Below are 72,089 nucleotides of genomic sequence, written 5' to 3'. Positions count from 1 at the left end.
CATGCCACCCATTCCTCCGCCTTGCGAAAACTGCTTCATTAAGTTTTGTATTCCGGACATTCCACCTGCGAATAATCAGTTAAAATTAGCTTGATAGAACTAAATACTGCAAAAATTTTATACAAGTAGTTGAAAAAAACTTTTTTTGCTTCATGTAAACTAAAAATTACAAAATAAAATCATAGCAGGGTTGCCACTCTTACATGCAAAAAATCCAGCTTCTGACCAAAATTTAGTCAGAGCTACTTTATACTAGCTTGAGTAAGCCTGTGTTGATAAGAAAATTGAAGTATATCTATAGTAGTAACTTTTTTTTAATTTAAAATTTAATCAACACTTAAAAAATTATAATAATATCACAGACTTATAAACTAGAATAATAAAATTATTTTTAAGAAATAAAAACATTTGTTTAAGTTAAAAATCTAGCTTGAATTTTGCAAAAAAAAATAAAACATGCCTGAGATTTTTTTAAATCTAAAATAGCCTGGTTTAGTATGTGGCAACCCTGTTTTAATTCTGAACTTCATTTAGTAGCTCTTTTTGAATTACCTATACTTAAGTTTTATTATTCAAAAAAAATCTAGTTAATTAAATAAAGACAGGATTTTATTTAGTCAGCATAAACGTATTTATAAGAAAGGCAATCTAACTAACACAAGTAAATATAACAATTTAAAAATATATATACTTTTTATGCGTTATTCATAAGTCATTTTAAAAAACTTTGAGTGAAGCCTATGAAAAATTAGACTCTTAGAATACATTACAACTTTACTTTGAAGTTAAACTTTAAATAAATTTATCTAAATATTTAATTTAATTAATTACATTTTTTCACAGCAAGGACTTATTCCACATTTTAATTGTTTTATAAAAACCATCAAAAGTTCGTAGGTTATACAGTTAGCGAACATTAGTAATGATAAACAAACCCATTCTGTGTAAAACGCTGGGGTCCATCATTTTGGCGATGTCTCGGTTCATTTTCATCATTTGCGCGGGGTTGGTGTTCTTCTCCATACTTCCCGGCTTGAACATTCCTTTCATTCCGCCCATTTTCTTCACCATCTAAAATTTAAACGGAGTCTTTTTAAACTAAGGTTAAGCTTACCAAAAAAAACTTATTATTACATCATAAAACTGTTAATTATTTTTTGAATAACATTTTGTTTACAAACGATTTGTTGTAATTATAGTATTTTTATAACATTAATTTAATTTATAATAGTTTTTTAAATATCAATTTAAGGTGTATTTTAAATACTTCCACACCCCTTAACAAAAATATCAGTGTCGTCACTAGTACCTAGAATCGTGAAAAAAACTTATAAAGTGAAGATAACAAAACCAACCTGAGCAAACTTGCCATGTTGACTGAGAAGTTCCTGAACTCTGATTGGTGGAACACCGGAACCTCGGGCGATGCGAGATATGCGAGAAGGACATTTCGTCAAAAATTTTGCACCGTCTTTGTGGTCCAACTCTGAAATGGTTTGTCAATTGCGATAATTTGAATTCGTAAAAATTGAATAAGATTGTTGTTTTTAGTTGTAAATTAAAAATTTACGAACTGCTTAACTTTGACTTGCACAATTAAAACATAATTTGTAATATATATTGTAACAATACATAACAATTTTATATTTACAATTATAACTTGAAAATTAAGAATAGACATATTTGAAATGGAACATTCGAAATGTTAATTTCCTATTAACATTATTTTTTGTAAAATTTAATCAACTTTTGTTGCATACTTTTAATATTATTAAACAAAGTTTTGAAACAGCTTCTTAAAAAAAAATCAAATAAAGTGTCATTTACTTTAGCTGTTTGAAGTACGAAAGTTACGTGATAGCAAATAATTAATCAAAACAACCTTCATCAGTCATACTGTCCATGATAGTCATGAGTTGCTTGAGGCGATCCTGGGAGTCTTTTTCAGTTCCTTTTGTCATGAAGTCGTTGAAACCAGGTATCATTCCCTGATAGTATATTGTTAAGGAATGAAGTTGAATAAGCACAATAACACAAATTAATAAAACATACTTTGTTTACACGTTTTATAACTTTAGTTTTAATACTTTTTTGAGCTGAAAACGGTTTTTACCTTCCAATTTTTTTTTACCAATTCAATAAAAAGGAAATTAATCAATAAAATAAATTAACATTAAATAAATATTTAGTATAAAACAATTCAATTATAGCTTTTGTTAATAACTATAAGTATTTAACAGTTTTCTATAAAAACTTTTTATAAATTTTAAAGGTTTCATTTCGAAAAACTAAACCTGAGAACCAAGTAAAACTACACTATTCTAAATTAAGGCCATAGGGGGGTCCAACATTTTTTTTTACTAAAATTAACTTTGGCTTTTATATGAAAGCTTTAAGTACAAACTATAAGCCAGTTTTTATAGAATTCAAAAATATCATTTAACTTTTGAGATATTTAACTTTTTGTAAAATTTTTTCAATATAAACGTATGGACCGCAAATTTTTCGGGGTCAATTTTCTCGGAAATTTTAAAATTCACTAAAAACCTATCTCCTCCTTTATTTTTTGACCTAGAGACTTTAAATTTTCAGGAAATGTTCTTTTTAATATTTTGAAGAATCTGAATGTTGGAATTTTTGAAATTTTGAAAAATAAAAATTTTATCCACAAAAAAAAAAAAAAAAAGGTAGTTTTTTGACAATAATTTTTTTTTTACTCAAAATTAAAAAAAATTCTTCAATAGATCTCTTTAAAGTTTAATGATACACATTCTGTAAAAATTTGAGAAAGATTACTCAAAAAATGAAGGAGGAGATAGATTTTTAGTGAAATAGTCTTTTTTCGCATTTTTAGTTTTCGCCTTCCATAAGGAACCTATTGAAGCCCTTTCTTTGATCGCTTATATCTCAAAATTTACTTTGAGTTTTTTTAAGCGGTTAAAAGTGTCTGATAGCTCAGATTAAATTCTACAAAATAAGATCAAGTAGTAAAAAACAAAGTGGACCCCCCTATGGCCTTAATACTCTGAAATTTTAAAAAGGTTGCTGTAAAAGTAATAAAAAAAGAAATGTTGACTTAGAATTTATACATTTATCTGAATTCTAGTTTTTTTTATTACATTTTAGTAAAATTCGTTATCTTTTAAATTCGTTTATCTTACAGCACAACGAGAGCTTCGTTTATATTGCAATCATTTTCCTTATTTATCATTATGAAGTATTGTAAATTAGATGTTTTTAATTTATAAACTAGAGAAAAAGGTCTTTATGACATTTCGAATAAAAAACTATTAACCATAATTTGGCTGAAAGGGCCCATTTTCATGATGTTGGAAAACTGTTCATACATGTCGCGCAACGTGAACTGTCCCTGCTTCAATTTGTCCATCAGTTCCTGGTTCTCATCCAGCTTCAGCTCGTTCACTTTGTCAATCAATCCCTCGATGTCACCCATGTCTGTTTAAATAAGTAATATTAAGCTTGAGGTATAATGGAAAGTGAAATTACAACCGCTTAACAGAGATGTTAAGAAAATTAAATTTTCAGTAAACAGATACAGTGAGAACTATGCATAATCATTAGCATGTATAACATCATTATCGACAAAGTAGAGAAACATAAAAATATATGATGCTTTATGCACCAAGCCAAAAACACGCGTAAAATAGTGTCTGTTTTATGTAATCTATAATCAAGACTTTTCTAGAATACTTGTAAAAAAAAAACTTTAGTTATTTAGCAAAGTATTAAAACCAGTGGACTAACTGAGAAGCTTTTTTATAAAAGCTTTCGTTTTGAATTGCTCAAAGGCGTCCAAGTTTTCTCCGGTACCGATGAAAATAATGGGTGCCTGAGTTGCTGCAACCGCTGACAACGCTCCACCTCCCTTGGCGTGTCCGTCCAACTTCGTGATGATGACTGAACCGACCGGAATCGTCTCTGTTTGTAAAAACATAAATAAACTCATTGAAACTAGGCCTTTATCTTTTAAATCTATAGTTTTCACTTTATTTCAAAAACTCGTTTAAAAAGGTCGGTTTTAAATTATTACTGATAGCACTTAAGTTATTAGAAAGTAGTAAACAAACGTTTAAAAGCTTCTGCTTGTGCCTTACAAGACTGTCCAATAGTTGCGTCCATAACGAAGACTACATTGTCTGGTTTCTGTTAATGTTACATAAGGTAATATTATCTAAAAGAAATAACTCAGGGTTGCCACTCATTTAAAAAAAAAATTCCAGGTTTTTAAAAATACACATTATTGGGTGTATTTTTAGTTTTAAGTTAAGTTTAATGTAAGAAATTGTGTTAAAAAGTATAAAAACATTGAAAAGATACTGAAAGTTACTTTAAATGTGTTCAGGGTTGCCACTTGTTTTTTCAAAAATTTTTCCAGGTTTTCCAAATTTCTTCCAGGTTTTTAAAAGTAAACATTTTTGGGTCTATTTTTAGTCTTAAGTTAATTTCTATAAAAGAAACTGTGTTAAATAGTACAAAAACATTTAAAAGATGCTGTAATGTTTTAAATGTGTTTTTAAATGAAAAATTTTTGATCATGACAAAAAAATCTTATTTATATGGTAGACTTTTTGTGTCAAATTGAAATTTTAGTACTGAAATTGTTAAAATTATTAAAAATTCCAGGTTTTTACAGGTTTTTTGATCAAATTCCAGGTTTTTTCAGGTTTTTTTCAAAATTTCTCAAATTCCATATTTTTCCAGGCTATTTTTGCCTAAATTGTCAAATTCCAAGTTTTTCCAGGTTTCCAGGTAAAGTGGCAACCCTGAATAACTTCATAAGTAAGATTGAGAACAAAACTATATCAATTTTTAAATTACAGCTTTGCAGAATTGAGATAGAAAAACTAAACAAGTATAAATATATGAAGACTTGAATCTAATTTTATTTTTATAAGTACCCACAAAAAAAGTATAAAAAAAATGTTTAATATCTTTTATGTTACAAATATATTTTTTATGTTTACTATGACTTGAAATTATTTTAGAAATCCTTAGATTTTATTATATTTTTTTAATTTAAACATTTTTATTTTTTAATAATAAACTAAAAAAGTCAAAAAATTTCAGTTCAAACTGTATTGTATAAGTTTAAAATACTAGTACAGTTCGAATATTTTACAAAAATAAACTTTTTTATAGTAAGCTAACAAAAACTTACAACACTGTTGTAGACTTGAAGCATTTCTTCAAAGAGGTCATCTTGTTGCTTGTGCCTACCACTGGTGTCAACAATGATGATCTCGAACTTTTCTTCCTTAAACTTTTCAATACCTTCTCTTGCGATTTCAGCCGGATCAATAATAAATTGGTTACCTAACATTTCAGTAACGTATTTATTGCCAGCATCTCAACCTTTTTACATACTTCAAACTTATTTTTTGTAAAAAATATATTTTTAAATCTGGTAAAAATTACTAATGTAAATAGTTATAAGGGCATAGGGAAGTCCACCTTGATTTTTACAAGTTGATCTTATTTTATAGAGTTTTATCTAAGCTATCAGACATTTTTAACCGCTTAAAAAAAATAAAATAGTTTTTGAGATATAAGCCATCAAAGTCGGTGACCTCAATAGGTTCCTAATGGAAGGCGTAAACCAAAAACGCATAAAAAAGTCTTTTTCTTTAAAATCTATTTTCTCCTTAATTTTTTAACCAATTTTTTTTAAACTTTTAGGAAACGTTCCTTTTATAGTTAAAAAATTTAAAATGTTGCGATTTTTAAATATTGAAAAATAAAATTTTTATTAAAAAAAACACCTTTTTTTTGTTTTTTATATAAAATTTTTATTTCTTAATATTTTTAAAATTGCAAGATTTTAAGTCTTTAAAACTGTAAATAGAAGGTTTCCTATAAGTTTGAGGTCTCTAGCTCAAAAAATCAAGGAGAAAATAGATTTTTTGTGATTTCTTAAATTTTTGAGACAACTGATCCCAAAAAATTTACAATCCATACATTTGTATCAGAAACTGTTTACAAAAATTATGATATCTAAAAAGTTAGATAGTTTTTTTTTAATTTTAAAAAACTAGATTGTATTTTTTACTTGAAACTTTCATACAAGAGCCAATGTTACTTTTAGTAAAAAAATGTTGGATTCCCTAGCCCTTACTCAACAAGTTAACATTATAAACAAGGTATAAAAATTACCATAGAAAGGGATTTTAGCTTTGGTAGCATTTTGTTTAATTTGTTCAAAAGCGCCAGCACGAAATGTATCTGCACAAACAAGTGCTGTTTTCCAGCTCTTTTTCTGATAGTAGTACGCCATCTAATAAAAATAACAGCAATTTTAACAGTGCAATATGTTGTATCGGACCAAGTGTTTTCCACAGTATATAAAAATAGAATCTTCAAACGCATAAAAAATTTTTTTTTAATACTTTATGTTTTGAAAAAAATTGAGCATGCAATGTAATACATTAGTATAATTAAGATTGGTAATTTAGAGAAACAAGAGAAGAACATTGATTTAAAAAACTTATTTTACTTAAAAAAATCATTAAAAAGCCACTTATTAAAAGTAAAAAAAAAATTATGTGTAAAAATTGATTAAAAGAATATACAAATAAAATCATACCTTTGAACAAGTTGTGGTTTTACCGCTACCTTGAAGACCTACAAACATAATTACATTTGGTCTACCTTTTTTTGGTTGCCATGGCTTAATTCCAGGATCAACAAGCTAGAAAGTTTAATTTATCTTTAAGACTTATTTTTACTAAAACCAACATTTGCAGGATTTTTCAAAAAAGATTTAATCATAAGAAAGTATAAAAAGTTGTACTTGTAAATATCTAAAAACTTTTGTTAAACAATTTTTCAATTTAATTTGTTTTCGTTTTCACATGATATTTAAATTTTGTAATTTTTAATACAACCATTTTTTTGTGTTGGATACAAAAACAAATACAACTAATAATTAATAAAATTTTAGTACATACAAAAAAAAGCTGCTAACATTAACAAGTTCTTTAAAAACTGCAGACTGAATCATTCTTCTTTTGTTTAAACCTGAACCCATTTCATCAAAGTTTATGGACTTTCTGACATTTTCACGAAGCTTTTGGACAAGTTTTACTTCCACATCTGCAAAAAGAAGTGCCTTTGATATGTCAGTCAACATGTCCTTCAAAACCTATGATACAATTGTAATTTATTACTAAAGTAGTATAGTATAAAATAAAACATATATTAAAATGAACTGTAATTAAGAAACAATAAATAGACTCAATTAGTTTAAACTGTAACAAAATGAGTAAAACCAGTTTTATTTTGAGTTAAAACTAATTCTCAATTGACTGTTTTCAATCAAAGTTTGAAAGTACTTAATAACTCATACTAAATAATTTTTAACTTAGTTTTCCGAATATAAATAAATAAAGCAATAATTACCTCTTCATCTATTATGGTGGCATTACTCAATTTTTTAATAGCCTGGTTAATTCTTTTTCCAAGATCTGATAACACCATGTTGATGTCTATGTGGTTAACTTTTTGAAATTAAATTAAAAAACTAAAAAGATACATTACTGTGATAAATTTAACATACAATAAAAACTGCAGTTTACTTTTCTATGTACTCATAATATAGATGGTGTAGTTTATAAAAAGGTACTCAAAAAAGTGTTTAATTACATAGTTTAAAATTTATTTGTTTGTCAAAGATTAAGTTTATTAACAATGTATAATTTAGGGTGCACGACAATGCCCCTCAAAAGTTAAAATTTTGTAGTAGAGCTTGGTGGAATTTTTTGAGCATGGTAAATTATATAATAAAGCAACACAAAAAAAAGCTTCCTAGCTGTTAGCCAACTAAAGCTTATGGTATTTGAATATTTTTTGCAAGATCCAAAACGCAAAAAAAGACAATTTCACTAAAAATCTATCTCCTCCTTCATTTTTTAAGCAATCTTCTTCAAATTTTCACAGAAAGTGTATTATTAAATTTTAAAAGGATTAATGCAGGAATTTTTTCAAGTTTAAAAAATAAAATTTTTAATAAAAAAAAACAACTTTTTTATTGTTTTTTTTATCTAATTTTTTTTTTATTCCAACATTCAAAGTCTGTTAAACTATAAAAGGAATGTTTCCTAAAAGCTTGAGGTCTCTAGCTTAAAAATTGAAGGAGATGATAGATTTTTAGTGATTTTTTCAATTTCCGAGAAAATTGACTCCGGAAAATTTGCAATCCATATTTTTGGATCGGAAACTTTTTTATAAAAATTACAATATCTCAAAAGCTATATAAGATTTTTCAATTCTATAAAAACTTGTAGTTTGTACTTCAAGCTTTTATATAAAACCCAATGTTATTTTAAGTTAAAAAAATGTTGGACCCCCTATGCCCTTAACTATTCTTTCAACAATGCCCTATTTGAATTTTGGTACTCATGTGCGAATGTTTATTAGGAAATTTTTGTAAATTGATGCCACTTCCAAATCTGAACTGCAAGAATCAACAAGGGGGATGGCAGAAGTTTCTTTACTTTGCATCACTGATGAGTAAGATAGTTGTAAACATTCCTTGCTTGCCTTCCACCTGCGTTTCTCAATTTAATGATGTGTTCTTTGTCTAAAGAGCTATAACTAGCTTACACTGTCAGTTTTCATGCTTTTAAGAAACTGCAAGTTTGTATTGATGATGCTTATTTCTTCTCGAGATAGAAAAGGTTGTTCCAGCTTTTTTTCATTATTTATTCAGTATTTTTTGGGCATAAGGGCATGGTTTTGTTTAAATCGTTTCCTTTGCCTTTTTTACTACCTTTGACTAATGATTTGTGATTTTTTAGTACCTTTTCAAACTCATAACAAAACGCACCAAAACTTTTCACATCAATACTAGACTTTTTATAATGTTCTGTTACATTTTTGTCAACAATTTCAGAAGCTTGATTTTTCCAAGTATATCTAAGTTTTGTCCCCTTTTTTAAAGTTTTAGCCTATTTGACTCATAACTGAGCAGTACTTGCAAGTAAGTTGACAGTCTGGAACCATTTATACTTAAATAGGATTGACCTAGTGATGTGCCATACAAACGTTGGTATGTATTCTGTGTAGAACTCATCTTAACTAAAATAAATTACTAGTACCCTGTATGACTTATATAAGAAAATCTAAATGGACTTAATGGAGTCGGCAGGTTGAAAAAGGAACAATTTTTCTGGGCTTAAAATAACTTTTTATACTAATATTTTTAAACAAAAAAAATTATGCCACCACTTATCTTTAAAGATATCATTGATTTTTTTAAACACTTTTTTTGAAAACAAAATTATAACAAAATGTTACAGTAAAATTTTGAAAGCGGCCAAAAAGTTCAAATTTTGTTTAAAATAAGTGTGCATGTTAAACAAAAAATACATTATGCAAAGTATAAACACTATAACTTACAATAAAACTAAAATTGTTTCACTAAAAATAACTGTGATGCAGCTTATTTAAAGGTCACTACTCTTTGAGTAAAAAAAAATTCTTGAATGACCTTTTAAAATGTCATGGGTTATCCTGATTTTTTTATATTCTATAAAATACTTTTAATAAACCTTTTAAAATTAAAAAAATAAAGTTCTTTAACAAAACTTGACTCATCCTGAGTTTTTTTTAATTTAAACTAACCTGAGATTTTCAAAAATTTTATCTAAGTGTATGGCAACCCATTTATTTTACTTGTACTAACTAACTTATAATTAAATAAATATTTTTTGATTAAACTGTTTCTGTTAGTCTATTTTCATAGGTCCTTATTCAAGAAACTAAAATCATTTTCTACGCTCATTTTTTAAGCCTCAATTTTTAAATTCATTTTTTCAAGTGTCAACTTGGAGCAATTTTGTTCAACTTGACATTCTACCAAATAATTATTCAAATCTTTTTTATACCCATTTCTACCAATATTGACTATGGAAACCATAGTCTACCATGTGCACCACACTGTCTCCTCATCTTAGATTTCAATTTTTACAATCATGTTCACATTTTTCTTGTTGCTCTTTTTACAAGAACAACCACAAAAAATGCAATATAAAGTTTCATAATAAAGTAAAAAGGGAGAAGTGGTAAAAATGCTGTGAAAAAGAAATACATATATCCATCTTTATATTATATTTATAATAAAAAAAAACTAATTTTCAAATTGTTTACTTAGTTTCAATGATTTGTGCATATCCTCAAAACGAAATAAAGAACAAAGTAAAATTTTTAAAGAATCACACAAAAAAACACATTGTGACGTTTCCACTAAAATTGTTAAATTTTAGTTAGCCTATTATAAAAACAACTTATGTACAAGTCAACTTATTTTTGCTTTGTTTGTTCTTGTTTTTGGATTTATTTTGTTGTTATTTTTTTGTTATATTTAGTGGTTTTTGTTCTTTTAAAATACATGTTTTGATTATGGAGGCAGGGTTGCTGCCTTTCTTTTCTTTTATTTAATGATAAATATTTTTCAATTTTTTCAATTTTGTACTTTTCCAAGCAACATAAATGGCATGTTTTATTGTTTTTCGGTTTTGTTTTGGTTCTGCAGAGTATTTCCCATTTTAAATTATAGTCTTTTTTTGCGTCTTTTAACTTCCAAATTTAGTTTGATAATTCGGTATTGTGTCTTTTTAATTTGTTAGTAAAGCTTGCTTTATGGTTGCTATATCTGTTTTTAAATGTTGTACTAGTGGAACCTACGTAAAATTATGTTATATCTTCTGTTTTTATAGTTGCTTGGTAGATTATATTTTTTGATAGGAAATTATTGTTTAACGGGCATTTTTCTTTCCTGCAGTTGCAGATTTTTTCTTGTTGTTTGAAGTTTAGGTTGTTTAATATTTTGTTATTGTGTTTAAGAATTTTTGTTTTAAAATTTTCCATACAGCTATAAAAAATTTTGAGTGTGTTCCTGTTAAAGATTTTGTGATATGGGTGGTTTGTGTCAAAGTGTTTATTTACCAGGTTTAAGAATTCTTTGCCTATTTTAGTTGCTACAGCTAGGGAAAAAGGTGGGTTGAAATAAATAATTTTTCTTTTTCTTTGCTTTTTTGTTGTTTTTTCATTTGCTTTTTGGTATGTTAGGTTGAATTTGTAGTTGGCGGATTTTAGTGCTGATTGATAACTATGTTTTATACGGTTAAATTATTCTTTGTTACTTGATAAATTGTTTAGTCTTTTGTTAATAGTTATAGGTAATTGTTTTAATATTTGGTTAGGGTGGTTTGATTTGTTGTTTACGTAAAGGATATCCGAATTTGGTTTTCTGAATGGGATGTATGTTTTGTTTATATAATCCACCTTTATATATATCAACAAAAACAAACATGAGTATAAAACAAAAACTGTAAATCATACTATACTTTAATAATAGCTCTAAGTTTTCTTGGTATGTGCTTAATTAAATTTTTAGTACTTCCAGTTGTAGCTCAATTATGATTGCTAATTTTTATAACTATAATTGTTGTAAAAACTTAGGGCAATGTAAATATCTACTTAAGAAGAAACCATACCTTTTAATGTACAAATAGATTTTGAAGAAAATTTAACAAATGTCTAATAAACTTTACATAAAAATAATTTAACAAATATCTATTTTAACAAATATCTAGTATTCTTAAAATGTATTAAATTTAAGTATTCTTAAAATGATCATAAAATTAAAAACAACAACACTGAAATAAGAGACTTCTAATAGTAATATAAAACTAATAAACATCTACTTGTAACTTATTAGGCCAAAAACACTTATAAACAGGCAGCGATTTGTAATAAATTCTTAGTAGTATTTAATAAGTATGGTAATGGTTGATTCTATAAACACTAAGTTATAGGGTGGTTACTGTTTTCTTAGAAATTTATTTCTGGTATTCAGATTTACTTCTAGGTTTCAACAGTACTTTTTTGTCCCTTTTTAGTTGAAAGTTAAGTTTGAGTTTGAAAAAATGCTTTTATAAGTTCTAAGTTATTGAAAAGATACTGTAATACTACAAGGACATATGGGTTAAACATTTTCTTTAGAGTTTAGTCTTATTTGTTACTTTAAAAACTAAGTAACAAGTTTTTTATTACTTGTTTGAATTCAAATTAACTTTTGAGATATAAGTTATCGAAGTTCAAGAGTTCAAGAAGCTCTTTACAGAAGGACCAAGCATAAAAGGTAAAATTAGAGTGTTCCACTAAAAATCTATCTCCTCCTACAGTTTTTGAGCATTTATATTAAAACTTAAATTACTTAAAAAAATTTTTAGTCTAAACTTTAATATATTATGAATAAATTAAATTAAACTGATTTCTTGATTCTTACTAGTTACAGGGTTGCCACTTGTTTTTTCAAAAATGTTTCCAGGTTTTCCGAATTTCTTTTAGGTTTTTACAAGTACACATTTTTGGGTCTATTTTTAGTTTTAAGTTAAGTCAAAGGAAAGAAACTGTGTTAAATAGTATAAAAACATTATAAAGATAATGTAAAGCTACTTTAAATATGTTTTTTGATAAAAAAAATTTAATGATGACAAATTTTTTTTATTCATATGATAGATTTTTTGAGTCTAATCAAACTTTTACTACTGAACATGTGAAAATTGTTAAAATTCCAGGTTTTTCCAGTGATTTTTGTTCAAAATTCCAGGTTTTTTTTTTAATTTCTCAAATTCCAGTTTTTCTAGGTTATTTTTGCCTAAATTGTCAAATTCCAGGTTTTTCAAGGTTTTTCCAGGTAAAGTGGCAACCCTGTAGTTATTTTATTTATTTTGACATTTTTTTTTGAATCAGCTTTCTACAAGTTGTTTGTAATGTTAAAAAGAACGGTATACTATCAAAATCCACCTGTACAAAATCCACCTGATTTTTTTTCTTTATTTATTAATTTGATTTAAAAATTTTTTGCATTTTTTTTATTTATTTTATATTTATTTTTCACTATCACTGTTACCCCTAACCCTTACCCTGGATCAGTAAGCTGTTCTCAAATTTGACTGGGTGGATTTTTAACAAGAGTAGATTTTGATCGCAGGTGGATTTTGAGCATGTCCCAAAAGAATGTAAGCAAAAATAATTGAAGTAATCTGCCATGAAAATAAAGGAGGGAAAGTATTTTAGAAAAACTATAAAAAATTTCAAAAAAAAGTCATCAAAATTTTTAGATCTTTAGGTTTGTATTGATAACTTTAGGGTTGCCACTCATTGAGTAGGGGTAGGGAGTACTTGGGTGATGTTTGCTTGACTTATGAGTCCATATGATTTGGATGTGATTTTGCTTCATTGAGAAGAATCTAAAAAAAAAGAAATTTGCAAAAAAAAAAAGTAAGTAATTTCAATTCAAGAAATCACATGTTTTTCTTTTTTTTTGACTTAAACAGTAATAAAATCACTTATATATGTCCTAGACTTATAATTTATATCTTAAATTAAAAGCCTATACTTATTGACATAGATTTAAAAACATATTAACTGCTTTTGATGTATTATGACGTCATAATCACCTTAAATATGCAAATTCTGTCTGTAAAATGGTGCTTTTTGGAAATCTGAAAAGCATAACTTGTTAATGATTTTAATTAAAAAAAATTATTGTAAAACAAAACTTTTTAGGTATACAATAACCTCTCGGATCTTTACGCACTTGTGACGTTACGCACTCTCGTTTAGTTGCGCATTTTAGATTTCTAAAAAATTCAAAAAACATTTTTTAATATTGCACAAATTAGGTTTATTTTATATTTTTAGTGTAAAATATTTTTTAAATGCTAACTCACTTCACTATATCTTTAGACTTTGTAAACTTATGCTTCTTTACTAATTGATAAACATTTAGTAATACCTCAGTATATCAGAAGTTTTGTTTACAATAAAAGTTTAAATTGAAATTCTGAAAGAAATATGACTGTGTTAAATAATGAAAGTATGATATAAGTTTAAAACACAAACCAATAATACAGCAGTCTTGCCCTATATATGAACAAACATCTAAAAAATAAATATTATGAAACTTCTTAAAAAAAAGTAACAGTGATACTTGATAAATAACTTTTCAAAATATAGTTTTAATCGTTTGTTAACAAAAGATCCTAGTGAGGTAACTTCACTGGAATATAAATAAAAACAAATTATACAGTAATCTTCCTTTATTCTACCAACATATGTTTCTGTGTGTCAACGAATCAACACACTTCAACTGGGTTCTGTAAAAAAATAATTACTGTAATGAGAGAATAGAAGCATAGAATAGAATATGTGTATACATGTTTTCATTAAAATAAGATATTTTCTACAGATAATAGTTATTAATAGATAAAATACTTAATATTAAATCCGACTGTTATAAAACTATATAATATTTATGATTATTAATTTAGCTTACTTTACTTATTTTAGACTTAATAATCATAAATATTATATAGTTTTATAACAGTCGGATTTAATATTAAGTATTTTACCTATTAATAACTATTATCTGTAGAAAATATCTTATTTTAATGAAAACATGTATACACATATTCTATTCTATGCTTCTATTCTCTCATTACAGTAATTATTTTTTTACAGAAGCCAGTTGAAGTGTGTTGATTTGTTGACACACAGAAACATATGTTGGTAGAATAAAGGAAGATTACTGTGTAACTTGTTTTTATATACTTGATAAATATAGAGTTTACATTTAACATCAATGCTTAATTATAAATTTAATTTGCTAAGTAGAATAGAATATAAATGTTTAGTATCAAATAAATCACATATAAATAAAGATTAAATCTACTTATTATTAAAATTAGTAAAAATCTTCTAAAAGTATTATTATTTTAAATAAATTTAAATGTTTTTTTTTTAATATATGTATAGTTTTATTATTTGTTTTCATATTTATAAATAAATTAACCAAATTTTTAAAAAGTGAAAAAGTCCCCAGTCTGCTTTTAACTAGAAGCAATATCAAAAAACAGCCATTATAGTAAGTATATTTGGTACCTCTTGTATCTTTACGATCTCTCGTATCTCTACGCAGTTTTTCTGTGGACACAATGTGCGTAAATAAGCGAGAGGTTACTATAATCTTACTAACCTTAAAAATTTAGGTGACGTGGTATGTATATTAGCAGGATATTTGATGTCATAGTTCATTTAGCTTTAAGTGTTTAAAACAATTATACAATTAGCATTACAACAAATTAACAAAATACTAAAATTTTATGATTTATTATAGGCAAGATAATGTTGTATGGCATTGAACATTAAGTTAATGATTGCAAAATAAAGACTTTACAAAGAAACAAAGAACATTGCAAAATAAAACAAACATTGTACTGTATCATTAAGTATTACCACTTAACATTATAGCAAAATGATTAAAACTTTTAAAAATTTTAGTATAAAAAGCTTTTACATGATTGATAAAATCTAATAGACTATCTGTTTGAAATAATTAGATAAACATAATACTCTTAAAGATCTGAAAAAGCTATCATATAACTTACAATATAAGACATCTCTTCTACTAAAAAATCTATTTGGATATAGTTTCTCAGTGAAAAAGTAATAGATCTTTCATTATAAACATTTCATTCCCCTTCAATTTTAAAATCAAGAATAGAATATATATGCAAGTTCAGCAAATCACATTTAGGTGGGTGTTTCCACTTCAAATTATTTCCATCTCAAACTCTCATGAGGTTGTTCATTTAGTTCTTTTTCAGATCTTTAAGAGTATTATGTTTACCTAATTATTTCAAACAGATAGTCCACATTTTAGATTTTATCAATCATGTAAAAGCTTTTTTATACTAAAATTTTTAAAAGTTTCAATCATTTTGCAATAATGTTAAGTGGTAATACTAAATGATACAGTACAATGCTTGTTTTATTTTGCAATGTTCTTTGTTTCTTTGTAAAGTCTTTATTTTGCAATCATTAACTTAATGTTCAATGCCATACAACATTATCTTGCCTATAATAAATCATAAAATTTTAGTATTTTGTTAATTTGTTGTAATGCTAATTGTATAATTGTTTTAAACACTTAAAGCTAAATGAACTATGACATCAAATATCCTGCTAATATACATACCACGTCACCTAAACTTTTAAGGTAAGAAAGATTATACCTAAAAAGTTTTGTTTTACAATAACTTTTTTTAATTAAAATCATTAACAAGCTATGCTTTTCAAACTTCCCAAAAGCACCATTTTACAGACAAAAATTGCATATTTAGCATGACTATGACGTCATAATACATCAAAATCAGTTAATATGTTTTTAAATATATGTCAATAAGTATAAGCTTTTTATTTAAATACAATTTTAAGTAAAAAAAAAGAAAAACATGTGATTTCTGGGATCAAAATTAATTTTTTGGGCCACATACTTTTTTTTTGCCAAATTTTTTTTTAAGATTCTTCTTAATGAAGCAAAAACACATCGAAATCATATGGACTCATATGAATTTTACAATATGACCAAAAAAATGTGCTGTACTCCTTACCCTTACTTTGAGTTAAGAAAACTATTCTGAGTGACCAAAAACAAAACTGTCCTGAGGGACTTTGAACTGTCTTGAGCTACCCTTGGTATTTTGAATCCTTAAATAATTGTTTTGGCTCTGGGGCAAACACAATATAGTAGTGAGCAGCTGGCCACATGGTTATAAAATTTATATATGCATTTCAAAATAAGGCAAAATCAAGTTTTAGAACAAAATTTGGTAATTACCTAGGATAATGTTGCACCAATATCAAACTGAAAATATAATATATCAATGTTATTTTTAACCATATTTTTAGGTTAAAAATTGGTATTTTATTAATATATAAATAAATTAAACTTATTTATCATAAACTAATAAAACTTAAATATTTAAAAGTTTTTATTTGACAATATAAAGCAATTATATAAATACATTAATTTATATTGATTACAATATTTTAAAATAAAGTCGATTAAAAATTTTAGTTTATTGTTAAATTATATTCTTACTATGTATTTAAAAAGTCTTTTTAAAACAAAGTATCTTTTAAGATTAAACATATTAGGCTTAAAACATTGATTTTTAGCATATAATTATGCTTTAAAAAAAACCGAATACAATATATTTTCAGTTTTATATTGGTGCAACATCATCCTTAGTAATTACCCAAAATTAGTTATGTAAAATATAAAAATGTTGAAATACAATCAACTAAATCTGTCCCTAAATTTTTTATGAAAACTCAAAATTTTTTAGAGTTATCTAATGTGTGTGGCAACCTTGTAACTTTTTACAAAACTATTTATGTCACAAAAAATAAATGATCGTTTTTGTTCTATAAACAGTATCTCATATAAAAAACTTTATAGAGTTTCAGCTTTCATCTTAGAGCCAATGTTAGTTTTTGACTAAAAATTCTGAAATCCTTGTGGCCCAAATGTTCCAACTTAAAACTAACACTGTGTCATCAGACCAGCTAGTTAAAGTAAAGTCTTTTTTTTCATATAATTATTAAAAATTAATTAAACAAAATAACAATTGACCACTTTTCTATTTAGTATATAATAAATATGTTAGTCTGTTGTATAGCAAAGACCTTTATGAGTATGTTGTATTGAAGCTTTTTATGTTTCACATGCTTTTGTATGAATTTTTCATTAAGACATGGCATAAACTTTTGTGTACTCAAAACTTTTTGCTCAAAAACTATTTACTAAGCTACTAACTAAAGTGATAATAAACTTTATTATTAGTTGAGCAATAGTAATAAAATTAAAAGCTCTATATTCATGTCATCAAAATCACGTAGTTTCGATTATTTTAGGTTAAAAAAATGTATTTACTTACATTATTCTTATTTATATCATAAATAAAACATTTATAAATGGTAAAGCAAATATCGTGTTTATGTTCTCATACATTTTTTAAAACACAGTTTTAGACAAATAAAAATATTTTACCGAAAAAATGTTTTAACCGGTATTAAAATAATAGATAGTTTTTACTTTATGCGAACTTTCAAAAAACACATGCAAACAAAGCGGTATATATATATATATATATATATAGAATTAAGTTATTTAACTTAATAAATTAAATTTTTCACACTGAGCCCACCTAGAGGGCTTTATTATTAAAAAAAGGTTTATTTAAAGATGCAAAACTCAAAGGACTCGAGTTTCGTGACTATTCACTCATCAGCTTTAAAACAAGTACATATATATATATATGTATTCATCAAAATTACAAAGAACTGTTTACAATAAATAAACAAGACTTAAAACTAATAGTTGGCATAATTCTATTAAAAAATCTAAACAATTTTACTCGAGCATGTCTTTTAAGTTAAAATAAACAAAATTCTGTTCATAACTCTTTATTTTTAGAATTCTGACAACTCTGCTAAAAATGTACGTAACTACTAACTACAATAAACAGTACGGGTTCGTTCGTGATGTGGAGGTGTTTCCCTTACTATTTGCTGAGTCACCATCTTTTTATTATTTTTTTTTATATAATCTTATCCTTAACCCACCTTACTAAAACGCATTAAAAATTTATCACAACATATTTTTTTTACAACTAAAAATAACATAATTATTAAAAAAAAATACTTTTTTTATTCAAACAAACAACAATACTCAAACAGTACAGTATTAAAATGTAAGAATGATGAAAAAACTAAAGCTCAGGGCTTAGCTCAGACTATGGTGAGACACCATTGGTGACTTTTTTCTAAAAAAAATGACTACACGAAATAATATAGAACTAGTATTACAAAATATGCTGATATTTAAACAATTATATAAGCGTAAAAATAAATAAAAGGAAACTTTTAAAAAATTTCAACATACAAATTTATTAATAAAATGAAATTACCAATCCGGAAAAATAAATTCATTGGAAAACTTGCTCAAATAAGTAAAACATGAAAACTAACTTAAATCCATAAAAAAATGTATATATAGTATTAAATCGTCTTTAAAGATAAATATAAATAAATGCATAAACTCTAGAGCCCATTAAATTTAATGTATAGTATAACAAAAATGTTTGAAAATTATTTAAGCTTTGCTGCAAGCCTTATGGAAAGTGGCAAAGAATAATCAGACTTAATCAGTAATGTTCTATAAAGATGAGGCGTTGTCGAAGAATTATAGTAGGAACATATTTGATGTGCTAGTCAGAAGCTTCTAAGAGGTAAAGTTTGCGAATAAGTTGGTTTATTGTTCTTAGATTTTTAAAAAGTTTGAAAATTATATTTTTATAGCACTAGCATATGCCAAAATTATTGCTTGTCAATAGTAGACCGCTTACAGAATCAAACAACTGTGAAAATTCAAACAATTTCTTTAACTAAGATGAAAAGTACGGCCGAAATTTCTTGCTTACAACATAAAAAAAACTTTAAGCAAGAAAATTTGAGGTTTTATAGAAAAAAAATAAAATGTACTTTTAATTTAATTTTAAGTAAAATAAATGCTTATTAAATGATCATATCATTGCAATTTAATTGTTGAAGAGTATTTTAACTTTTTTAAGTACAATTTTAAACATTAAGCTGCCTGCAAAGACCATTTTCAGCAAGTTTTGTCCGCAAAAGAACTTTTATAGCCCGTCGACTAAAAATTTGCCTACCCCTAATTTTGATGCCACCATTGAGGATAATGTGTTTGTTACAGACTTCCTAGTTGTAACTTTACACTTAGAAATTAATGTTAAAGGCCGTGCCGTACATTAACGTACTGTTAAGTTTATTTTTTCAAAGGTAATCTTTTGCTTTAAAAATCCGTACAAACGATGAAATATTGTATGCAACTTCATACTTTAGTCTGTAATAGATACATTTAGCTACTGCAACATATTAGTTCAATAGAATCACTTTACAGCCGGGTAATTTGTTCAAGACTATACATATACGTTTTAGGGTGGTTGTAAAAGCTGTTTTTAGTTGGAAAAAATACTATGTTTTACTTTATTATAGTAAAAACTTTGAACTATATAAATTAATAAAACTTTACAAGTAACAATTAATTGAATTCTCTTAGTTTCTAACTATCATTCTAAAGTTTTTTGTAGTAGGCTCTTATATGGCTACATTATCTGTATATTTGAATCAAGTCAAAAAAGGATGTACGCTAGACTTACACTCATCGACTTTTCCTTATCTCTGATTTTAAACTACTCTTAACATTCATAAAAAATTATACTTTTTTAAATTCAGAAAAAATTATATTTGTACATTTTAAATTAAATTAAACAATCATTTAACACACGATTAACTACTTATTTATAAGTTTTTACTCTATTATCAAGGTGTTTTCAAAAAACTTTTATTGTTTGTTCTATTATTTTAATTAAGCAATTCTGTAGCTACTTAAATGATTAGAAATAAAATTTTAATTTAGGATTTAAACACTTTTATCTTTTAAAAATTTTTCACTCTTTAAAGTATACAGAAATCAATCTATTACAAAACTACAATCGCTTAAACATTATTTGATTCGAAATCTATGTGCAAAATAAAAAAAATGCTTATATGTTACTTTAGATGTCAGTCTTAGTCTTAACTATAAGTTTAAATTTTTTTCAAGCTATATTAACATTTGGTTTTTGTTTAAGACTAAGTATGTCCACAAAAACAAGAAACTAAAATCAAGATTATTTCAGATAAATTACATTTAAACTCCCTACTTTAAGCTTAAACAATGTTACATTCTAGATGACATATGTTTCTATTATTTAGAAAAAAAGGTTTACAAAGTAGTAAAAATTATAAAAGAAGTTTTTTTTTTGTATTTTTGTATTGGTATGATTTAATTTGTTGTATATTTTTGTAATTCAGTGTAAGATGCAAAAACATAAAACTACTAAAAAATTCTGTATGCTATGATTTTAAATTTACTCGTATAATTAAGGATAGAACAGTTTACTACGTATTCAAGTACTTGTAGAAATATTTTGAATTTTAAATAGCATTATAAAACTTTTGTTAAATGCTAAGTTTAAAAAAATTTAGCTTAAAATATTTTTTTTTAAGTATAAAAATTAAAATGTTTCACATTTACTAAGATTGTAAAGTATGTAACTATCTTTTTGCATTAATTAGTTATTTGTATATTAACATAATTAATCAAAAATAAGCAATAAGTAAAACAAAAATTACGTATTCAATGCGTAATCATAAGGAACAGAGTGTAACATTGCCTATGATAGTTTATGTTTTTACAATTAGTTTAGTAAACTTTAAAAAGTTAGACCTTTTTTTAAACCTTTCTTTAACTAATGTATTGAATGTATGTTATGAACAAGTTTCTTATTAATTGTAGAGTAAAATGTTGTTCATAATCATTGACTAAGTTTTTTCAGAGTAAATTGAAATAATTTAGATCTAAGTAATCATTACAATTCAATATTAGTCATTTTTTAAATATAGTGACAAAAACTATAATTATGATCGTTTGTACTTTGTTTGGTATTATTATCAAGTAAATATATATAAGTAAATATATACAGGTTATAAGTAACGTTCATTGAATTTAAAATAAAAGTAGTCTATTTAGTCAAAACAAGTAGCAAATTTTAAAAGAATAAGCTTTAAATTTGGTTTTAAACTTTTTAAAACTAAAATTTTTGAGTATATCTATTGTTTTACATCAATGTTAATACTTTTGAACTTATGACTTAAACTAAACAAAAAATCTTAACATAACTATCAAATTATGTTTATAGTTCATAATTAAGTATAACACAGTGTTCAAAATAATATTAGCTTCAGATTTATTAATATTAGAAATAAATACAAATTTTCACTAAAAAAATGCAGAAATCAAAACAGGTTTATTAAAAATTTATAGTTTTTTGTGATTAAATTTAATGCAAAAACAAATTATCATTAACAATGTTACACTCTATTCTTTGTGATTACTCTACATACGTAATTACATGCGTAATTTTAGCTTTAGTAATTAATTTTTGTTTTTAATTAGTAGTGTTAATAGACAAATATTTTTTTTATGCAAAAAATAGTTACATCATATAATTAGCATTTAGAATAGTTTATAAGGTGCTAAGTTGGCGTTTTTTCAATTGAAACGCTAAAGTTTTTAATTGATGATTCATCTTTACGTATATCGTGATAAGTTAAACAAAAATTTAAGTATAGTAACTTTTGAAATATTGCTGAGTGTTCTAGCTAAGTTATTTTTATATTTATTGTAATTGAGAAGTAAATGCTTATTTAACTTTATAAGTTTTAGAAAACAGAGTTATGAAACATTGAAAATATATTGTTGTTGATATAATATAAAACCTGTAGTAAACTTTTTTTTCATCAACTAGTAATGAGAAAGTATCTGCCTGCTTTGTTTTTAGTGAATATTTTTACAGCAGCTAAAGGTAAGTTTTTTCAAAGTTAAAATCAATTGACTATATTAAAAAAATTGTTATATATTAAATATAATGTAAATGTAAAAATAGCCCACAATGTTGTTTCGATTAGTTTTTTTAGATACTTGAGTTTTTAGTCATATAAGCTACTTTATCACAGCTGTAAGTAAAGTAAACACCAGCTGTTTTAAGTAGTTGAATAAGAACAACTACTAAGAAATATGTAATAATATCGTAAATTCAAAATAACTAGCAAACTAAAATTATATTAAAACATTTAAATTAATGTAAATAGAATCTGTAAGCGAAGCAGAATTCTAAAATACAAAACTAAAAAATAAATTGCTTAATAAAGAAAAAATTTCAAAGGAAATGGACCATTAGCCTCAGGAAGTATAAGATTTTCATCAAGCGACCGTGGAAACACCAAGGTCTGGAAAATCAACTCACCTTCTAAGAAAGTTGTTATTGATAAATAACTTATGTATATATTTTAGACAAAAATGTTTCTGAAAGTTGCTCGCGTTATACTAGAAATAACAATATATTTTTATTTTTATCAAATGTTATTAATTAAGAAAACAAAGGTAATAAAGAAATACGTTTAGTTTTCGTTAATCCAGAACTAAAAACAATTTAATTAACTTATGTTGAAACATATTGATGAAACTTTAATCTTTTTTTTATGTTTTGAATAATAGTTCCTTAAAACTTATTTTAAATTTAAGCTGTTCCAGCTAGAATTTCTAATTTAAAAAAGTGTTATATTTTTTAAAACATATTTAAAGCATTTAATTATTCTTCTGAAATTGATTTAATCTTTACATAACTTATACTGTTCTAATAAGTAAAAGTTAACCCATAAATTTTTTTTTTAACTAAAAATAAAAGTTTACACAAAAATTATATAAAAAAAAAGACAATAATAAGTAATTCACATTCATAAAACTGATAGATGCATCATACTTTTTTACAAATAATTATATACTAGTTATTCTAATTATATTGTGACTACTTTATAATTAACTCTCGGAAATATTAAAATGTTTTTTAATATCGGTTAGTTTTTATTATTTAAGTGCATAAAATTTTATTTTGATAATGTTACACTTAACATTAGTTTTTAAGAATTATTTAGCAAGCTATTTTTCTATAAAGTCGTACTTATTTCAATCAAAGCAGCAAAATCGTGGTTATTAATTTTTCAAATGCTATTAAAAGTTCAGTTACAAGATTAAATTTCAACTATTTACATTTATTGCTTTTAAAAAGTTTTTGTAATTATTTTATTAAACTCAATTAAGAAATATACGCTAAACAATATCGTCAAAAGACCCAATGTGTAGAAAGACCTTCCGATAATCGACTTTTAACAAAAAAATTATATAACTTACCATACTAAAATAGCATTCTACCATAATTTTCCAAAAGAGCTGCAGCCTTTACGACTTACATGGGATTTTAGCTTAAGCATTAACTAAAAGAGTATATAACCTTTGAAAAACTTGAAAACCACATGCTTTTTTGTGAAAACTATTGATATCCAGCTAAACTTTATTAACGTTTTTTTGTTTTTATTTTCTATAACATATAATAACGAAATTTGACAGGTAAAACTAGACTTTGTAGAGTTTGATTTTGGAGATTGCAACATTTGTAGTGAGTGTGACAAATTGTCAATTCTGGTCGATGGTAAACAAGTTGGTATGTTTTATATTAAGTCCTTTACAATGTAATTATGTTTTTGAAAGATTTTATCAGTCTCCGATAATTTTGTAAAATTATTATTTACTTAATGACAATCTTCTTAGGTTTGTAGTATAAAGCCATTAGTATACAATTATCTATATATATTTTTATTTAATGGTAGTCACCGATATAGTCAATAGACTTAAGAGATCTTTCGGTTGTTGAGCTATACAACACGAATTTACTTTAGCTATTTTAAGCGATGTTAATATAAAAGTATAAAATACTATCATAAAACATATAAAAATGTTATCCAAATAAAACATTAGTTTTTGGTTGTTTTACAGGCATTTTAGAAAAACATCCTTCAGTTCTATTTGGAATATTTTAAAATAGCTCTAGTTTTTAAGTCAATAAGTTTTATATTTCATAGATTAGTAATCTGACAAGGTATAGATGTATTTGTAAACTTTTATTATTATATTGTTTATTGTGCAATTTTGGACTCAGGCATCAAAACCTGAGCCACTTAAACAGGACACACAATGAAAAAAAGAAAAGAAAATACAAATTTAATAAACTAAAAACAAATATAAACAAACATCAGACAAAGTTAAAATTATTATAAACTCATTAGTAAATTTAAACTTATTTGCTTGATATAAAAATCGATAACTTAGTACATACAAACACATTTTTAAAAAACTAATAAAAGTAAATTAAAAGTCTATTGGGGGGGGGGGGAGTCGTAAGGAAATAAAACTAAACAATATTACGAATAAAAAAATTAAGAAAGCACTAGTTAATCTAGATGAAATAAATACTATAAAGATTTAATTTATTTATTGTTTTTGTGAAAAGTTACTGAATTTTACTGATATTCATACTATTTAAACTAAATCTTTTTAGTTTTAAGCGAAAATCTACCCTCTCACACGATACCACACCCTGTGGTAATTTGTTTCTGTAACTGTTAATAAAAAAATTTAGCAAACAAGTTTGAAATTATGAACTAAATTATTGTAGCTTGTTTACTCAATAAATAATTTTTCGTATTATAATAAATTAAACCTTATTAAAAATTCTTAATTGTATTAAACTTATTTTGATTATCTAGAAAGAACTATAAAAACATTAATAAATGAAAAATTTAAAAAATTAAATTTCACCTGTAACACCTGAATTATTTATTAAAATATTGTCTAAAAGTGAGTTTTGTAGATTGTCTAAAAAAATAAATTATAAGGGAAATAAAAATTTCCACAACTATAATTTTTTACATTTTATTAGGTAGAACTGTTCAGTATTTTTATTAAGTTTTTATTTTATTGTAATATAAAATTGTTAACTTTTAATTTAACATAATGTGTTTTTAGTATGGCGATTTATATTGTGGAAAACACAGACCACACGACTTAACAATTTACAGCAGTGATATAACAATAAAGTTTGAATACGGCAGCCACAGTATACAAGTTTCTCAATTCTCCTTAGATTGGACGTCAGTAGGTAATAAACTTGAATTAATTAAAAATCATAAACCCTGTAAAATTTAGCTTTTTGTGAGAACTTAAAATAAAAATATTTTTTAAAAGTGTTATATGCTTTTATTTATATATTGGGACAATATCTTATATAATCTGTTAAACTTAAATTACTTAAGATTATCTATACAGAATTAAGTTAATGTTCAATAAAGTATGTTTAAAAAAAAATAGAAGTACTATGTTTTTGTACAAAGCCTTTTTTGATTAAAAGAAATAAACCTTAATAAACACTTATGCAAATTAGTTTATATTTTAGATTTATTTTATAACTAATACAAGCTTCAAGATAAATATTTGTTTTAATAGATACTAAGAGTAAAACTTGTATAAATAGTTGCATTATCACAGCTGCTTGTGTAGAGGGACAATTTGAATGTTGGAACGATGAGTGCATAGATGAAAAGTTTGTGTGTGACGTCATAGAACACTGTTCTGATGGCAGCGACGAAGAAAGGTGCGGTGAGTTAAAGCCTACTAGTATAAAAAAAAATAAATACTTTTTTAAACAACACGTATTTAAACTTTTGTAAGTTTTACACACTTATTATGGCAAGTGATAGTTTTTCAAAATTATGTGCCGACTTGATTAACATTTAATGACTAAACTTAAATAATACCATAGAAAAATTATGATTATAATCGGCTAAGTTAATTGTAACTAAGTAACTACTTAATTTTCAAGAGTATTTTCTAAAACATTTTTTTTTAAGTTATATATTTAAAAAAAATTTCTTTATTACATTTTTATTATACATTGTAACTGATACTCTCGTGAACATTTTTTTATTTACTTTATATTAATAATCTCATTGCAGTACTTATTGCTTTAGTTAGTTTGTTAATATATATTTATCAAAAAAATATGTTTTAAAAGTATATGAGCCAAATTAAAATAATAAAAACTCTGTTGACTTATAAAAACAGTCAATATATAACTTTTAAATTTTTATTGCAGATTACCATAAAAACAAATGTGGACGACAACAAGTTCAGCCTAAATACAATTTCGTAAGTCAACAAAAGTTTATAACTTTTATTACTAGCAAAAAAACTGTAATAAAATATTAATATATGCTTCATGCTAAGAAGGCACTACTATCTTATTTGCAAAATAAAACATCTAAAGAAAATTTTTAAACTAGCATATATAAAAACAGTTTTGCCCATTATAAAATAATAAGGTAGAAAATTGTTCAAAAGTTAATTTTTTTTTTCAAAATGTAGAAGCTTATCAAAACATACAGCAACAGCGCATTGTAGGAGGTATTGCTTCCGAACCACACAGCTGGCCATGGGTAGCCATGCTTGTGGAGGGAAACACTCAGTTTTGTGGAGCGGCAGTTTTAACTTCCAATTATATATTGACTGCTGCGCATTGTGTCGGTGCACATTGGAGGTTTGTAGATTGTTTTGCTGTTGTAAAATTAAAATAAGTTTGAAGTTACTATTGTAGATTTAGAGTTAAAATATACTCTCTCTCTCTTTTCTTTTTTTAATATGTTTTAAATAAACGAGATTATTGTAATTTTTCAAAAACTATAATTTTGAACAAATTTAAAAACAAAGGCTTGCTAATAAGAACACATAATATTTACCATCTTCATCTATTTCATCGGGTAGAAAATTTCCTTAAACTTTTAATTAGTCTAGTTTTACTGTAATATTTTTTGTCTAAATCGTGAATGAAGTGTAAAATTTTTCGATAAAACAAAAAAAGTTACTTTGAGGAAAATAAAACTATTTGCTTTTGCAGAAGTAAAACCGTGTTTGTCGGGAGGCATCACTTGTCTGGTGATTCGAAATCTGAGCAAAGATTGCTCGTTGAGGAATCAAAAGTTCATCCTTATTACGAACCGTTAGTTTTGCTTATTTTATTTTAACTTTTTTGAGGTAGTTATTATAAGCTTGATTGTATTCAAACTTAAATAAACTGACGCTTGTGTTTAATTGTATAGATTATCTAGTACATATTTAGTATCATATTTAAGTACAGATGAATTTTAGACAATTTAGTAGTTTGCACAAACCTGTTCACTAGACAATAATAATTCTATGTGTTTTGATAAATGTAAACTGTTAGCCAAATTTCAAAAAGAACATGCTAATTGTTTTTCGCATGAGTTGTTACAATTTTTAAAGACGATTTATCAAAATATAAAACTTTTTTTTGTCAAACATACTACCTAAAAATAATACTTTATAGTTTTTCAGTTTGTATTAAAATGGTTTCAAAGTATTATTAATTTAAAACACAAGTGTCACGACACACAAAAGGCCAGGCTTCGGCTCTGTTAGGCTTTAAACGGTGCTTTTTGATCGTATTAAATGAGTGTACCAGCTGTCTTGTAAAGTGGACAATGTATTAAGCCTTGCACGCAGTTTGACAACGCTGACGTCACTGGTCATACAAGCAAAGAAAACAGTAGCTTTATGATAAAACATGATACAACGTTTGTAGATTGACGACTACAGGCTTTTTGAGTTGCAAATGACTAACAAGTTTCAATAAAAGCGAAACCAATGTCTCAGTTTACCAAGGGCTTGTGGTCTGACAATCCAAGTGGTACGATCAGAACTATGTCCAAACATAATCAAAAAATGTTCTAAATAAAATTTTGCAATAATTACAAAGTTAAAAAGTAGCATGCATATTAATCAATAATACGAACAGAGTCATAACTACTGTACAATATTAATTGTAACAATTGGGTTTGCTCATGAAAAAAGTATTTTTATAAAGTTTTAGTTTGTAATTTAAAATACTCCACAAATTTTAAACAGTTTGTTTAATTTTGAATATACTTTACCTTGGTTTAAATTTGTTTTTTCGTCTAGTTAAACGTACAGTTCCAAATAAAAACAAATAAAGTTTTCATGAAATTTGTATATACTTTTTTAATATCTAAAGTTTTAAAATTTATTAAAAACTTTAAACACAACAAAGTTTTTCTACATGAACAAAATACTTAGACTAAAAACTTTTCTTTAATAACTTATCAGAGATAATTGAAAAGTATTGTTGAATTGTATTAAAACGTATTACTTTAATCGTTGAAAAACTTACTCTTCTTAATAGAAATACACTTGATTACGACATTGCTTTACTTCGGGTTTCGGAAGAAATAAATTTCAACAAATTTGTGCAACCGATATGCATAACTTCACTCAAAAGTCTCATGACAAACTGTTTTGCTGTTGGATGGGGTCAACTCAGTAAGTAATTTATATAATAATACAAAACACATTCATTAATACAATTACATAATAATATAAGATATTTGGACAGTTTTAACTTTTTATTCTTTACAATATTTAATTACAATTATTGATATTCAGTTTTTTAAACTAGATTGTTTTTTAAATTTTCTACTAAGGTTCTTAAAATAATTGCATTCACATAAGTTTATCTCTAAACAAAAAAATACATTTTACGATAGTTAATTTACTGGTAAAAATTTTTATTTTCAAAAATTCTAACACGGACTAAAAGTTTTTTAAACTTAGAACGAAAGTAACCATTTAAATTAAAAGTTTTAGTAGATTAAGTTGTTTTATAAAGATTAAACTTCCTGCACTCTTAAATTAAAAAAACTTTAAGTTTTTACTTAAGTTAAATATTTAAGTTTTTAGTTTAAACTATAAACGTTTTTTTGTTTCTACTTTTTCTACGACGAAGTGTTCTGGTTTCTGTTTTTTAATGGCTAGAATGAAACCGGTTTCAATAAATTTTTTTTTCTTAAACAAGTTGTCGAAGCAATATTACAAAGGCATAAAAAATTCAATTGTTTTTATTCAGGTTACGGAGGAGGCAGGCAACCTGAAAACCTCCACCAGGTTCTCCTTCCCGTCGTGACCAACTCCGAATGCAGGAGGAGGTACATGTACCAAGCGAGTATACGGGAGTTCCATGTTTGCGCCGGTCAGCAAGGAAGAGACACTTGTCAGGTGAATTGTTTGATTTGTTTTGGAATCAGTAACTTTGTTTTATTAGAAAGTATCGTAAGTAGCTGTATAAGTTTCTATATATATATTTTTTTTTGATTACTAAACAAGTTTATAATGAACTTTGTGTATATCAGTTGTTAATCTTTTGTAAGCATTTTTTTCATCATTAAATTATTTAAAATATATTGTCAATAACAACTATATAACTAAAAAAACTCTTTCAATCTCTTATAAAGTGCCTTTTTATTATTTTTTCATGATTTTTGTTGTAACAATTTTTTGAATTAGCTAACTAACAGGGTAAGTTATACACAATGTATACTATTTTTAAAATTGTTTTTTAAAACTATACAAGTTATAATTAATGTTGGTTAAAAAGTTTTAAGCTTTTTTACTTATAAAAACATTTAAAACAACATTAGCTTGTTGAGTTTTTATTCGTATTTTGTCAAGTTTAAGTCGTTTTAACAATTTTCAGGCCTTTTTTATAGTAGGATTTTTACTTAGTTTATAGGTTTTATGTTATACTCTAACTTTAGAGAAAAATTAAAAATATGCTATGTCTCAACTTAATAAAACTAAAATCTAATATAACTTTAATATATTATATGTAAGTTTTAGTTCAAAAAATAAAACTTTGGCGAAGGTCATCAAACCAAAGTCTGGACTTTTATGTGCCGTGATACAGTCTTGAAACTTGTTAACAAAAATTTTTGCTCATTTCAGATATTTTACATTTTTATTTAGTGTTTTGGTTATACTATAAAACAATTTATCAATGCATAATTTTATAACAAGTTTCGTTAATATCACTTCGATCTTCTGACCAAAGATCTTGGTAGATTGAGACACTAGTTTTGTTCGCATTGAAACTTCGCCAAGTCGTAACCAAAGAAAGCTTTCGTCTGATGATCGAAGATATATGATCGAAAATTGTTGTTATGTTATACATTGTTGAGTTATGTCATAATTTAACCACTAATTTTAGTGTTATTATTTTATAACATTTAAATTTTTCTTAAAAACTTAAAGTAACTCAACTTAACTTTGTATATTTTGTTATTAGAACTAAAAAACACACACACACACAAGACGTAAAAAGTAGCCGTGATGTGTGACTCGATAACCAAAAGGTTTTTCGTACACCAGGTCCTTAGACCAAATGTTTTGAGCGTCTTTTTTTGTCGTTCAATGAACTATATATACACATGCCAGTTTGTAGTATAACTCTTAGATATTTTAAATTGAAGTAAAATATATGTATAAGTACATTGAGGAAATTAAAACATAATCAAATGAAATATTTTTTTACAAGGGGGATTCTGGGGGACCTTTGATGTGCTACGATGGTGAAATATGGGTTCTTTTCGGGCTGTCATCTTGGGGATTCGGTTGCGGGAGCCAACTACCAGGCGTTTATACGAAAGTCGAACACTTCTTCAAATGGATCAAAACAGGTAGTAGAAAATTTAAATTGATGTATAAAAAAAATTCTATAACGCTTCCATAAGAACTGAACCAAAAGTGTTAAGGATATAATTTTCTTTAATACTTTTCAAATAACATTAATTTTTGTTTAAAACTCAAGATTCAAATTTAATTAGAACAAAATTTAAATAAAAGTACTCTTAAAATACACATTTAGCTTATGTATATGGTATAGTTTTAAGTCTTATTACACATTGAACTTTTAGTTTTTATTTGTTATTTATTTTTATTATTTAGAGTTTGTTATTTAGAAGTCTGGTAATTAAACACAAATAAGTTATTTTGAAACTTGGTACTTTCTTTAATTAACTCTAAAAAATAGTTTTGACTATATTTAAAACTGTATCTGTACAACCTTTGATAAATAAAATTGAAATTACTTTGGTTTTTTTGCTTTTTTTTTAGCTGTTCAAAAAGTAAGACGAATAAGTTAAGCCCTTATTTTTAATGTTACAAGTATAAAGTGAAAATTAACAAAACTAATAAAAATAGATAATTAAATAAAAAGTACTAAAAAATAGTTAAGGTTTTAATGAAAATAAACAAATTATTTACTTGATTTTTTAACAGAAACTTCTTCTACAACTTCCATAAGCTTGAAAACACTGAATATGTTGGTGGAAATATTATGTTTATATATTATGTTTATATATTATTTATTTGCAATAGTTTGTAAAACGTGCTACTAAAGTTGCTTGATAGTTTAGAAAGTTTTTCTTTTGTATCTTAATATAATTTATTTTTACCTAGATATATAAGGCGCAACTTTAGAAATACTAACTATAATTATATCTTTTACGCTACAAAAAAAGTTCTTATCATAAAATAACTTTTTGAAGTAAAGCTTACTTGAAATTTTTTTCGCTACAGATTTGAAACGTTTAAAATAAGTATTTAAGTTGAAACAAAGTGCTTTCATATACTCGATGGTTTTAATAAAAAAAAAACCTTTGCTATAAAATAAACTACACAGCTTTTTACTTGAAATAGTAAAGTAATAATAACTTAAGTTCTTTAAACTCATATGCAACACAAAAGCTGTTTTTGATAAGAACGGATAACATTTTTCTTAATATTTCAAAGTGTCAACTTTTTTTTCTACTAAATGTAATGAACGTAGTTTAAAATAAATATAATCTTATTCAAAAAAGTATAAGTTTAATATAATGCATTGATTTTTTTTTAAACATTGATTGTTCTTGGCCAATAAGTACATACATATGTAAGAATACAGTTTGTCTATAAATTTCCTGTACAGATTTCAAATTTTATCGTGATTTTTTACTATTTAAAGTATTTTTAATTAATATAAGGTGATATGATAAAGATTTTTTTCTTAAAAAGAATATGCATTCAAAATTAATGTCAATTCGTATGTGTATATATAAATGATATATCAAACTTAACAGTTCCTGTGTTTTTAGTTAAATCTTTTACAGAAATTTTGCTTTTTTATCAAAGTTAGTGGTTTGTTGAAAACCTATTTTCTCTGTTTATCAAAGTTCTTGAATACTGACGAAACTATAACAAAAGTAAACCAGTTTATACAAGAGAATGTAGTTTATTTAACAAAGTTTTAAATTTTTTTATTGTTAGTGTTTTTATTTTGAATATATAATTTTCTATGCAATTAAAAGACTTTAAACTTATTTAGAACAACAAAATGTTTTCTATGTTGCACATTTTCACAAAATTTTAAGTTTAACTTTAATTTGGTTTTACTAAAAAACAATACAAACACAAAACGTATTTGGTTTTGTTTACAACTTACTAACTATAAGTTAATAATCAACTTAATTTTATTATACCAAATTTGTATAAAAACTATGTCTAAATTATCTTTTGTACGTGATTTAAATAGATGTTAAAGAAAAACAGTTTTTATATTTATTTATGTATGTGGTATACTTTTAGACATTTAAAAGCTTTTAAAAACTAATTTTAAAACTAATCAAAAATAAAAGTACTCGAGCTTTTTATTAAGTACAAAGAGATAACACTCTCTAAATTTTTTTGTGACAGTTTAATATATTTCGCTACTTGTCGTCTTAAACTTTTAGTTTTAACTAAACATAAGATAATTTTTCACTAAAAAAACATAACTTGAAATTAGTTAAGTGAACAACGAGAGTAGTAAATAATCAATGTAAAGCAATCATTAAAACTGACTAAAATAAAATTAAAGGAAACAAAGTAGTTAATTTTACTAAAAAGAGACACTTCATAATTTTTTTTTCCACAGTTCTGGATTTTGATACTGAAATAATTTTTTACTGGTTAAGGTCAAAAATCTTATTGCAATTATTAATAATTTAAATATATATATATATATATATGTATATATATATATATATATATATGTGTGTATTAACTTTTAGCACAGTTCTATTATTTTCTTAAATTTTCAGCTATTGAAGATCTTTTAGCAGCGTTTGTGGTTGCTACTGTCTAAATTTCAGACTTGTGCACACAAACAGATTTTGATTATAATGTTTTTCTATTTCGTTAAATTAATTAATTTGTTTTCTCTAATTGTATCTTAGTTTAATTTAACAGTTGCTTTACTTTGGTTGTTTATAAATCTCATTGATCACTTAATTTATTTCAAACTTTGTTGTTTTCAACGAAAATCTGTTTTTAGTTTTATGTTTAGTTTCTACTGTAAGTTTCAACAAGTAAGTTACTAACAAGTAGTGAAGTACATTAAACTGTCACAAAAGTTTAGAGAGTGCTATTTATTTTTACTTAATTAAGAGTAAAGACTTGTGTTCGAAATTTTGAAGCATTCAAACTTACAAAAAATAGAATATTTGATTAAGTATTAGTTGTTAGAATGCAACACATTTTTAACTTTTGATATAAATCTTTAAGAACTATGAGTAAAATAACTTAATTTTTTTAGGTATATTCAAATTGGTTTGTCATGTTAAACTTGAAAACTACATTTTGTTTGCAGAGTTTGTTCTCACTTTAGAAAACTTTATATTGAAACTAAGAATGTACAATTAAAGTAATGTACTTATTTTATGTATATGCCTTTCTAAAATTTATCGTAAAAAACAGATAAAACAAGAGTTACATGACAGTTCAAGCTCTTAAAAAAATATTTAAGAGACCGTATCTCAAAAGTAAAATATATTTTTAAAAGTTATAAATAGATATTTAGATCTTACAATATCTTCAAGCCATTTTTTATTATTTGCAAAATTTCTATAACTAAAAACGAATATTAAAAATTGTTAAAAATAATTATTTTTTAAAGCTTATCTTAGCAATACCACAAAAAATATTTAAAAGTTCGCAAAAAATAAAAAGTAGCTTGTAGATATTGATAAGATCTAAATACCTGTTTACAATTTTCTTATTATGAATTACTTTTTAAGTTGTTGCCCTTTTTTTTAACATTTTTTTAAGAATTTGAACATTTTTTTAAGAATTTGAATAGTTCAAATTTGAATAGTCGTACACCGAAGTCAACACAAGAGTTTTTCGAAATCAGCAAAGCTTCAGCATTATTAAACTTTAACCCAAATAATTTAGAGTTACGTCGTGATGTTAAAGTTACAGCATATTACAGATTAACTTGAATGAAGTTTAATGGATTATAAATATGCATCTAGTAACTAATACCTTTATCAATTTTTGTTTGAAATATTTTTTAAGACCTTAGTTTGTAATCCTTCTTGATTAATCTAGTTTATAATAATATAAATTTATATTTTAACAGATTCAAAACTTGATATAATTTTTAAGTAATTTATTAAGAAATACATTTTTTTCTAAGAGGTTTTTTAAGTAAACTTAAATTTTCTACTAGTTCTTACCAGTTTTAAACATAGTTTGTAAATTTAAATTTAGCATTGATGTCCACATTTATGTTTGTTTTAATTTACAGATTTCAATTATAACTGAAGATCTCTAATAAAGTAAAAAATTGTTTTATAACAGAATTTTTTAAAATAAATAATTTTCATGTTTGTATAGTTAAAGTTTAAAGTAATATTTACTGTTGTAATCTATGAGTCTTTACTAAAACTATCGTTTAATTTTAATAAATGTAAATTTGAAAATTTTGTTTAAGTGTTTATTTAAAAGTAAACTAACATTCGGTTCTAAGAATATATTTTTAGTTGATGTTTACTAAAAAATATAAACAAACATTAAAACCAGCTTGGAGATTAACAAAACACGTTAATAATCAACTAGACATTATTCGCTTGATTATCAAAGTCAAAAACTAGTTTTGTGTAATTGGAAATAAGAAGTAAGTAAGAAAATGTAGTTTAACTTTTTTCTTGCTTTAAGTATTTCAATTAACTAAATTAGATTTTGAGCATACAGTTTTGATTTATAGAAAAATAATTTTTATAGAAATCATTCATTAATAGTTTTTTATGAAGTTATATTAAATTACTCATTTAATTGAAAAATATCACTGAATATATATCTTTAAAAAAGTACTAAATTTCAAATTTTTATCTTTAAGTGGTATGATACCTGTAAAAATAATTCAACAACTAAAATACAAAAATTGTAGTTAAGAGTATCAATAGAAATATACAGTTTTAAATTTTTTTTTTAGAAATACCCAAGTTAACAATGCTATAATGATTACTATTCAGTAGAAAGTTGTATATATAAAACGATACAGACTTATTTTTATATTATTTACAAAAATATAACTAAAGTTTTAAAATATATCCTCAAAAAAAGTTCATAGAAATTAAAAAAAAAAAGTTACTCTACTTGGCATCTTCATTTACGAACATCTTAATTGAATATCATTAGCAGCATTTTTTGATTAACGAAATAGTATAGGCTTTACTATTAATAATAAGAGTTGTAAAGTTTACCTTATATTTTTATCAATTTAAATAATTTGTATAATCAACCTTTAATAATGAATTATATAAGATAAGCATATTTGATTAAAGGTTGTAACAAATACTTTTTAAATACTATTTTACTACTTTTATTTTCATAAGTTTAATAAGGTACACATATACTAGCTATTTGTAGTTTTTTTATGTAATTTAATTATTAAAATCATATCAATTAAATTACATTTAACTTACATAAATTTTTAACTTAATTAAAACCAAAATGTTTCTAAAATTAAATATTTTTATACTTTTAAGCTTTGTTAAAATAAATTTTAAAATGAGTTCAATCATTGTTAAAAGTCTTTCAAATGAAGGGTTTTTGATGGAAACTGTTTTGTCAGATGTTTTTTTTCTTCTGTTCTCTCTTATTGTTTTTATCAAAATTGTTGTTCCAAAGACGAAAGATTACCTTGCTTTTAAAAATATGGAAGCAAAAATAGGAGGGCCAAAGGCACATTGGCTAAAAGGTCATTTAGACGAGGTATAAACTTTACTTAATTTTGTAAATACAACGTATTAAGTTGCGGGATTTATTTAAGATTTTAAAGTTATTATTGATATTCATTTTACACTTTGATTGCTTTGAATTTGCTTAAAAAATGTTTAATTTAAATTGTAATGCCTGTTTTTTCTAACTCAAGTTCAGGATTATCCTAAGTAAGCAAAGTGGTCCCCTTTTGGCCATTACTGAAATTTAGGGGGCCATTAGCAGTAAAGGGGCCACAGGGGGTCATAAGGCCATAATTTGAAACTTACACTAGATATTCTGGAGTTGATGATGAAGAAAAAAAAAGTGTTAAGCGTTTTGAATGGTAGTTTTTAAACTTATATTAGATATAATGGAGAAAAAAAGGAAACTAGGGGGCCACAAGCCGTAAGAGGGGGAGCCACAAGGCCATAATTTGAAACTAAAACTAGATATTCTGGAATTGATGATGAAAAGCAAAAAGTTAAAAAAAGGTCTTAGGCGTTTTTAATGGTAGTTTTTTAAGAAATCTTGTTGCAGGGGACCATGACTTTTTTAATTTCTTTGAAGGGGGCCTTTTGAAAAAAAAAATTATGAAACCCTGCTCTAGTTCTTAAAACAAAGAATTTAGCTTACGTACAATTGAAAAAACTGTGGATAGTTATAGAATTTTCTTAATTATATTTTGTTGCAAAAATAATATTTCAGATATATATAAAACTAAAAGTTTTTAACAAAATTCAAATTAAACTCAGAAAAAAGTTATCTTGTTTAAGATCAAGTAAGATAAAAGAAAAAGCTTTAAAAGTTTATCTGATGCAGTTTATCTACTTTTTAGCGTGAATTATAAGCTTATATTTAAACATTTTTGTTTGAATTCAAAAAGAGTTGGGAAAAACAAAAAAAAAACTACTAGTTGAATATTTATTATAATAAATTTTTTCTATAGAAAGTTTTAGCTATATTGTAAAAAATAACGTTCTCAAATAAAAATTATCCTTTTAACTTTTTGAAATCTTAAATATCTATAAAACTATAAAAACAACAAAATTTACATCAAACATTTTTATTTTTTAAATAAGCGTTGATTTTTGTTTAGTATTAGTACTTAAGCGAGGTTGTTTACAAAACAATATTGTTAAAGTACCCTATCAATGCGAAAGGATTAGCAAATATGATTGAAAGATGCGAAAAATATCCCAAGATGGCCGTTCAGTGGTTGGGCCCGACCCATATGAATGTCCACCTTTACCATCCAGATGTTGTGCAACTAGCTTTGAAAAAGTCCTGTACGTTTTAATTTTTTTAGGCTGTATAAAAAAAGTTTATTATTTTAAATACAATATTCGCACAAGTTGCAAAAAAATTACTTGCATTGCAAAAGATGAGTAAGAATAAACAAGTTTTGTTTAAATATTTTTTATTGAGCGACAAAACACAGCGCTCAAAATAATTGGTCCTAGGACCTGGTGTACGAAAAAAAATCATTCGGCTATCGAGACGCACACCATGGATACCCTTTAACGCTTTGTCCAGGACAGATGTATTTTTATATGGCTTTTTACGATCAAGTTTAGTAACTAACAAGTTGTTTTAAATAGTGTATAAAAACAAGTTTACTATTAAAAACTATATAAACATATAAATAAAAAAGCAACATTTTACTCATAAAATTAATAAATACCTAGGCTATATTATTAGTTTAAAAATATTTGTAAAAAATTTTAAGTCTGATAAATTTAGTATTAAAATTTAAGAATTTTCCCCTTCTTTTAGTCCAAAATTTCGTAGTTTTTGTAAGCACATACTATTTCAAAACTTTTGCACCTAGTAAATAAAAGAAACGTTAATAATGCTTATTTAGACAATAAGACATTAATAAAACTATTTAAAACAATTAAAATGAAGTGGTCGATAAAAATTATTACTCTTAATTAAGATGAATTGTGTTTCTTTTCCAAGTTAGAATAAAAAATAATACAGTTTTTCACTTAACTCCATACTAAGTAAAAACTACAAGTATTTAAACTTTTTAAATAAACAGACAGTAAAGATATATTTAAAAAAAAATTAAGGTATTTTTCGCTTCTTTTATAAAAGATTTAAAAAAATATCTTTAAGCCATCAGTGTTATAGAAAAATATATAAATTAAATATAATAACTATAGAAATTCAAAATTAGTTTAACAAAATTGTTTAAGTTTATTTTGACTAATATAAATGAAAAAAAAAGTATTATATGAAAAAAAAAGGTGTTTTGTAGCATTATTCATAAGTTGTTTGTATAAAAGTAAAACAGGCTTATTTACAACTTAGTTTAGGCACTAGACCAGTATAAACTATTTTCAATACATTTACAAAATTAAACTTTTATTAAATCTTAATGATACTGTAACTTGATTTAAATTAAACAATTGAAAGTTCTCAACTTAAGTAGCTTTAAGTAAGCAACTGATGACTTCTTATGTACAATAGTATAATTAGTTTTTCTATAATTTAGTTTTTTTTATTTTGTTTTGCTTTTTATTTTTTTATATATACCTTCCATTTATTTTTTCAAAAACTTTTTTCAGAATATTTAAGCAACTGATGATCTCTTATACATAATAATATAAGAGTGAAACATTGTCTTATTTGTAATAAACTTTAAAAATAAAATATGATTAAATCTTAATACCAAAACTTAAGTCGCATTTTACTATTTTTAGCTAGTTATAAACTTTAGTAAACAAAAATGTATTTAATATATTCTGGATTAATCTATCAGTTGAAATAACTAAAGAGTTTACTGTTTGAAAAATTAAGTTTAAAATATTAACTGGAAATAAGTTTTTGAGAAAAAATAGACTAAGGCTTTGATATCTGTTAAGTTAATAAAAGTATTCAAAGAACTATAAATTTTTTACTATGTTAAAATTTTTGTTGTCTATTGTTTAATACTAAGACTATTGTTTTGTCAATTAAGTATTAATAAATTTTATATACTTCAAAAAACTAAATTTTATCGTCATGTTTAAAAATTAATAGATCCAAAAACTTGGGGATATAAATTTCTTGCGAGATTTTAAAGGCAAGGTCTTATAACATCCCACGGAGCTCTATGGAAGAGACATCGTAAATTACTCACAACAGTATTTCATTTTGACATAATTAAAAAGTTCGTGGTCTTATATTTTAGTTTTATTAAGGAGTAATTATTTTATATAAAGAAAAATCTTTTTTATATAAGTTTAAAGTTGTGTTTTGAGACATTAATTTTAAGTATAGAGCATATTATGAATTAAAGTTAAAGTTATAACCAAAAATGGACTTTTTTTAATGCATACATCATTTACCGAACTTTTTTTTTTACAAAAATTTTATTCCATATTTAATCAATTTCTAATATATGATGTTATAAACTTATTGAAATATCACCTACATTTTAATCTGTCTACCTTAATCTACATAAAAATACATTTTAAAAGTTTTTATTTTTCTTACTACTGATGTAATTTAAAATGCTCTACTAATACTTGATAAAAACAGTCACATATCCGTCTTCAACCAGACCGTGCATAGAATGATAAATTCTATTGATTCCGTTGCTGACACAGGCAACAAGTTCGACATTGCAGAACTTGTCAGCAACCTTTCATACGAAAACATCATGCGTTGCGTATTTTCACAAGACGACGTAAAAACGTTAATTTTAAACAAAGTTATATTAACATTTTTTTAAAGTTTTTGTATATTAATACTTAATTAATTTTTAATTCTTCATTTATTTTCTCTAAATAGAATTAGTTTTTCTCAATACTGTATATATGTCATAAGTAATATAAAGATAAAACTAAGTTTAAATTTTTAGTCACACTGTAGCAAATAAATTTTAAGATATGCTTGTTATAACAGTTTGTTTTGATTCATTTACTTTTATAAAACTGTTTGCACTGTGCTAATTTTACAAGCTACTACAGTATAGTTCCTATATATATTATTTTTTTCAAACTTATTTCAATAGTACCCAAAGAAACGAATACACATGTTTTGTAAAACAAGGAAACTTGTTTAATCAGTTAAAAAACTACAGGGGAGACAGTAGCACCTCGTTCATCCACATGTTGAAAGAAGTGAACTTTCTGCTAATAAACAGGTTGAACAAGCCCTTTTTGTTCCCTGACTTCACCTACAACTTGTCATCAGCCGGTAAGAGGCTTGATACCATTCAAAATGCAATTTATAAGATGCTCAAAAAAGTAAGTTTTTCAAACAGTCTAACAAAAACATAATCAAGCTTAATTTCTCGTATGAGCGTGCTTAAATAACTTTTGCAGTATGTTTAGAAAATTTTCTACCAAAAATGTCTGGTAAATTTTAAATTGAATAGAATCTTTATTTTAAAACGTTTTCAAAGATTATATCTGAAAGGAGAGCTCAGCTTAAAGAACTATCAAAGCAAGGGGAGATCAAAGAGGTCTTGTCGAAATCTAAAAAAGGCTACATAGATTTTTTGAATTTGCTTCTCATCAGCGAGGTTATTTGTTTAACGGTTGCAAAAATTTATTTATGTTTCTTCTCAAGTTTATATTTAGTTTCACTAAAGATATTACATACAGCTTAAATATTTTTAACTAAGTTCATTATTTTTCTTAAGGTATAACTTTGACTTCGTTTTTTTTAATTTTGATAAAATGTGCACATTAGGTGTTTAAATAGATTTTTCTACACTAGGCTTATAAGCACAAATTTAGTTTTTTTAAATTACTTATGGTGATTTATATTTAGTGTTAAAAAGTATTAAACAAACCAAGTCTTTTTAATGATAAATCTTTATAAACTTTATAAGACTTTTACTTAAAAAAAAAATTCTTTAATAAAGGTGAGAAGTCTTTTTTAGACGTATACCTTTTTATCATGTTTTAAGTTTTTTATCACATTTTTTACTAGACTTAAAATTTAAACTTTTTCAGTTATCTAGCTTTTATTAATCAGGTCGACCTAAAATAATTTAGAATACTTTAAACTACAATTAGCATTTAAAATAAAAAATAAACGAAATTGCTATTTTAAAAACAATCTATGCTATTTGCGAAAACATTTATATTAGAACCTAATACAGTTTTATAACATTTACTTCAAAATGATAAAATCTATAATGTTTATCAAAATTTCAGCTTTTTTAACATAGTGTAGGGAAAATATTTACTTAGCTCTTAAAACATAGGTAAAAAAAACATTTTTTTAGGATAGCGAAGGTAAATTATCAGAAGCAGAAGTTATGGATGAAGTAGTAACATTTTTCTCTGCTGGTCAAGAAACTGTTGCTAGTTGTTGGTTTAATTGGTTATAAAAAAATATTTTGGTACGTGTAACCTTGATTAGAAAATATAAACACTCGTAAAATTGTTACAACTGCTGCAAATAAAAGCTTTGTTTTTACGGTTAACAATAAGTAAATATTTAGAATTTTTTTAATAGTTTTATCATTTTTATACCAAAACAATCAAACTATAAATACAACTTTAAAATAGATAGATCTAATAATTTAAGCCTAAGTTTACTAGTTATTTATATAATTTTACCTAAATTTTACCAAAAACTTTTTTTATGTTCTTCCTTTTTTTAGCTAGAGATTTGTCATTATTAAAGCTAATGATGATTAATCTCTCAGTAGGTTATTTAGCACATGGATACTCAATTAATTTATTAATTTTCATAGTTTATATCTTGTTTTTATAAATTATTCTTTTTTTCGTTGTAATAACAACTGTAGCTAAAACTGATTCTAGGTTATTTTTTAGCTTTTACTATGATTAAAAGTATATGAACTTATTTAAATTGTACTTAACAACTACTATCTGTTTTATTATAAGAAAACTTCAAAGAAGCAGTTTTTTAAAAATAATAATTCGAATAACCTTAATAGCATTGGCTTGGACCTTATACAACCTTGCTAAAAGTACAGAATGGCAAGAAAAGTGTAGAGAAGAAATATTTGAGATAGTAGGAGATAATGAAGTTATAGAAAGGTCTTTTTCTAAACTTTGTTTCAACTTAATTTTTTTTTTTATTAATATAAAACTAATTTCATGTTTATTGTTACATTTTATAAGATTAAAATTTCAGTATAGTATTTTTTACAAAATTGTTTATTTTCTGATTAAAACCAGTTTTTAACTTAAATCTATATAATTCTAAAAAAAATCAAGCAAGCTTCAAATTTGTTTTTTTGTTTATTTACAACCGAACTTTAACCTTCACGACAACAAGCTTCAACCACGATTTTTTTGCGACAGCGCCGAGGAATCTCGAATGAAGACGGTGACGATGTGCATCAAGGAGGCGATGAGGTTGTACCCCATCATCCACTTTGTCGGCAGGGAGCTCAACGAGGACGTAAAGTTCACCAACATCAACGACAACAACGACAGCGTTGTTATTTTGAAAGGAACGCCAGTCAACGTCAACTTGTACGCCATGCACCGCAACCGCAACATTTGGAAGCGGGACCCGGCGGTCAGTTGTAACAACTGCTTCTTAAAATTCCTACAAACTTTTACCTTTTGTATTAGAATATGCACACATTTAAAAGTTAGGTCATAATATGCATACAAAGGAATTGCAAGTTTCACACAACCAATATAAAGCTTAAAACCGCATCTTAAAACTAATCGCAATTAAAACAAACTGGCTTTTCCGGCTGAAAGAGTATTTAGAAAGTCGACCAAACTTGAAACGTATTTTAATCATTTTCATTTGTTTATGTGTTCTAAACACTTTTGTTTTAGTTGCTACTTTTGCTTAAACTTTAAAGAAAATATCTTAGAAGTAACTGTCATCTGTTCAATGTTTACTTTATAACTTCTCAAAAAGTATCTAAACAAAAAAATCTCAGGTGTTCGATCCAGAAAGATTTACTCCTGAAGAGTCAAGCAAGCGATCGCCATTTCAATACATTCCGTTTGCTGCCGGACCCAGGTAAACTTGCCACTTTATTAGCAGGTAGGCTAAAGCTATAAGCGGTAGCACAGCTGGTGTTCATTCTTAAAGTAATTAAGACAACTATAAGGAGTAAATTGATAAAGTGAAGTATGTAACTTCTAAAGACTAAACTGTCTAAAGTACTAAACTGTAGTATTTGTTACCTTTATTTACTATTAAAATTAACTACGCCAGCCTATAATTCAAAACGCCTTGGTACTTTGCTAGAACAAACTTTAAAACAAAAACCAGTAGGCTAAAAAACAATTAAAAACAAGAAAAGCCTTACAGTTACAAAAATTGAAAACTATTTTTCTTTTGTGTAGATATCAGTTGATTTAAAAGTAATTTTTAAAACGCATCAAGCAACATTTTATTACTTTTACAATACTCTTACAATAAGCTTTGTAATTGTTATATAATATTACTCGATGCATTTTTCAAATAGCTTTCAAAACAAGTAGTTTTTAAACAAAGGAAAAAGAGTTTTTTATTTTACGTATCACAGCTTTAGTATTAAACAGTATACATAAACAAATGATAATAAATTGATGGTAAATTACAGCTCTAAGACGAAAAAATGTTTCATTTTACCTAAAATTTTATAGCAACAATTTTGTTACTTAGCTTAAGTTGGTAAAGAAGTTATAAATATTTAAAATATGTTATCTCAAAATTTATCTTTTTTGTGAAACTAAGTTTTTTTGTCTTTTTTATTACTTTTTATACCTCGTAGTAAACAAACAGACGAACAAAACATAAATTTATTAAACTAACATCTTACTGTTTGAATAGACAGGCATCTGTATAAAAACAGGGTATCATTACTATCAATACACTTATACGATTTTGCAGAAACTGCATAGGTCAAAACTTTGCTATGCACCAAATGCGAGTAGTCATTGGGCACTTGTTGCGAAAATTTGAGTTCTATCTGGACAGCGACTGCGTAGAACCGGAAATTTTACCGTCGGTAACCCTGCAGATCGCTGACGGCATGGAAATAAAAGTACGAAGATACCAAGTTTAAAAAATTAAACGTGTTTATACTTTATTTAGAGTTATGTTTTGTTTTAAGTATGCTAAAACATCCTTGACAAACTTAAGATAATTTTTATCGCTATATTAAAAAGTATACAATCGGTAAAAACTTCTACTCACTAATTTTATGCACAGTTTACCTGTTAACAGTACAAATATTTTTTTTTTGCAATTTTATTTATTATTTAATTTATTAAAAGTTTGTAAAACAAATGTAAACATTTTTCTATTAGCATGATGTTAGTTTTAACAGAATTATTAATTAGATAACTTCTTAAAGTAATTTAAAAATTGCCAATTTACTGACTACTCTTATTAGCAATTGTTTTAATTTGTAATATCTTTGTTATTCAAATTTATATTTTTGCAAAACTTTAATAAAATTTCTCTCATCTAGTGTAAAAACAAAGAACTGATAAACTAAAAAAAAACTATTTTTAGCTGTTTTGTCATTTTCATAAAAAAATAGCCTTAATTATTCTATAAAATAAACCCTTGCCAATTACGTCAATCAGAATAAAAACACTTTAAATAATGTTTAACATAAAAGTATTTCCTGTTTTTATACCTTAAACGGAATTTGAAAACTTATACAAAAACGTTTTTATCAGTAGTAAAGTATGTTTAAAAAGTAATCTAAAATGTATGTTTTTAAATATCTACCGCATTTACTGTGAATACAAAACTATGTTCAGAAATTTTACAGTATTTTATATTGTAAATAGAACTAATAACAATAAGGCAAAAAAAAATTTTCTTAATGTGTAAAAAAAATTTAGTTTTAGTTTTTTTTACGCAAGTTTAAAATTAACAAAAATTATCAAAATGTATAGTCTAAGTATATTAATGACCTATCTATTTTCTTACATGGCTAAACTATTAAAAAATATTTTATTATAAAACTATTAAGTTCATTATATGTACTGTTCCGAAAAGTACATGCTTTATTATTGTTTTAGTCATTTTTATATTTTATTATGGGAAATGTACTTTTAATTGTTTCAATAAGCTTCAGAATGAAATTTTTTAATCTAAATATTCATTATATTACAATAAGTTATCTACTAATTAGAAATAAATTTTTACCGTTTTAACTAAAAACAACATTTATTTGATTTGCTATAAATTTGATAAACATGATCGTATTTCATTTAATGTTTTTTTTAAGTATTCCTGATCGTGAAAAAAGTATAGAAGACATTAAAATTTACATCAGAATTGATCTATGTTAGTACTTTAAAAATTACTCGCTTATGCTTATGTAATTAACAAATCAACTTATCAAAAATAATTTTGTTTTTAAAAGTAACTTAAATAAACACTTATTACATTTTATAAACTTGAAAGACCTTTATATGCTTCAAACTTTTGTTAATCTAATTACTTTTAAAAACAGCAACAAAAATTTCATGAAATTTGTTACATAAAATCCGTTGTCTTGTTTTTCAAAATAAATATCCGTGTATAAAGTTTAAAACTTAGTACTCAGAAAAAGATTGACTTCCTCGAAAATTAATTTTTGCGAACGTATTTATGTTTAAACTAGTCAATGTTTTGAATAAAGCTAAAGTTTTGATTCATATAATACAGAGCTTTTAAACTAAAACTATACCAACTAAAGAGTTATTTTAGTCTGATATTTTTTATACATTCGTAATTTACACGTTACTTTAATTATTCAAAGTACCTTTTAATTTATTGTTTTTGTTAACTTGTTTTTATTTTGCATCTAACTCTATCAAGTGTTACATAAAGCAGAACAATATGCAGCTTCTTGAAAACAAAAAAAAAACACATATTAAAACTAGGTAACAAATCATTGAAAAGTAATTTTGGAAAGGATCCAAATTGAATACAAGGGTATGGTGCGCAGAACATATTTCGTGATTTCATACATGACTTGCATTACAGCCCCAAACTCAATCACCCGCGTCGAAGGCACGGATAAATTGAGTTGTTGTTCGTTTCGCGTAAACATTTGCAATTCAGATTCATTACGCAAAGCAACAGTGAATTTTTTTGTATAAATACATAAGCTTTAGGGTTTGAACAACTTTGTACAGCTAGAAAAAGTTATCTAGTTTGTTTTTCAGTTGTGTTTTATTTCATAAAACAGTTTTAGTTACTGTTTAGTTGAACTAGTTTTTTGTTACTATATTTAAAAATACAAGTTCATCTAAATCGTCTTGATTTATATTTCATTAAAAATAATGAATCATACAAATATGTCAGTAAACATATTTACAGTAGACCAAAAATTCCGTTAATAAAAGCTTTACAGCTTTTAAGTTTATAAAACACCGTGGCGTGTTATACATACTTTCTATCTTGAAATAAACTCAACATTCTTAATGAACTTCTTTTATTTTATAAAAAAATTAGACCGAATAAAGAAAGTTTGTTTAATATATGCATGGTTTTATTGTTAGCTATTTACAACAAGGATCCGTTTAGACAAGGAATCCTTATTAAAGTTTAACATTTTATAAAATGATTTGTTTTTGCATAAATATTTAATAAAACACAAAAATTCTAAGTGGCATAAACTGTCTATGTCATGTAATAAAATATAATATGATAATTTTATTCGCTACTCATTTAAAAATGCATTAAAACAGTTCGGTGTAAACAATAAACAAACCACATCGAAATGGGAAAGAAAATATTATCAATAATTATATTGTCAATATTTCTAAACTTGCTGACCAAAGATGTGCAATCGAGAGCAACCAAAAAACGGGCCGTTCTCGAAAAATTCCAAAAGCCGATCCTACAAAGAATAAAGGAGCACCACCGGAGGCGCCACCACTCCAAGCGGCAGTCACCAGACGTCCCCTCCGACACCCCTAGCGCGTCCTACTACGAAACCCCGGGTTCGTACAACGATCACGGCTACGGTATTCCGACGGACTCGGGCGGCTACAACTCGGGAGGCTACTCGGACACCTTCGGCAGCTACGACTCTAGTAATAGTGGAAACAGCGGCGGAAGCAACAGCAACGTCGGGCTCAGCATGGAGTCGGCTGATTATTCCTTTCCCGAGCAGATAAGGTACACCTCGCTTTCCGATCCGTCCACGGAAGACGCTCCGGGAAGGGCAAGCGTCGAGTCTTCGTCAACAGATTCTTCGAGCGACTATCTTTCCTACGGAAGCTCTGGAGGTTACGGAAGTTCTGGGGGCAGCTCACCTTACGGAAGTTCCGGAGGTTACGGAGGCTCGTCTCAGTACGGTGGGTCGCCTTACGGAGGTACGTCGGGATCGTACCCTTACTCCGGGTCTTCTTCGGGAAGCACGTCCGGCTCAAACCAAACTCCTTACCAGCCAGCTTACTCTCCAATTCGTAAGTTATGTACTGCTAAATTATCAGTAGAGTTTCTTAGTTAATGTTGCTCTTCCTTGAGTTGAAAAGTAAAAAAGTAAACAACCATATAAAAAATCAGATTAAAATAACCATTTAACAAACTTCATCAATTTTTTTTAGGTGGAAGCAACAGCTACAGCAGCGGTTCAACGGGTCAAGACATCAGAATCGGAAGCTCCTCAACCAGGTACAACCCCAACGACGACCAAGTGAGCTACACTAACGACCCCGGATACAACGCTTACAGCGGAGGAGGCATGGGTGTCAACGGCGGCTTATACCAGTACCCGTCGTCTTCTCCGAGCGGACCTTCGTACGGAGGAGGATACGGCAACAGCGGTTACGGTGGAGGCTACGGCGGCGGGTACAGCTCGCCCACGTCGGGCCGCTACGGACTTGGGTCTATAACGACCGGAGGTTCGAACGCTTACCAACCGATAGGTAGTGGTTACGGTGGGGGATATGGGGGTTACGGCGCAGGAGGGTACCAGTCGCCGACTCAGGGCTACGGCGCAGGCGGATACGGGGCAGGTGGTTACGGTAACCTGTACGTTTCTGGTATGCACGGAGGCGGTTACAACTACGGAGGGGGAAATGGAGGATACGGGTCGCCTTCTGGTGGGTATGGCAGTCCTTACGGCGGAGCTTCCATCTCTAATAACCCGTACATGAGCGGTGGTATGCACGGGATGAACCAATACGGAGGTGGATCTCCTTACGGCGGTGGCTATGGTTCTCAGTACGGTGGGGGTCCAACAAGCTCCGTCAACCCTTACATGAGCAACTCCTACGGTTCAAACGGAGGCAGTTATGGAGGGCAACCAACAGCGAGTCAAGGATACGGAGGGTACGGCAGTTCTGGAGGCAGTTCACCTTATGGCAGTTCTGGAGGCAGTTCACCTTACGGAAGTTCTGGAGGTAGTTCGCTTTACGGAAGTTCTGGAGGCAGTTCACCTTACGGAAGTTCTGGAGGTAGTTCACCTTACGGAAGTTCTGGAGGATATGGAGGCTCACCATACGGTAGTTCAAGCGCACAAACTCCCTACGGCAACACGGCAAACACTAATTCTTACGGTGGCGGAAGCTCATCAGGTGGTTATCCGTATGGTGGGAGTGATACTGGTGCTTACAGTGGTAACCAATACGGAGCTGGGTCAGGAGGGTCTAATTCAGGTAGCTCTGTAGGAGGTAGCAATCCGTACGACCCGTATGGTAGCGGAGGTTCGTCTCAAAGCAGTAATCCTTACGGAGGCCAGTCTAACAGCGGAAGTAGTGGATATGGTGGTAGCTCTACCAACAGTGGTGGTTACCAACCAGCACCCTCTTACGGAGGGGGTTCTTCCAGCAGTAGTTCATACCCGTACGGCCAAACCTCGGGATCTTCTAACAGCTACGGTGGAGGTTCAGCAAGCAGTGGAGGGTATCCGTATAGCGGGAGTAGCTCCTACGGAGATAACAACTCCGCATACAGCGGAGGTAGCAGTTCTGATCCTTACAATTCGTATAACAGTCAAGCAACAAACAGTCAATCAAACGTTGGCCAAAGTGGAGCTTCATCTTACCCTTATGACTCTTCCAATTCTTCACCAATAGCGGGTAATGAAAACAGTTTTGGAGGAACTTCCAACGGAAATATTTACCCTTCATACGGCGGTGCTGGAAACTCAGCAGGTGCTTCATCGCCTTACAACGGTGCTTCAGATACGGGCTATGGATCTTCTGGTAGCACAGGTTCAAATCCTTACGGTACAAATAATTCGTATGGTGGTAATTCAGATACAAGCTACGGGTCTTCTGGCAGCACAGGATCCAATCCTTATGGAACAAGCAACTCATACGGAGGAAGCAACTCTTACGGCGGTTCGCAAAATTCTGGTTTGTCTGGTTCTTATCCTTACGGTTCAAGTGGATCTCAGGGCTCAGTAAATGGACCGAGTGGCGGAAGCAACGCCGGCGGTTCTTATGGCGACACGAGTGGCGCGGGTGTTTACTCACAACCTGCAGACTATGGTGACTCTTCGAGCTCAGCTGGTGCTTACCCGTTGGGAAATTCTCAAGGATCAAGTTTCGGAGGTAGCACGGGTGGGTCTCAGTTCACACCGAACTACGGAGACACGTCAGGAGGATCTTACGGGCAGTTTGGAAACTCAGAATCATCTGACTACGGCGGAGCAGATTCTTATCCTTATGGATCATCGCAGGGTTTCGGAGACTCTTCGCCATCAATACCTTCAGCGGAAACTGAAACCGGAGCACCGAACCCATACGCAAATGTTGGGGTTGAATCTGGTTCAAGCAATTCTGGCAACACTTACAACTCCTACTATTTACCAGGCCCCGCCGGTTCCAGTGACGCAACAGGGTCATCTTCTCCTAACAATTACGGTTACACAGATCCTTACGGAAGCACTAATCAAGGTAGCGAAGAAGAGCCGGCGAGCCCGTCATCATTGTACAATTACGGAAACCAAGACACCTTGTCCAACCCTTACTTGAACAACAACTACGTTTCCTCGCCAGACGACGCTTCTAACAATCCCTACCTTTCAAACTCTGGATCGGCATTGCCGGGCGCTGATTCGAGCGAATCGATTTATTCGTTCCCCGCTTACCCCGTCCCCGGATCGGACAGTTCAAACGGTGATGGTGCTTACGGGGGTCAGGCAAGTAGCGAGCAGAATATATATGGAGGATACGGCGAAAGTAACACTGGAGACAGCGTTCCGCCGCCCATATACCCCTACAACGGAGGCCAGAGCGCACCATCGAACCCCTCTTCGGGCGAAAGCTACGGCTACGGAAGTCAGGGTGGCAGCCCGAGCAATGGAGAAACGAGCAACTGGGGTGACACAGGTACTGGTGGTGTGGGCAGCTCGAACGGATGGGGCGGTTACTACGAGAACCAAGGTGCCGGGGAAACGGATAATAGTTCACCGTACAGCTACACGTTGCCGATATATAATCCGTCAGAGGGGGATGTTTCAAACTCTTCAAGGTTTTTTTTCTAATTAACTAGTTGTTTTGATTGAGTAAATTAGAATAGCTATTAACTTAAACATATACGAAAGTTGAAGTTATATCAAACTGTATATAACTGAACTTAGGAAAAATGTAATTATTAGTATATAAAGTTTTTAACTAACTTAATGATATCACAAACTATTAAAGCAAAAAATACGTTTTGAAAAATTTTTGCAAACTTTAACGAAACTTCTTCCAAAAGAGCTTTTTAATTATGTATTAATTGTCAACTACTATAAATAACTGTAAAAGGTTGATTACTTTTGGTGTACAACTTACCAACTTTTTATTTATTTCTAAATAAGTATTGATATTTAGTTAATAAAAATAAGTTTTGTTAATTTAAAGGAGCTACGTAAAATCATTAGTTAAATGTTCGTGTTGAATACTTTTTTTTAATTAACAAATACTTTCAATGTTGAATATTTAATGTAAGAACAAGACTTTAATAATAAATGCGTTTATCAGCTCTGGAGCAAGCGGAAATTCCAATCCATATGTGCTGCCATTTAACCCTAACCCAGGCAATGATGTAAACGTTAGTTTTAAAATTATAAATATCTATCAATTAGTGACTTTGTGTAATATTTCTGATGACATATATATTTATTTTTAATTATTTTGTTTAATGGCTTTGTTCAGATAACAACTTTCAGCAAAACTAGGACTTTATGTTATTTAAGAATAATCAAAAGCAAACGCTTCGTTCAAAAATAATAACAAGCAAGCATATTGAAAAATCTATATAAAGAACTACACAGGAATAATACTTATAAAATAGTTTCTTTAAAACAATCACTAGTTGTTTTTTTTTTAGGTTTGCCGCATTAAACTTTTGCAATTTTTCAATTTAAGCTAGAAACTTTGTATATTTAGAACAAAATAAAAATATTCTTTTAATCAAAGCAAATTACCCAGTTAACTATTATCTTCGAACTAAAACATCATTACAAAACTATATTGTTTAGAAATTATTAAATGAAAACAATGTTAAAACTAAATACCAAAACTATTTGATAATTATAAAATAGAGCTTTTGAAATAACTATAAATTAATTTTTACTTGATCGAGTTTTCTTTAATACAACCAAATGACCTTTTACCGACTACTTATAAAATTTTAACTGTCGATTTTCAAAGTAGTCGTAAAAAGTCTTATTTTTTAACCTTTGTAAAAAGCTTGAAATATTTCAAATAGTTTGTTCTTAAAAGTAGCAAACTGTAATAATGAGCTTTTTTCACAAATTTTAAAACAGTAAAGATTAAAATGCAAATTAAGAACAACGTACAAAGACTGTGAAATAAGTTTTTAAGGCAAAACCACTAAAAACATTTTTTATCAAATATGACAAAATAAGTACTTGTAGTATATGATAGCTTTTTTTTCTTTTTACAATTTAAATATAATCATTTTTTGTTTGTTTATTATCTAGCCTTCGTAAACTATAGTCAAGTCATTATAAATATCTATCTAGTTAGGCCTCTATTATTCAATGACTTTAATAGAAGTTTTACTAACTAGTTTTTAAACTTTTTTTTATCGAATACTTTAGTTATATTTCAAGTAAACATGTTTAAGTTTTATAGCTAAATTCTATCAACTTTTTGCTTCTTACTAAAATGAAAACATTATGAGTTCATATATCAAAGAATTAATATATTCCAGGATAACAGTGCTGATGAATGGCAACCTGTAGGAGGTGATGCTTATTCCGATGACAACTCATATCCCCCACCTCAAGGCTAGTTATGAAACAGTTTTAAAAATTTAGTGTTTTTTTTTTTACTTCTCTTAAGTTAGAAATATAGACTGTACAAAAATGTTTAAGTAAAAAAAAATCTTATTTTATATTTTTAAACCAATACCAGGGGTTAAAGAACTTTCTCAATTAAACTTTTCAAAAATTAGTATTTTATGATTATGAATTGTTAATTTAAACTGTAGCAGTATGTTTATGTTATGTTTTTATAAAGGTATTGAAAATACTAAATACGTTCGTTTTATTTGCTATAAACTTAACGTAAAAATATAACACGCATAGTTTAAGTTCCATAGAAGAAAAACAAATCCTGATCTTAAGAAAGAAAAAAAATTATATACAAATATATTTTTTTAAACATTGCGTTTGAATAACAGAACCAGTACAAAATCAATATCCAGGAGGAGAAGTAGTACCACAAGAATCGCAACAACCAGCTGTTAACCAACCATCTCAGGGTTAGTTTGCTACGTATAAGTTTGTAAAAGCATTTCTTTAACTGCTTAGCCCCTTCTTTTATTCTTTTAAGCTGTTGTAGGTTTTATCTTTAACACAGTTAAATTTTTTCGATTTGAAGGAAAACTAATGGTTTTTTTAGTTTGTGCTTTTCGGAACACTGTGATGTCTTTTTAAATTCATAAAATTCATCATGTTTGATGTAGTCTTAAATGTAGAAGTGTATATAAAGATAGTCTATTAAGAGTTTTTAGTCAGGCCGCTTGCAATGCATTTAAGTTTTAATCCGTTAGAAAGTTTACTTTTTCATTTTTGTTAAATTAAAGAAAAAAAAAACTGGTACTAATTTTCAAGGTATAAACGATTTTTAACAGAACTTTTAATAATTTACCTAAATTTTCAAAATAAAGAATAATTTATAGGACGTCGGTCAGCAAGACACCGAAAAGGCGCATCGAAAAGAAAAGCAAAGCAAAGCGGTCTGGCTAGAAACAAGAAAAGCATTAAGCAAATGCGAAGGTTGAAAAAGAAGAACAGAAAATAAGCAAAAACTTTTTAAATTTAATTGTTTTGATTAAAAGGGCTGTTTTTGTTGATTTTGATTTGCAATTAGGTTGTACATGAGAGAAGGTTAACTGTCTCAAAAATAGTTACTGCAAATAACATTTTAATCAACTTCTGTAACACTAATCATAAGTTGTAGTTAAGTGAAAAAAGCAGCTTTTATAGTTTAAATAAACTTTTTATTTTTACAATTTTTTTTCCACGTACTCTTTTTAACTACATTTTCTAACTTTATCATACCTTTTTCTAAATATAAACCTTAAAACTGTTTGATTTTTTGCAATTTGAGATGCTTTTGTTAAAAACAATAAGTGTAAACAGTTTTTATAAAAAAAAATCTTCAGTCCGACAGACTGATTTGTTGCTAGACAAGTCTAGAATATGTTTCTTTTAGTAGACACAAAACCACGTGTGATCTTTATTCATCCAGAACGTTATTTTTCCGCATGATAGGAGCTAACATTTTTTCTCAAATTTTCTAGAAATTTCTTAAAAACATTGAAACATTTATAAGTAAAAGATTATGTAAATTAACATTTCTTAATAAAAAATAAAAGACTCTAAGATTATAAATATCTTATTAAAACTATGTTTTCTTTTTTCAAGCCGTTAATCTTTCAAAACGATCAAGTTGAAACTTTTTGGTGCTTATGAAATATAACCTTTTTGGTATTTTATCACAAAGTTTAATAAAAATTCTTTATTATTTTCGTGTTATTACCATCGAATAAGAATTAACGAAAAATATATAATTACTATAATTTGAAAACTAATTGATTTAACTAAAACAACATACTATAAGATTACAGCAATATAGTTTTATTTTTACATTACACTAACAAGTTAAAATATAACTAATTTAGAAATGTTCTATAATTTTTTTTTAGTTTACGTTGTGTTAGAAATACTAAATTTATACTAAATTAAAAAAAAAAAAGTGTATAACTTTATACATTTTTTTATTTTTGGTATTCAAAAGTAATACAGTTAATATTTTCAAAAGTTTTCCTTAAAATAAACATAACCCTTGAAAAACAAAACTACATCAGTAAAAACATAGATAGCCATTCATCATTATTAGTATCATAAAAGTTATTAGGTTAGTTTTATAAGAAAATACATTAAAAAATAAGTATTATGTATGTTTAACAAAATCATTCAACTGTTTTTTTTCTGCTAGCTTTCTTAACAAACCTTAATTTAAACTTATCTTAAATACAGCTTAAAACTTTAAAGTTTAGTTTATTAAGTTCTAAAGTTTACAATACATAGTAATGATATATGTATCTTGATCAGAGTATTACTATAAACGCTAGTTTTGATTTTAACAATTTTATAACGTTGTTTTTTAATTTCGAAAATAGTACTCAAGACTTTTAATTTCATTTGATATCATTCTAAAAAAGACTAATTTTATAGAACCAAAAAAGTACGATTATAAACTTTTTCTCATGAAAAAATAAAACCACTAATTAATTTTTTTATTCAGTTTTTAATAGTAAGTTTTAGTGAGTTTATTCTAGCTTAGGGGTGGGCAACGTAAATAATTGAAGGGCCGGATCCAAAAAAAATCATTCCTTAGCGGGCCGGAGCATTTCGAGTAAGTGATCTACCGAATTCAGTTGGATCCTTATTTTAGATCCGGATCTTTATTCAAAAATGTTATCCGGATCCGGCTAAATACTAATTTTAGACAAGGTTTTGTATCCGAATAGATTCTATTCAAAAGAACTAATTTTAAAAGACTTGGATCCGGCTGGATGCTAATTAATCTGGTATTTTAAAATTTTAAGTCAATTTATTAATTACCAAGGTTCTCAAGTATAAAATTTTAAGTTAATTATTAGTAAGTACTCATAATTCTACATTTAACACAACTCTAAACCGAATTAATACTAGTTAGTTTTATAAAACCAGTAATTTAATTATTAAAAGTCACTCGAGCCTAAGATTTCAAACTAAATATTAAAAAAATTTAACTATCCGAAACTATCTAATTTTGGTAATCCTTGGCTCGAGGCTGCATTAATAAAATTGTTCAGAAGTTAACTAACATTACAAAATTAAACTACTATCTTTTAATTTAAAAACCTAATAAAAATTCATTTAAAAGTTTGTTAGATTGTAAACTGGTATTACAAACATACCTAAAAAAATTCCTAAACAAATCATAATTAAGGTTAAAAAGATATTGTTTTGAAATATTTTCATCAGTTGGTCATAGTTAAACTTAACCATTTAAGTAATCAAAAATTCCTTAATTAAAATATCAAAAGCAGAAAAGAGTGCAAATTTTAGTCTCAACTTGGAATGTTCTATTAAGATGTAGAGTTGAGCAATTTTACTTTAAGTAGGTGTCAATGTTATTAAAAACTACTTTTCTTAACATTATAAGAACAACTCACTAGACATCTGAGAAATACAACAAATTTTTACATGTCATTTTCATGAAAATTGTTATGGTAGGTAGAATCATCAAAGTTAGTTCAGCAAACAATTTTTTTAGATAATTTCAGGAAGAATTAATTCAACTGACTTAAAACAGAATCAGGTACTATAACAAAAGAGTGTTTTTATTACTACAAAAAAAAAGCCACTTTTAAAAACGTTTTCAGGTTAAAGTCTTATAGTTTATTTTGTGAAAATAATATAAAAAAGGTTTTGTACAAATTTTGTAATGTTTACATGGGCTTGTAGGATTTTATATAAATTTTTAAAATGCTTAGCGGGCCGGATCATCCACTCGCGGGCCGGATAGATTTCGTCCGCGGGCCGGATTCCATTTAAATTTAAAAAAGGTTTGGGGGCCGGTCATTTTGACTCCGGGGGCCGGATCCGGCCCGCGGGCCGTACGTTGCCCACCCCTATTCTAGCTCTACACAGCTTGGTTTACTATAAATTACATTTTTGATACGTTCAATTTTGATTAAATTAAAGTAAAGTTTTGATAGATTGTCTCTTAATATTTTGTAGACCATAAGTACTATAAAATTACAAGATCAAAAATATTTTAAGGTAATTTCTTTGTAGCGTGAACTTGTTTACTAAGTTATATTATAATCAAATTTGCTTAAGTTTGCTACAAAACACTTTTAGGATAAGCAAAAACTATATATAAAATAAGTTTTGATAATCCAAACAGCAGTCAATTTTAAGTAAGTTACTAGTTTGTATCATACAGCAGATGAACTTACTTATAGAACACGTAACATACAATACAATAAGTCTTAAACCTAAACTATTATGATTGACATGATACTAGTACAGACACTTTGTAGAAAAGCTTCCAGACCTCAAGCTTGACAAACGAAGGTTAATCAGTCACTTTTTCCTCGACAAAAAATCGGTTGAGTCGCTATTGTGCGCCAGAGGTGAAGGTTGTCTTTCTTCTTCAGCAAACAGCGCCCCATACTCGTCAATGCGGTATGTAGCTAGCTTCTTTTGATTTTAATTGTGTTTTAATTTTTTAATTTTTAATTACTGTCTCTGTAAACGCAAATAATCACCACAATGAAGAGCTGTAGTAGTAAAGGTTATCATCATTTAATTAACAAAATTTACTTTTTCTCTCTTGAATTTTAGTAATTGTAACATTTTTTAATGTAAGTTTCTAATAATATTCAAAACTACTTCGAATATACTTATTTTCGCATAGTTAATTACCCACATTTAACTTTAACTTTACTGAAGCAGATCTTACTAAAGTTTTAAAGCTTTAATATCTCTTTTAATCATTTGAAATACTCTTACACCATCAGTTCTACAATTTTAAACTTAGTTTAAAACAAAAAACTTACAACTAAATTGTTAAGCCTGAAAACAATATTTTGTTATTTTGTTAATTTACAATATAAGAAACTATAACTTACACTAAGATAGATTCAAACTATAACAAACTTTTTAAATTTATATTTTAGTCTTGATTTAAAAACAAAACAATTAATTTTCAAGGAGACTTCTGAGATTTGAAACAACAGTTCATAACATCGGAGAAGCCGATTTCTATCCTTCTATGGCCAAAGAAGACTGGATTTGGCACGATTGTCACAAGTAAGCAAGTCAAAGTAATAAAAACAGTTTTGTAAATTTTACTAGCTTTAATACGCGACCAAATTTTTAAATTATATTTTACGAGCGCGTTTTTTATAGTAATAGCTAAACAAAATAAACTTTTTTATCTAAACAAAAACTTAAAGTGAAAAAGTTACAAACGTTTACTACAGTTGTAAAAATAAAATTGTAAAAACAAGTTTTGGATCTTAGAAAATTACATTAATAATATGTTTTTTGTAATACTATTAAATTCGTAGTATGTATTCAAACTTTTGTTATTGTTATTTTTTGTGTTTTTCGATTTTATAGACTAATAAACAGTTTTTAACATTTACTCTAAACTACAAAAAATTACAGCCATAACCATAGCATGGCAGTTTTTACTCACTACGACCTTCTGGATACAAACAGAAACAAAGTTGCTGAAGGTCACAAAGCGTCGTTCTGTTTAGAGGACAGCGAATGTACTGGTGGTGCTAGAAAAAAGTTAGACGCTTGCTTTTGATTTAAACCTTTATTTTCTTCTAAAAATAAGCTTATATCTATTGGGTTGTATTAATACATAGATAATACTAGAAAAGCTCAACAGATAACAATTTTTTTAAACATGTCTATATTTTTCTAAATCTTCCATATTTAAGGTTCGACTGTAAAGTGGGACACCAAGGAATCACGCCTGGTTGTATGGATATATACAAAGCAGGTCTAGACTGCCAATGGATTGATGTTACTGGTATACCATATGGAGAATACATATTACAAGTGAAAAAATTATAATACTCATATTTAAAAAAAATTATATTTAATAGGTCCTAAAAGCTGAAAAACTGTAAAGCACATTTTACTCGTTTAGTCAAAACAAATATACTATATAAACCGATATATGTTCTATATAGACAGTAAAAATATAAACTCTTTGTTTTATACCGGTATTACATAATGTTTTGCATACAAAATTGTCAAATTTATTTGAAACTATCAAAAAATAATGTTTAATAGTTTTTGAATAAAGATTTGTTTAAATATATTTAAAGACTCTTACTTAACATTATTTCAGATTATTTTAAGTTTTAAAAATTAATTTCAATAGCTAGTTTTGGTAAACTAATGTTCAAAAATTACTTGTATTTAAGTATATTTTATTATTTTTAGGTAATAGTAAATCCTCAACGTCTCGTTCGTGAAAGTAATTGGGAGAACAATGGGTATGAATGCCAAGTAAACATGTACAAAAACACAGCAGAGATATGGAGCTGCAAAATGATCGGAGTGTGATGATTAGACCTGTATAATCCAATCGTGTAAAAGCTACATATAATACGAATAACTGTGTATTTACAATAACTTAACTTTAATTAACGATCATAAGTTTTTAATTACTATAAATGGGTCATGAAAGTTTTTGTATGTTTGTTATCCAGTTTTCATAAAAAAAACGATCATTTTCCAAACCCGAATATTCAATAGTTGTCTTATTTTTCTAAGTCTTTTATTTTTTCATTACAATTATCGAGTGTGAATTTTAGTATACTCAAGCATTTTGAAGTGTTACTCCTAGTTAGTTATCGTGTTAGATTAGAACATTTTAAAAATAATCACTCTAAAAGTTACGTATACATCTTTTAAAATATAAAACGTTTGTATAAAGTTACTTTTTCTTCAAATGTTTTTCAATCAAACTATTTTTTGAGTGATTTTTTGCACACACTTCAAAATAAATTTTAGAGACGTTAGTATTTAAAATAAGAATTAACTATATAAAATTTGAATCAAATATAACTATTGTTAAACAAAGTAAAACCATATTTCAAATACTGAAATAATGTCTTGAAAACTAATTTAGATTTAACTATATAATAGAAAAAATTTATAGCGAAAATTTTTTAAAGTTCAGTTTAAAAACATTGAAAACCAGAATGTGAATCAATAAAAACTTTTTATTTTTTATATCATAATTACTATAATTAGTTACGTTGAACCTTAGTAGTAAGTACATATTGTTTAAAATAAACATACTTTAAAGTGTTTATAAAAAGATACATTTTTACAAATTTATGTTTTATGTCTATAATTTTATACTAAACTTTTTATATGCGGTAGAACATCCTTTAAAACATAACTATGTTGTTGATTATTGCAATGGTTTTATAACTACATTACTTTATTATAGTATTTCTCATTCTAACACTAAACGGTTTATTTTACTGATCCGTATCCGGACCTGCTTTTCAAATCAAGATCCGGCCAAACCCGGATCCAGTTAAAATAGAATTTTTATTTAGATGTTGAACTTGACCTCTTAGCTTTTTTTATTCATTTGAAACCTATAATAATTTGTAGGAAAATGTTTAAGTCCATGGGTCAGATTTACAGCAAAAATATTTTGCGGGCCGGACATATTAGGAAATAAATTCTGGTGGGCCGCGTGATTTTGGGGATTTTACTTTTTTTTAAATTTTAACTTAAAACTATATTTAAGTATTGAATTTTAACTACTACCACATACAAAAAATCAAATTAATCGTGCATTTATTGAAAAGAAAAGCTCATAGTTGATTGTTTAGACAAGTTTGTTTTTAAGATAAAAACTACGTCTCACGCCAGAGGTTTCTGCTTGACGGGCTAGGTCCAGCAAATGGGCTGTACGTTACCCGTTCCAAAGCCAGTTGTTATGTTCTGGTTAATAATTAATAGAAGTTAGATAAGCAATTTCTGGTTTGTTAACTTTCAGTTAAACCAACTTTGTTGTGAAATAAGGGTGGAAAACATACGACCTGCTGGTAAAATACAGCTAAAACTTCAGTTGCAAAGACAACAATTTCTACTAAATAAAGATATAAAGAAATATGTTAAAACAATTAATTTAAACTATGATATAGAAAAAAAGATTAAACTGGAGTTTTAATTTATTGTTATTGTGTTATAACTTGATGCGAGACAAATTAATAACTCTGTTTCAAGACAGTTTTAAAAAAGATAACAAAATTAAGTTTAATACTTAAAGTTTATTAAAAAACAAAAAAAATACAAAAAAGTTTACAAAAAAATTTAAAACAAGTTAATAAACTTCCCCAAAAACTGGTGTTTCTTTATGAAAAACTCCAATAGAATTAGTTACATATAATATGTTTTGGTTTTAAGAAAACAAATAGAGAGATCTCAACTGCTGGAGGAGAAGTAATATATTTATTCTTTCAAAAATTTATTTTACAAACTAAGTTTCGGTCAAAGACCTCTTCAGTGCTTAAATAAATCTTATTCAAATAGATTCTATTTGAATAAGATTTATTTAAGCACTGAAGAGGTCTTTGACCGAAACTTAGTTTGTAAAATAAATTTTTGAAAGAATAAATATATAGAATTAGTTACCTTAAATGACAAGCTTAATTAGTTATTTAGCCAACATAAACTTTCAATACTATCAGTTTACTTAAACAAATAACTTTAAATTTAAAAGCTTATAATCTCTAAAAATCTCTGTGAAATTAATTTACTTGTTTTCAAAGACAATCAGCCTATTTAAAAATTTAAAGGGGTTTGAAGCACAGTAATTTATATCTCCTGACAATAAAATTGTACAGCATAATAAAAATACTTGTTTTTGTTTGTCGAAACTTTGTCATGAGTGTATATATACATTGTTTATTAAACGAAAAAAAAGCGCACACAAATTTGGTTCAAGGAACTGGTGTACGAAAAAACCTTTCGGTTATCGAGTCATACATCAGGATACAGTTTAACGTCATGTCTAAGAAAATGTGAACTTATTTTAAACTATATAATGTCTATAAAGTTTTCTTAAAGTATTAACGTAGCAGCTAATGTATCAACGTTTTTTTTACTAATGGCAAGATATATTTCTTGATTATGACTGCTTAATTTAAATTTTTTCTTTTCTTTATGTGTAGAAACATTATATATACCACTCTTTGCTGATTTAGAGCACAATAAGCTTATTTAGCTTTATAAAATTACATAAATTAAAGTATGCCACATTTTTTAATTCGATCAAAAACCACTATCACTTAAACACATAAATATCCTGTGACAACTTATTTATAAGATAAAATATAATAAAATAGGGATAGCCATATATAGCACCTAGCCTAAAATAGTTTAATATGCACATGGCAGATTACCTTTAATTACAACATTATATTTGAATGTCTTAGCGTTGGTGTATACAAAGCATTAAACTTAGAAATGGTTATAAACCAAATAAAAAATTTTTTGAAAGTAATAAAAGTTGTTTCTCAGAACACTAATAGTTGCTACTAAATAACTTTTTAGTTGTTCTACGTTTCAAGCTCCCGTAGCTTGTACTTTTACATAACTTTGTATATAGGGGTTGAAAAATTATGAAGAAACTTCTAGATCGTGACTTATTTTTATAGAATTCTAACAACTTTTGTAACACAAAAAAAACTTTTTTTATAATAATATTCTTAGTTGTGCACTTAACTTGGTTTGTAGTACCAAGTAATGTTTATTAAATGATAATTTAATTGAAGTTTTTTAAATATTTTTTACTAAATCTTGTAGTGTAGTTTTTTTTCTTTCTAATTACGCTGCTCGCAAAAAAATTTTTTAGATAAATTTGACTCATCCACTAAAGATGTTGGTCTTCCCTATTCTAGATAATAGTATACTAATTTTAAGTTTAATTATAGAGTATTGAAAAGTAACAATTTTTTTATATAATGATTTTTTTTAATTAAGTATTATTTAAATTAAAATTTTTCAAATTTATAACTTGTTTGTAACTTTTTAAGTATTGTTTTATTTCTAGCTTCCGTATTCTAATGAAAGGAAACTCAGAGTAAGTTACTAAAAGCATACATAACTATCTGACCTTTTTGTTTTTATTTTTTATTTAAGTTTGTTTTAAGGACAAAAAAATAAGCACTGAAAAAGTTTGTTCAAGGACCTGGTGTAGAAAAAAATCGTTCGGTTATCGAGTTTAGAATGTTATATAGAATAGATATTCACCATGAATATAGTTAGATGTTTAGTCTAAGATATTAACAAATAATATCAGTCCACTTGTTCAAAAATAAATGAGATCAAAACTTAAACCCAATATTTTTTTATTGAAAAAAAAAAAGTGAAAATTAGTTTTCTAATAAAGTCTTTGGCTTGAAAATCTTACAAAAAAAGTTTTGCTACCTTGCAGCTTCCAAGACTTACAACTTTTTTTTATTTTACACGATTTTTTTTTACTTTAAAAAAAGTTAGCACAAATTTGTTAAGACCAATTAAGTTTTGCTTATTTTTAATATTCTTAGTTAAAATACTTTATCAGAATTTAGCAGAGGTTATTCTAGTTCCTAAATTTTTGGTATAGCAACTTTCTATGAGAAAGCTGCTTAGCTACTATTAAACTGGTTAAGTTAGCCCTAAGATTTTTTAACATATAAAAATTCACCAGTGACATCTAAATTCAAATTATTCAATAAACTAGTTGTACTTTAATTATTAAGGACAGTACAATTTTTTTTTAATAAGGCTTTTTTATAACAGTTTTCATATTTTTAAATTTAGATAACAGTAAAACTTGAATTTAGTACACTTATACCATTAAGCTATGACAATGACTTAATTATTTAATTAAACTTTTAATAAAAACTAATTTTAAATATTACTTTACTGAACACTTACTTAAAATTTTTTTTTATAAAATCTTAAACGAATACATTTAAATATGTTAAAATACTCAGTTAGGTACTTTTAAGTTTTGTTTTTTGACTAAAAAAACTAATATCTACAAGTTTTTGATTAAATCTTCATACTAATAACATAATAAAAATTAAGAAACTATACTTGGTATAACTTTTTTTTTACAACATGTTTAAGTAAAGACTTTAAAACTTTTATTTTCGAAGAAAGCTTATAAAAATATACAAAAATTTTACCTATTTTTTTAACCTGGAGTTATAACATATGTGTAAAGGTTGAAATCTTAAATTCCGTGCAAAAGTGACACACGAGTAAAAATAATTTCTGTTTAGGGGCCAGATCTTGCTCGCCGGCTTTGCACTGCCTACCCCTATTCTAATTTTTTTTTTTTCCCTTTACCTGTTTCATTTATTCAACTATTTTATAGTTAATTTTTCGTTTTCAAACCAAAATTCTACCTAGATGGTTCTTGTCTTTTAAGTAAAATTTTATTTTATCACAATAAGCTATGAAATAAAATCATATCAACTATTAGCGTTGCCAGAGTTTTAAAAATAAATAGTTCTGGTTACTGAATAAATGTTTGTTTGTTTTAACTTAAAGCGTAATGATTAAGTAGTTGTGTGGTCACTTGCTGATTGAAGTCTAGAAAATATATTATATTCCATTAAAACCGTGGTAAAATATCATTTTTACGATGTTGTTAGATGGTTAGGTGGTGTTTAATACAAATTTTATAATAACTTTTAGTTTTAACTAATAACTGTTTATTTTTAAACTACAGTCACCTCTCGCGAAGCTACGCACATTGTGTCCACAGCAAAAATGCGTAACTAAATGAGAGAACGTAACTAAACGAGAAGTAGGTAGTATGGGAACGAGTCACTTTTGCACGGGTGTCACTTTAGCACGAGGGGACACTTTCGCACGGCGTCACTTTTGCACGAAAGGGAATTGTAAACGAAGGGTCATTTTTAAACAAAGGATCATTTTTGCACCAGAGTTTTTAAAATTTTTTTAATAATAATGGTAATTGTTAAAAAACAAAATTATTAATAAAAATACAGAAAAAAAAAGTTACCGACCGAGGGTAAGGGTTGATGGTAACAATGATAGTAGAAAAGAATATACCTAACAAAAATTATTAATCAAAAAAAACACAGGAAAATAATAATAATATAAAAAATAAATTATAAAAAACAAAATAAAATATAATAAAAAATTTACCGACCGAGGGTAAGGGTTAGGAGTGGTAGTGATAGCAAAAAAAAATTAATTAAAGTAGAAAAAAAAATCTATCTGTGCAAAAGTGTCTTCGTTCAAAAAAGACGCCGTGCAAAAGTGTCCCCTCGGGCTAAAGTTACGCTCGTGTAAAAAAGTCGCCGTGATAAAGTGTCCTCGTGCAAAAGTGACACCCACCCAAGTAATATACCTACTAAATTAACTGTCTTTTTATAATGGATTTGACTAAATACATTTTGTTAAATTTTCTACTTTTTTTGTTTATAATAATGGTTTTTATTCAAGTTGTAAATATATGTGAAAAGTACTTTAATTAAAATTGTTTATGTGTATACAAAGTGTTTTTTCTACTTTGTTCCTTGCCCATCTAAGATTAAGCTTATATTGCATGAATTAGAGATAAAGTTCTTTATTCAATAATATGTAAGACAAGGTTATTTTTAGCTGGGGAGGGAAAGAACTTATCTAAAAATGAGAGATGTATTGAGTTGAAATGAAACTTTATGCCATAAACATTTTAAGTAAATCTAAAGTTGTACCTTGTTTGATTCAAAGGTATAAAGTTGGGTTAGGACACCTATAAAATAAAGAGCAAAAGTATAAAGTTCAATAGGTTTTTTAGAAATTCACAAACTAAAAATACAAAAATCTTAATTTTGTTGAAAATCTACCTCCTCCTATATTAGCATTTAAAATAGTATATAAAAAGTTAAGTATATTACTAACTCAATACTCAAGAAAACTTAAAACTTAAAGTTTGAAAGTTTGTATATTTTTTGAGAGTTCTAAAATGCATAACTAAACTAGAGTGCGTAACCAAACGAGTGCGTAGATTCGCGAGAGGTGACTGTAATGCAAACACTGTACTAGTATTTTTTAAAAGTTTTTTTTTATATTTAGTACTACTTTTGCTATTTTTTCGCTGCTGAAACTTTCATTATATTTTCTATAATGAGTAAATTTAAGTGCTCTAAACTAAAAAATAGTATACTTTTTTTAAGACTTGACTAGTATTCCTTATTTTTCTTCCTTAAATGAACGAACCGTATTTAGCATGACTTATAGAAAGTGAACAGTAAAATTTTTTATTTAAGTAGTACTTTGCTTTATGTAAAAAACAATTTAAAAAAATAGTTTAGTACTTAACGTAATAGTCTACCCGATCCTAGTATTCAGAATCGGATCCGGCCGGAAAATGTCTTCTGGATTTGATTCATTAAAATATATCCAAGCGGTAACTCGATAACCGAAAGGTTCTTCGTGCACCAGGTCCTAGGACCAAACATTTTGAGCGCGTTTTTTGTCCAAAAAGATTCGATCTGGCCGGAAATTAGTTTTAAAAAATTATCCTGACTCGGCCTGATCTTATTTAAAAAATATTAACCGGATCCGGCTGAATCCTAATGTTACCCGGTAGGTTACTGAATATATTTTATTTGTTTTATTTATTCAGCAAAAACGGTAGAGAAATCTTTTAGGGTTTTAAAAGTTATAGTATATATTCTGGAGGTCATGATAAAGAGCTAAACAATAGATCTTATGCGGTTTTAAGATGTTTTGTAAACTTACACTAAATATTACGGGAAAAATTTTGAAAATCACACTAGATATTACAAGATAATCTTTAAATTTTACACTAGATATTAAGAGAAAACATGAAAACATTTAACTTACACTAGATATTCTGGAGCTCGTGATAAAGAAAAAAAAAAGGTTTTAGGAGTATTTAATGGTAATTTTAAGAGTTACACTAGACTAGATATTACGAGAAAACATGAAATTTACACTAGATGTTCTAAATTTAGGATAAAGAGCGAAAAAAACGTTTTTGGCGAATATAAGGGTTGTTTTAAAGGTTACACTAGATATTACGGAAAAATTTTTGAAAGTTTCACTAGATATTACGAGAAAATCTTTAAAAACTACACAAGATATTACGAGAAAATATGAAACTAAAAACTCTGGAGTTTATGATAAAGAGCAAAAAAAAAGTTATACTATTTATAAAAAAAAGAAGTTTTAGGCGTGTTTTCGGGTAGTTTTGTCCGGGTCCGACCGAATCCTGATTTCACAATGAGGTTAGGATCCGATAGATCACTAAAACATTGTTAACTACATGACCTAAACACTTAAGATTATCTTAACCAATACCTTTTAACTACTAGCTGTATTTACAACGTTTCAACTAACCTTAACATCCATTTTTTTTCACAAAATTTTGTTTTTAGTGAATAAAAGAACATTCATCTAGTTTAAAAATTTTTTTTACTATAGGCTAAACAAAGTTTACGTTATAAAGTTTTACATAAAGGTTAGTTTTGTATTTTATAAGTGTGTCATGTTAAATGTTGCATAAAAAATATGCCATTTAATAAATTAAGAACCCTCAGTGAGCAAGGCTCTGCAAATATTTAATATGCATTTTGATTAATAAGTGTCTAACAGTTACAAATGCATTTTGCTTAAGGTTTCGTTGCTTAAGTTAAATTTCATGCGTTATAGTGATTAAAAAATATGGTAGATAATAAAAAAGTGAGAAAAACTCTGTACAAAACAAACAAAAAACTAATAGTTTACCAAATGCATATTTTACTTAAGTTTAGTTTATAACTTTTGTTTTTAGATGAAGGGTAACTGTTATGTTTTTTCAGTTTAAGAACCAACATATTTTTATCTAAAGATCAAAATATATACAAGCCATTCTTTTTTGCAGAACACATTCAAAATCCACCCGATCAAAATCCACCCAGTCAAATTCGAGAACCGCTTACCGATCGAGGGTAAAGGTTAGGGGTAACAGTGATAGTAGAAAATAAAAAATATATAATTAAAATAAAAAAATGCAAAAAATATATATAAAAATTAATAAATAAAAAAAAAACAAAAAAAAGCAGGGATATTTTGAACGCGGGTGGAATTTGATAGTATACCTTTTTTTGCAAACCATCGTTTTAAATTTAGTAGACATTTTGTGAAAACTAAGAAAATTATGTTGAATTTTAAAAACAATTGAAAAGTTTATTATTATTAAATATTTTGAAAACAACTTCTTCATAAACAAATAAGCTAATTTCAGAATATTTTTTAAGTCGAAATTCTTTATTTGGCCATAATTTTAGATTGAAAAATAAAAAGTTACCTGATCAGAGTATAAATTTTGGCTAAAAATTAAATAAGTAAAATACTTAAATAAATAAATTTTTCTTAAATTTTACCATTACTCTATGTACTAAAAATGTGAGAAAACTGTCAAAATATTAAAAACCAACTTCTTTAGCAAATTAAGCTTTGCGTAGCCTTAAACAGTTTTTTCATTTCCTTTAAAAATCAATAAAAACTTAAAAAAACATAAGTTTAAAACTTATATTGTTTATTGAACGACAAATAAAAACGCTCAAAATGTTTGGTCATAAGACCTAGTGCTCGAAGAACCTTTCGGCTATCGTGTCGCACACCACTTGGTTACCTTTTAACGTCTTGTCCAGGACAAGACTGTTTATGATTAAAAAATTCTTGTTCATTTGATATCTTATGTTTATGATAATAGATGTTTCAGAATAGCTTAACACAAAATAGCTTAGGATACTTAATAGATTAGCTATATGTTCTTTGTGTTAAAAAATAATGAATTCTTAATGGTTATTTAGATTTGAATATTTTAAATAAGGATACTCAAAAGATAACTATCTTATAGAATTGTTAATCAAAATAATAAAAGCTTAGTTTGAACACTTTTAATATTAACAACTTTATTTAAGTTATTTTATTGCTTTTATTTGAATAACTAATAAAATACAGCATAAACAATATTAAGAAAAACATCTTTTTATTATTAAATTAGAAAAATTTAATATGCTTTTTGTTTTGCTTGTATTTTTACAATTTAAGTAAAACAAACAAATTTTCTTAAAGCTTAATTTGTTTTAGTTTTAATAACTTTTTTTTGTAACAAGTTTATTTTAAGTCTTGCCAAACATAAAGTCATATAACAGTGTATGTTTTAAAAATAAATAAGTTATATATTTCATTATTAAAGAAATGTTTTCCATTGGAAAAAATTATAAAGTAAGAAAGTTTTTAATACTTTGTTAACTTGTTAAGTTTAATTTAAACTTCATAATGAGCTTAAAAAAGTGCATATTAAATCATTAGCATAGAAACAGTTAGCTTTTTTAAGCATATTAGTTTCTGGAAGACTGCAGAGTGCAGTGCTATAAATATTCATCCGCGTTTTGTCTTATTTTAATTTTTCTGAAGTAAAAGTTAAGCTACTGATTTTTTTATTTATGATGTGATTTTATGATATTTTACAAAAGTCTACTAAAATTATTAAGATTTTATAAGTTTACAATTTAATCTAAGAAAGTTTTCTAAACAAAAAATCTTTAATAATAAATAAAAGCATATAGCAATTTATATATTTGAAAAAACTATTACAAACAAATGTCAAGAAAAAATGTATTTACGAATAGTTCATATAATTTAAGTTTAATATAAAAATCAGTTCTTCAATTGCAATCTTTTAAATTATTAATGAAAACTATACCTAACAATTAAAAAAAATCGATATAGGCTTTTATAATTAGGGTCTATATTCTTTTATATTTAAACCAAGGATAAAATGGTTGCGCGCGACGTTTTTCTGGGAAATCATTTAGTAGAGCCTAGCAGCGCCAGAGAGAGGTTGTTTACATAAATTTGATTGGTTATTCATTTAATTTACTTAATAATAAACATCATTCAAATAATCTTAATACTAAATGTTAAGCAAATTTGAATTTTTAATGAGTTATTGTTTAACTACAGTATTTTATTAAATTTTTTTTTTTTATTTAAATATTTTATTAAATATATAATCTAGTGAATTTAAAGCATAATCAACAAAAAAAAGTTAACTGATAAGTTTCTAACTAATAAAAATAATAATGTAAAGTATTTAACTAGTAGAGTGTAAAAAAGATTTAAAGCATCTAAGTAAACCTTATAGTTTAAAAAAAATTCAAATATTATTGATAGAAATTTTTTATCATCAGTTTTCCTGAGTATAACAAATTTTTACTAAAATTCTATCAGATTCTGAAATAAACTAATTTTTTATCTTAAGTAATGTTTCCAGCATTATTTTCAAACAAATATCAGAAAGTAACATATGTATGATGGATTAATTCTTTTTATTTATAACATGGTTGCCACTTTACTTGGAAACCTGAAATTTGACTATTTATACAAAAAAAAAACCTGGAAATTTAACATTTGTCACATGTTCAGTCGCAAAATTTTGATTTAACTCAAAAAATCCATCATATAAATAAAAAAGTTTTGTCATCATCAAAAACTTTCTTATTAAAAAACACATTTAAAGTAGCGTTACAGTATCTTTTCAATGTTTTTATACTATTTGACAAAGCTTCAAACCTTAAACTTAAAGTAGACCAAAAAGTGTGTACTTTAAAAGACCTGGAAGAAATTTGGAAAACCTGGAAAAGTTTTTGAAAAAAAAACTAGTGGCAACCCTGTTATATACATTATACTTATACACAAAATTATTGTTACATCTATTTTTATTACAACCACATACTGAGCTTTAATTCTTAATCTTAAAATTTTGTTCTATAGCTATTTTACAGCTTTTAATTTTCAAAGAAGGTATATAACTTTGTTTCACAATTATTCTATTATTAGTCAAGTTTATACCAGGTTCAAACTTATTTTACATTTTCTAGAATGTTTTGCAGCTATTGAAAAAAATATTTTATGATCTATGCCAGGGCTTCTCTTTAACTAATCTAATATTTTTTACTTGACAAAAATTTGAAAAGTAATTTCTTCCTATTTTTATATTACTTTTTACTCATAAATTACTGGTTTAATTTTTTACCCTTCACCAGTTATTCCTGGACAAGATGTTAAAAGGTAACCATGGTGTGTAACCTTGATTTTTACAAGTTGTTCTTATTTTATAGGGTTTTATCTGAGCTATCAGACATTTTTAACCGCTTTTAAAAATTCAAAGTATTTTTTGAGATATAATCGATCATAGTCTGTGACTTCAATAGGTTCTTAATGGAAGGCGCAAACTAAAAACGCAAAAAAAAAGACCATTTCACTAAAAATCTATCTCCTCCTTCATTTTTTAAGCAATCAAATTTTCACAGAAAGTGTATTATTAAATTTTAAAAAGATTGAGTACAGGAATTTTTGGAATTTAAAAAAATAAAATTTTTATTGAAAAAAAAACAACTTTTTTTTTGTCTAAATTTTTTAATATTTTTCAAATTCCAACATTCAAAGTCTTTTAAATTACAAAAGAAACATTTTCTGAAAGTTTGAGGTCTCTAGCTCAAAAAATGAAGGAGAAAATAGATTTTTAGTGATTTTTTAAATTTCCGAGAAAGTTGACCTCAAAAAATTTGCGGTCCAATGATTTGTATTGGAAACTTTTTATAAAAAGTACAATATCTCAAAAGTTAAATAAGATTTTTTAATTTTATTAAAACTGGCTTGTAGTTTGTACTTTGTATGATTTCATATAACATCCAATGTTATTTTTAGTAAAACCCCCTATGCCCTTAAGGAGCTGAATTTATTGTTGTTAGTACTATTATTCAAATAAAAAAATATAACATATGAATGTTTAGTATTTTTTAGAAATTTCCATCTCTTGGTCTGCTTAATACAAGAAAATTTGTAAATATTTATTTTTAATTTAGTATTTTTCAATCTTTTTAATTAAAAAAATACGAGTACATAGTTGTTTTACCTAAAATTTAATCCTTCATTACCTCAGGCTAGTCTTAAATTAAAAATATCAGCATTTTTTTCAAAGCTCTGGCCTGTTTAATTTATTTTTGCAAAAAACAGGCTAGTATGGGCATTTGTTCTAAATTTAAGGATTGTTTTTGTGATATAATCTCTTATAAATTATGTTTTTATAAAAATCCTTAAGTTGATTAAGGACATAGGAGGTCCAAGTTATTTTTTATAAGTTTATTGTATTTTGTACATTTTTACCTGAACTATCAGCAGGTTGTTCATTTAACCCAAAATAACATTGAATTTAAATTATAAGGCAAAAATAATCTGAAAAAACCTTGTATTTGATTCTTTCTGAAAAAAAAAAACCTGACATTTTTAACTAAAATCAATAGAAAACCTTGAATTTGAACTATTCTTTTTAAAAAAACCTTGAATTTGATCATTTGTACACTAAAATTATTAGTTCTAGATTAGAAAGCAATACAAAAAAAGATTTTTTTTAATTGTATTTTTATTGAAAACTCATACAAAGTAACACTAAGCATCTTTTCAGTAATGTTAATTAAGTAAGAAAACTTGGAAGAAAATCAGAAACTAAAGTAATTTTATAAAACCAGCGGCCACTATTTAACCACTTAACACAATTCTAATTAATTTTTGAGATGTAAGCAATCAAAGTCAGTGAGCTCAATAGGTTCTTTATAGAAGGCACAAACAAAAAAAAAAGATAGTTTAATTGATTAAATTAATTTTTTTAATCAACTTTTGTCAAGTTTTTACATTATTTCTTCCTTAAATAGTGTTTAAGGGCATAGGGGGGTAAACACC

The 72,089-nt window shown here is 26.6% G+C and overlaps 5 protein-coding genes across 6 annotated transcripts in view; 4 read left to right on the top strand and 1 right to left on the bottom strand.

Moving 5' to 3' along the window:
* Window positions 1-7,554, bottom strand: part of LOC145829873 (signal recognition particle subunit SRP54-like) — an 8,146-nt gene extending 592 nt beyond the window's left edge. Inside the window, exons 1-12 of the mRNA XM_082937749.1 lie at window positions 7,417-7,554; window positions 6,983-7,159; window positions 6,602-6,706; window positions 6,172-6,292; window positions 5,180-5,334; window positions 4,089-4,164; window positions 3,766-3,939; window positions 3,296-3,456; window positions 1,883-1,988; window positions 1,356-1,486; window positions 936-1,071; window positions 1-65 (exon numbers count right to left, since the gene is read on the bottom strand). The exon at window positions 1-65 is cut by the window's left edge and continues 592 nt beyond it. Of these exons, the coding sequence (XP_082793875.1) occupies window positions 1-65; window positions 936-1,071; window positions 1,356-1,486; window positions 1,883-1,988; window positions 3,296-3,456; window positions 3,766-3,939; window positions 4,089-4,164; window positions 5,180-5,334; window positions 6,172-6,292; window positions 6,602-6,706; window positions 6,983-7,159; window positions 7,417-7,494 (1,485 nt within the window). The 5' untranslated portion in view covers window positions 7,495-7,554. The remainder of the gene's footprint in view (window positions 66-935; window positions 1,072-1,355; window positions 1,487-1,882; window positions 1,989-3,295; window positions 3,457-3,765; window positions 3,940-4,088; window positions 4,165-5,179; window positions 5,335-6,171; window positions 6,293-6,601; window positions 6,707-6,982; window positions 7,160-7,416) is intronic.
* A 14,749-nt stretch (window positions 7,555-22,303) lies between these two features.
* On the top strand, window positions 22,304-31,707 carry LOC145828651 (chymotrypsin-like protease CTRL-1). The gene is made up of 12 exons (XM_082936407.1): window positions 22,304-22,358; window positions 22,719-22,810; window positions 23,960-24,049; window positions 25,415-25,547; window positions 25,934-26,044; window positions 26,541-26,593; window positions 26,830-26,981; window positions 27,339-27,440; window positions 28,662-28,798; window positions 29,382-29,530; window positions 30,846-30,987; window positions 31,589-31,707. The coding sequence occupies exons 1-12, from the start codon at window positions 22,304-22,306 to the stop codon at window positions 31,705-31,707; spliced, it is 1,335 nt and encodes a 444-aa protein (XP_082792533.1).
* Window positions 31,708-37,552: 5,845 nt separating this feature from the next.
* LOC145828650 (cytochrome P450 4F8-like) lies at window positions 37,553-44,360 on the top strand. The gene is made up of 10 exons (XM_082936406.1): window positions 37,553-37,656; window positions 39,438-39,524; window positions 39,896-40,051; window positions 40,440-40,605; window positions 40,764-40,883; window positions 41,595-41,679; window positions 42,276-42,378; window positions 42,646-42,865; window positions 43,245-43,327; window positions 44,186-44,360. Exons 1-10 carry the CDS (start codon window positions 37,553-37,555, stop codon window positions 44,358-44,360), a joined length of 1,299 nt encoding a protein of 432 aa, XP_082792532.1.
* A 2,633-nt stretch (window positions 44,361-46,993) lies between these two features.
* Window positions 46,994-59,327, top strand: LOC145829815 (uncharacterized). 2 transcript variants are annotated; one of them, XM_082937683.1, is made up of 10 exons: window positions 46,994-47,712; window positions 47,854-50,728; window positions 51,223-51,292; window positions 52,421-52,496; window positions 52,892-52,972; window positions 56,813-56,957; window positions 57,486-57,584; window positions 57,945-58,073; window positions 58,229-58,349; window positions 58,740-59,327. In XM_082937683.1, exons 1-10 carry the CDS (start codon window positions 47,022-47,024, stop codon window positions 58,860-58,862), a joined length of 4,410 nt encoding a protein of 1,469 aa, XP_082793809.1. In that variant the 5' UTR covers window positions 46,994-47,021; the 3' UTR covers window positions 58,863-59,327. The 2 variants fall into 2 exon arrangements, with proteins under 2 accessions (XP_082793809.1, XP_082793810.1); XM_082937684.1 differs by lacking the exons at window positions 56,813-56,957; window positions 57,486-57,584; window positions 57,945-58,073; window positions 58,229-58,349; window positions 58,740-59,327 and adding an exon at window positions 53,393-53,807.
* Window positions 59,328-69,122: 9,795 nt separating this feature from the next.
* LOC145829700 (histone chaperone asf1b-like) overlaps window positions 69,123-72,089 on the top strand; it is a 6,604-nt gene continuing 3,637 nt past the window's right edge. Inside the window, exon 1 of the mRNA XM_082937557.1 lies at window positions 69,123-69,188. The gene's annotated coding sequence lies outside the window, so the exon portion shown is untranslated. The remainder of the gene's footprint in view (window positions 69,189-72,089) is intronic.

Source organism: Thalia democratica, chromosome 2, assembly GCF_965202585.1.
Source record: "Thalia democratica chromosome 2, ktThaDemo2.hap1.1, whole genome shotgun sequence".
In the NCBI taxonomy this organism is placed as follows: Eukaryota; Metazoa; Chordata; class Thaliacea; order Salpida; family Salpidae; genus Thalia; species Thalia democratica.
Note: the sequence above shows the minus strand (reverse complement) of the source record. Positions and strands in the feature narration are given on the sequence as shown.

Excerpts from the sequence above, each read along its gene's own strand:
- LOC145829815 (XM_082937683.1), top strand. The coding sequence starts at position 47,022 with ATGGGAAAGAAAATATTATCAATAATTATATTGTCAATATTTCTAAAC. Across the intron at positions 47,713-47,853 it reads GCCAGCTTACTCTCCAATTC|GTGGAAGCAACAGCTACAGC; the intron begins GTAAGTTATGTA and ends AATTTTTTTTAG. Across the intron at positions 56,958-57,485 it reads GCCCCATACTCGTCAATGCG|GAGACTTCTGAGATTTGAAA; the intron begins GTATGTAGCTAG and ends TTAATTTTCAAG.
- LOC145828651 (XM_082936407.1), top strand. The coding sequence starts at position 22,304 with ATGAGAAAGTATCTGCCTGCTTTGTTTTTAGTGAATATTTTTACAGCA. Across the intron at positions 26,045-26,540 it reads CAGCGACGAAGAAAGGTGCG|ATTACCATAAAAACAAATGT; the intron begins GTGAGTTAAAGC and ends TTTTTATTGCAG. Across the intron at positions 30,988-31,588 it reads CTTCAAATGGATCAAAACAG|AAACTTCTTCTACAACTTCC; the intron begins GTAGTAGAAAAT and ends ATTTTTTAACAG.
- LOC145828650 (XM_082936406.1), top strand. The coding sequence starts at position 37,553 with ATGCGAAAAATATCCCAAGATGGCCGTTCAGTGGTTGGGCCCGACCCA. Across the intron at positions 39,525-39,895 it reads CATTTTGACATAATTAAAAA|TCACATATCCGTCTTCAACC; the intron begins GTTCGTGGTCTT and ends TGATAAAAACAG. Across the intron at positions 40,052-40,439 it reads TCACAAGACGACGTAAAAAC|GGGAGACAGTAGCACCTCGT; the intron begins GTTAATTTTAAA and ends AAAAAACTACAG.